The sequence below is a fragment of the Astatotilapia calliptera genome, chromosome 7, assembly GCF_900246225.1.
Source record: "Astatotilapia calliptera chromosome 7, fAstCal1.2, whole genome shotgun sequence".
Classification (NCBI taxonomy): Eukaryota; Metazoa; Chordata; class Actinopteri; order Cichliformes; family Cichlidae; genus Astatotilapia; species Astatotilapia calliptera.
Genome location: NC_039308.1, coordinates 14,789,123 through 14,861,211, shown reverse-complemented (window position 1 = coordinate 14,861,211; position 72,089 = coordinate 14,789,123). Strand labels below are relative to the sequence as shown.

The 72,089-nt window shown below is 40.2% G+C and overlaps 1 protein-coding gene across 17 annotated transcripts; it reads right to left on the bottom strand.

The window, feature by feature from the left end:
- Positions 1-17,890: 17,890 nt before the first annotated feature.
- fnbp1b (formin binding protein 1b) lies at positions 17,891-56,496 on the bottom strand. 17 transcript variants are annotated; one of them, XM_026173310.1, is made up of 22 exons: positions 55,835-56,496; positions 54,180-54,295; positions 50,394-50,450; positions 49,907-50,054; positions 43,875-43,937; positions 42,557-42,661; positions 40,440-40,454; positions 38,677-38,805; positions 37,961-38,107; positions 35,099-35,290; positions 33,338-33,526; positions 31,008-31,100; positions 28,572-28,586; positions 28,229-28,264; positions 26,929-26,955; positions 25,737-25,846; positions 25,518-25,650; positions 24,979-25,100; positions 24,696-24,865; positions 23,164-23,322; positions 22,208-22,261; positions 17,891-20,476 (listed from the first exon to the last, which is right to left on the bottom strand). In XM_026173310.1, the coding sequence occupies exons 1-21, from the start codon at positions 55,883-55,885 to the stop codon at positions 22,251-22,253; spliced, it is 2,088 nt and encodes a 695-aa protein (XP_026029095.1). In that variant the 5' UTR covers positions 55,886-56,496; the 3' UTR covers positions 17,891-20,476; positions 22,208-22,250. The 17 variants fall into 17 exon arrangements, with proteins under 17 accessions (XP_026029095.1, XP_026029096.1, XP_026029098.1 ...); XM_026173311.1 differs by lacking the exons at positions 17,891-20,476; positions 22,208-22,261; positions 26,929-26,955 and having other exon boundaries at positions 22,268-23,322; positions 55,835-56,495; XM_026173313.1 differs by lacking the exons at positions 17,891-20,476; positions 22,208-22,261; positions 31,008-31,100 and having other exon boundaries at positions 22,268-23,322; positions 55,835-56,494.
- Positions 56,497-72,089: the final 15,593 nt, after the last annotated feature.

Sequence of the window (72,089 nt, the reverse complement as noted above, 5' to 3'; positions counted from 1 at the left end):
GATGTTTTGAGCTATATTGAGTGATCTGGGGAGTATGAAAGCTGATTATAAAACACTAATTCAAGGGTTTTGTTTGCCAAGGCATGTTGCAGGATTGGAACAAACATCTGGCAGACAGCTTTGTGCCGATCCCTTCAACCACTGACTTGTCTCTCCTCTTTCTTGTATTCCCCACTCTCCGTGTGTGTGTGTGTGTGTGTGTGTGTGTGTGTGTGTGTGTGTGTGTGTGTGTGTATTTTATATGTTTACATCTTTGTATCAATCTGAAACTCTGTGTTGCCAACTGTATGTGCACTATTCTATGGGCTCCCCCCTTTGTGTTTGCCAATATAAGGGACAGAGATAAATCATGTGGATTTGAACAAGGTAACAAATGTTCTTTCATCAAACACAGCACAAGAACAGCAACAGATAACAAAACCGGATTAATATCGCCTCTCTCTCCTTCAGATGTTTTACAGCCGTCATAAAAAATTCTCATTATTTGACAGGCAGTCACTTACACGATTTCAAATTACTCAATGGAGCATGGGGTGGGAGAAGTGTGTCCCCCTCTGGTGGTGAGAATAAGAAATAAACCTCTAGAGCCTCTCCAGTTTTCTCACCTTATCGCACAACTTTTTAAACATCTCCGGACATTTAAACAAATTTTAAAAAAAGTTTGAAGTTTGACACATTAAAAAAAAAAGCAAAAAGATCTAAAACTGATCTTTCAGTATGTTGTTAGGTGGTACTCAACCTCTGGTTACATCATCCTTGAGGTTTGAAAATACTGCATCAGCTTGAAAGAAAAAAAATAGATTTTTATAAACCCTCAAAGCATTTCCTTCTTTTTTTCTCTCCAACAGAGGCATGGACCAGAGTTTGTGTAGGCCTTAGTTTGTGATTCATTAGAGCTGGGGGGTTGGGATGATGTGTTTACACTGGTTATACATCCCTTTCTTTTTGTCTGTGTGCATCAGATAAACAGTATTTTTTTCTCTCCTCTCTTCTTCTCTTTCTCTCCATACTGCTGATGTGTCACAACCCCCCCCCCCCCCATTCCTCTGCAGTTCCCCCTTCTCACACACACACACACACACACACACACACACACACACACACACACACACACACACACACACACACACACACACACTGGCTCTACCGTTTCCAGATGTGTGCAGAGATGATGTCATGGCAGACCGGAGGCATTGGCCTCTTATCCTTCTCTTTCTCTCCAGAAAACATTCATCACAGACGAAGGCACACGAGGCGGAAGAGCAAAGCGTTGATAAGTTCCCAGACAACAACGTGAGAGAACAGCTCTTAAAATAAGGCTATCTACCTCTGATTAGTTCACAGAGTAGGATTTTCTGACTCACGGGCTGTTTGTCATAAACTCCCACCGGGGCTGTCCACCACCAGATCTCAGAGCCTGAAAAAAATGTTCTTTCATTTTGACTTACATTACACCCCTGACTACCAGCGGTACCTGAACATCCTAAAACATGTGTAGGCTGCTGCAGCTGTTGCTTTGTACAAAAGTGGGTTAACTACCACTGACACATGGAGAACAAGAGGGGCAGGAGTTAGTGAGTGTTGTTTCAGTTGCTAGACAACTGCAGAGTAAATAAATTGCAGAGTAAAAAAACGGCACTGGTCCACAGCACAAGGCCTGTCTGAGATCTCTAGGGGATCACGAAAAAGGCGAATGACTAGCGAGGGATAACATGAGCTGTCCCTAGCCTTGTTACACACCACAGCTGGGCTGGAATTCAGGCCTCAGACACCAGCTGGAGAGAAACCCAACTAACACCCCCAGGGAAAAAAAACTCAAACCTTTTTGGGGTTAGCACAGCTTATACTATCCACTGTCCACTGCTAAAATAGATGCACCTTTTCTACTCAAAAGAGCAAGCAACTTATTCCCATGATTTAAATGCCATCTGAAAGTCACCACAGCACATTCATAACTTATAAAGAAAGACCCTACCCCTGTTAATTAACTCTAGATCAGTTTGTCCAGGCAGGCACAGCATTTCAGTCAGTTGTGGTCTAGACTTTGACTAGTACATTGCAACACCTTGATTCTTTTCCTTTCCAGCCGTTATGTTTTAGATTTGCTGCTGTGCTTGGCATCATTGTTTTGTTGCATGACCTAATTTGGACCATGCTTTAGCTGCTGGACATGTGGCCTCACATTTGACTTTAGAATACTTTGGTATTCAGTTCATGGTCAATTCAAAATGACTGCAAAGTCCTTTGACTACAAAACAAGCCCTCCGCCAGCATGCTTGAAGTTGGTATGAGGTGTTTGTGCTGATATGCTGTGTTTGGCTTTTGCCAAAGATGGCACTGTGCAATATGGCCAAGCATCTACACTTTGGTCTCATCAGTCCAAAAACTTGTTGCAGGAGTTTTGTGAGCTGTTCAGATGTAAATTTGCAAAGTTATTGCGCGCTGCCGTGTTCTATTCAGACAGACGAGGCTTTCGCCTGGCAACAACAAGCCATATTTGTTCAGTCTTCTTCTGATTGTACTGTCATGAACCCTAACATTTAGCATGCTAAATGAGATCTGTCTGAGATGTACCTCTCAGAGCATTGCATGATCTGACCCTGGGGTGATTTTGCTGAGATGTCCACTCCATGTAAGATTGTGGCACTGGTTTCACACATGCCTGAATGCTTCAGTAAACTGCCAACACTTCTGCAAGGTGCTCATTTTTGATGAAGATCAGGTAATCAAGTGCATTTGGTCCTGTGAAAACCTTTGTTTTCACATGACTGTATGCATAATCGCTAAGGAAGAGAAATTAAGGGGGTAATGTACAAATCAATCTTGGACTTAGCTCCACTTAAACACTGTATATAAAATATATACATAGTTTCTGATCTGAAAAGTTACACCTTTAAACCTGCATCCTTCCAGCTGTGGGGGACTACTTTGGTTACCAAATGAGAAAATGACCCTGCATCCCTATTTGATTTTATAGCTCAGTAAACTTTTTCATAACAAATGAATGGTCTCAACAGCTAGTTTAAAATATCCTTTTTCAAATCTCTTTCAATACAGCATGGGGTAATTTTGTAGATGGTCTCAAATGGTAACAAAAAGCCAATTAAAGGAGATTTAAGAGTGTCTCTGCTGATGCCATGCACAATGGAAGAGGAAGGACTGTGCACAGCTGAAAAACATTAAAAAATGATTGTGAATGTCGGCGACAAAGCACCAGAGACAGCTCAGAAAACAAAGCTTGTGAAAACACATTTTGTTTGCTCGATGGAAATTTAATGAGCAGTGTCTTTCGGAAGTCGCAGCTTAATTTACAATACAGTGAGCATTTAGTGTCCTCTGTTAGCACAAAGAGCAAAAACTGTGAGAATTACCACATAATTGAAACCATAAACAGTGAGCATGCTGTATGGAATTATGACCTTTCATGCTGGATATTCTGACTTTCCAGCCACAGGTGTAGCTAACACCATTAACAATGGCTATGGCCCATTTAGGTGCTCTAGTTCCAGGCGTCTGGCATTCTGGGTGATGACTCACTTGGTATGAATTACTGGGACACCTAATGGAACAGAGGGATCATTAAAGTCATTAGTTCCACCTGTGCTTCTCCCACATCCACTACAACTGTCTGGAAAAGTTCACAGTTCTCTCCAGAGCCTTGGATCTCTTAAGTTTTGATCATATCTTCTAATTTCTCAAGAAAAATAAATTCCGTATCACGTTCAGCTTACAATGTGAACAATTGAGTGTAGCACTGGCAGATAACTCTTCTCCATCAGCCCAATGTATTTAAACCTGTGTAGGAGATCAGTTTAGCAGTTGCAGACTTTAATGAGATTATATCACTTTGGTCGTGTAGTTTAAATCCCCAGCCCACCCACGTGCAAAGCTGTTGTGGTGCGTGCCTGTACGAAACGTCCCTCCTATTTGGACTGTAAAAAGATCTTTTGAGGACACGAAACTCAAAGCAAGTAATCCCACCAGCCTACAAATAATTGCTTTTGATTGTCTGTTGTGATTAAAAATAAGACTAAAACTTGCTTTTATCCTCTAACTCTAAATCCAAATCCCCTCTCAGTCTTTTTTAGCTGAGCGGTTTCACTACAAAGGCAGTGTGACGAATCTTCCAGCTGAGGCTAATCTGTCCCAATCTGTGTGGCACCTCCGGGCACTCTGTTACTCTCGGTTACACCTCCGAGCCAACTGATGCTTTGGTCGGGGGAGAATCAAATGTCTTGTTTTAGTTTGCCGAGATGGTGAATTGTGAATTCAAGCAATGGCCAAAAAAAAAAGTTTGACTCCGTTACGTCAGGCTGAGAAAATCATTACTAGCAGTTACAAGAATGAAACCGAGAACCACTGCGGTACTTTTACCATGGTTCCTTTAAAAACATACCATCACAAAAAGCATCAGTGAAGTGTCCAATTACTGAGAGACCATTTCAAATCTCTCCAAACCATCTCTATTTAATAACACTGCTCTTTAATTTTAGAGGGAAGAGAGGAAAAAATAACTGCACTGCTCAAAAAAGGAAACATTCAATCATCACAGTATTACAAAGTCAGTTAAACTTCAGAGATATCAGTCTGTCCAGTTAGGAATCATTCCCCATTTGAATCCACCTACTTCGGTGCAAATTAAAGTGACAATAGTTGTGCTGAAGGTATACAACAAGCCAACACCCCCAAAAATCTTTGTTGACCAAAGACCGTTGTTATCTCCTCATCCCTCCTGACTGATTTTTCTCTGGTTTCACATTTTCCTAGTGTCCTTGTCACTATTTCAACCCTGAGACAATATCTAGGGCATCAGCACAAAGTCTAACACTGAGTCTTCATCCTGGTACCTAACAGCACTTGGGATACCATAAGGCAGCACCTGTAGGTCTGACCGATGCTCCAGGGACATGTTTCCACAGTGATCACTAACACATTGCTAAAGTCGACCATCCGTGATGAATTTGCAGCGTAATGTTTGCCACAGTGTCTCCACACTCTTTCATGTGTGATCACTGAGAACCTACTCTCATGTGTGAAGAGAACAAGTGTTGGGCCTGCAATTCTGGTGTTCTCTGGCAAGTTATAATCAAGCTGCACACGAGTAGTCCGCTTGAGGACATTTTATCTACTCCCAACGCAGAAGATACTGCTCCTCTTGCTGGGCTGATGCCCTTCTCCAGCTCTCTTTGTGTAATGTCCCACCTTCTTGTATCTACTCCACATTGTCCACACCCTGCTGGGATATAGAGCAATCCTGCTCGTCTCCATTCTGGAGGTGCTGGACTATTATTTTGTATTTTAACTGACTTTTTCAAACACAGTTTTGCATTCAATATCGTGAGCAGTGTATTTACAACACTAAAGATATTAAAACAGTTTTAAAACATAGACCACCAGCAACAATTGAAATTACTTACATCAAACTCTATTCAGTTACAGTGTTTTTAAATTTCAAATTTAATCAAATTCACTATAAGTTCTAATAGTTTTACAATGACAGAACGATTAATGAAGGAACATTTTTTTAATTTGGTCAACCTTTCCAGCTCAGATGGAGCTCAAAAGCATAAAAATATATAGCTACTGTGAAAGCTTCTTCCACTGCTTTTATGCTTCACCTGGGACTGGCAGTTGTCAGTTTGAATATGCCAGCAATGGGCTAATTTTGGGTATAAACTATATTAGAATTAGAATAGGCACAGGATTAGCTTTGCTAATGTTTCATGTGGGAAAAATGTGTCATGTCTGTTATAGCACAAGCACGCCCACTATTTGTAATGGTGAGAAAATCTAAATAAAGCTTAATGTGTTCACCAAAAACATCTACAGGGTGTTTTTGAAAAAAGTGAGAGATTACTGAACATTAGTCTGTGTAGGCAGAGGTTGATTCCACTGCAACAGAGAAAAAGAATACAGGACTCAATACTTCTAAAAAGGATAGGTGCAGAAAAGCTTTTTGCTTCAATGAAATACTGTACTTCCTTGTCCTGAGACATAAAAGGAATAGATCCATGTTTCCTGCTCTTTTATTATTATGACACCAGTAAATATTGACTAGTTTGACATTTCTGACATTGAAGACAGCTTAGCCCGAGACAGTGCACCAGAAGATTCTGGGGAAACTAAAACATGACTCAGTTTTTCTTGGTCTTGGAAGAAAGTAAAGAAGGGGGAGCGTGTAATTGCAGAGATGCTTCCCAGATGGAAAAAATATGCTTGTTTTTGATTTTGCCTTTATGTGATTATCATTAAGGAAATGTGATTCAAGCTGCAAAAACTCACCTGCTTTAAGAATAAGAAGCATAATGTCTCCTGTTAGTTTTCCAAATCTGAGGAGTGGAGTGTTGAGCTGTCACTTTGTCTGATTGTAAACTCGTATATCATCTGCATACGAATGAAATAAACAAATCAGGAACCAACAAGAAGAAAAAAAAAGTATTATTCATTATTCATGAAAGCAATGCTTTAAACTGGAAATGGATGTGAAGCTTTTTCCCCCCCCTCATCTATCTGTGGAATGGCATTTGTGGCATGTCATACAAGAAAAAGCAAAGCTTCAAATAGTAATACTCATGAATGATCTGTTTCATGTACATCATCTGGAAACACTCTACCTCTACATCTGACATCAACAATGAATATATTTTAACAAATGTGTTTAATAATAATCCAAAGAAATAAAATGTTCAATTATCCTGTACTAATTGCAGGAATTTCATATGCTGCATACAATTGAGAAATCTGCAAGCATGGGGTGTTTTTTTATTCCCTGTCAGATGTTGCAAGTCAAGTGTAAGTCAGTTTTATTTATGTTCTAAGTAAACACCAGATCACACGCTAGAAACAAACTCATTGTTAAGTTTGCAGATGACACTACAGTGCTCGGACTTATATCCAACAATGATGAGACAAACTATAGGACAGAGGTGCAACAACTAGAGTCATGGTGCCACGACAATAACTTGGTCTTAAACACCAAAAAGACCAAGGAGATCATTGTAGATTTCCGGAAGAGGGGTCATAACAACCATCTGCCTCTCTTCATTGGCAGTGAGGCGGTGGAGAGGGTGAGCAGTTTTAAATTCTTGGGGGTAACTGTGACCGAGGACCTGTCCTGGGGCAACCATATCACCTCAGTTGTACGGAAGGCCCAACAGCGCCTCTACTACCTGAGGAGACTGCGGAGCGCACACATTCCCAGATCTCTGATGTTGAACTTCTACAACTGTGCCATCAGCAGCGTTCTGACGTATGGATTTCTAGTGTGGTTCCCCAGCTGCACCAAGGCCGATCAGCAAGCACTCCAGCGGGTGGTGAAAGAAGCTGGCAGAATTATTGGAACAAGTCTGCCAGAGATCAGTAATATCTTCCCCACTCGCTGTCTGAGGAGGGTGCACAGTATCCTGCGGGACCAACATCACCCTGCGCGCCACCTTTTCCATCTGCTGCCCTCAGGGAGAAGGTACAGGTCTATACAGGCCAGAACATCCAGACTGGCCAACAGCCTGTATCCACAGGCTGTGAGGCTCCTGAACTCTCTGCCCCCCTCTCACGGACAATAACCATATCCAACTTCTTAATAGCAATGAACTGGTCTGCATTGGTGCATCATATCTTTATTCTCTTCCCCCTCCTGCCCCCCCCCCTCTTTCTTAAATAGATAACTATCATATCTGATATCATATCTCACAGTACAATAATATTGAATGGGTTGCATTGTTGTATTTTGTCATGTTTCTCAGGTCTTTGTCTGAATTTCTACGAACATTATTGCTAAGGATTGTCTTATTGCATTGGAGTCACACTGGGTTAAATATGTACACTTGGGTTTTAAGGGGTATTTATTATTTTCTTCTTTTTTTTGGGTTGTATGGAAGCCCCAAACGCAATTTCATTGTTCTTGACAATGACAATAAATAAATAAATAAATAAATAAATAAATAAATAAATAAATAAATAAATAAAGATTGCTGATGATTCACTTTCAAGATTCAGCCAAAGGTCAAACGGCGGGGTGGTGATGAGGTGGCCATTAGCAGAAGAAAACTGAGCAAATAAACACAAAAACATACTAAAAGATGAGAAGGAGCTGGCATTAGACATATGAATATTGTTCAGACATATTTTAAATCCAAGGCTAATTAACCTTTTTTGCCTTTGACTGTCAAAAGACAGGGGATCGATCCAAACTTTGTATCTATACAATCAAGGATTTTGGTATTGGATCGATATTAGCGTGATAGGATACTTTGTTTCTATCCTCTAAGTTCTGTATGTAGTCACCTGAATTGTGTTAAATTCATTATTTTTTTGTAAATAAAAAAATGTACCTCAGATATATATCCCAAACTTTGATTTTTATCATGTTATTACTGCCTCAGGCACAAATTCTGTAATTGGTAATCAGTTCAGGCATGAGACAAGTAAGAGTCGCAGTCAGAGTCATCTCATGAATTAAATCCAGAAGAAATTTGATCTTCTGTCCTACAGGTAGCTTAGGATTTCACTGGAAACAAAGCTTAATAATTATTGCATATTTTGTGGGTCATTCCACCTCTGAGTATACTTATTCCCCCCAGAAGCTGGGGTTTGCTCCATCTATGATTCATAACAGCAGCCATGAGTCATCTCTAAACCCACTTACTTGGTCAACTTCTCTGGTATTTCATTTCACAAACACAGTTTTCTCAGAAGAGTCAAAATTAAAGACGATGTCCACCCAACAGCTTTTATTTATTATTTTGTAAAAGGAAACAGAATAAACTATAACTGAAACAAAACTATAAAGTCCTTTTATATTTGAATTTATAAGCGACAGATACATACAACCCCTCATCTCCAGTGAGCTCTGACTGCGTGTACCAGTGTGGGGAGTCAGCAGGGATCTGTTGGTTCACTGCTGGCTCCACATGAGTGCTTTTGCCATCTACTTTTGGGAGATGAGTTTTCTGTGGTACTGCTGCGTGGAGTCAGAGATAGCCAAATGGTCTGGATGGTTGCCACAGCTGCAGTCATGGCGGGGAGAAAAAGACCTTATGAAATTGTCCAAAGATTACAAAGAGTGGCTGGAGCAACAGACGTTCCTTTGTCCTGCGGTGAAGGCATTCCTTACACTCATGCACTGCGGTATTCATTGTGCATGCTCACTAAAGTTTGTTTCCAAATGTCATTTTCCATAGCGGTGTGTGTGCATGATTATGAGTGTGTGTATGTGTGTGATTTAATGTGGGATCTAAAAGAGGACGATGACACTGGGAGAAGCTCCACAGTAACATTCCCTACAGTAAAAATGTCACCCTGCAGTCCAGCCGTGAGTGGCTCCGAGCCACTGTTGAGACCAAATTACAAGTCAAGGTGAGGAGGTCAGCGGAGGAATTTTGTTGTTGACCAGTTTTTTTGTTTTGATGTTTCTCTTTTTTTTTCTTACAGGTGGAAGGGATGTCTTTAAAGGCTGCTGTTGTCTCCGAAGCAAATCCACACAAAAAAAAACACTTTTAGCAATGAGTGGAAATACTGAGCTCACAGGGAGAATAAGCTTTTCTACAGTCTACCAAAACCAGAAAAATCACAGCACATGAGCCTGTTTTTAATGCCTACATCAAAGTCTTGGTGTCTCTTTTAGTTTCCCTTCTGCTAGTATGATGCTTGCCATACCTTCCAAAGAACAAGCTTCTGTTAGCACAGTGCATTTCAGCAAAACACTTAAAATTTCAAGTCAAAGCAAATGCAGCAGTCCTGAGCTTGCTCATCTGGGCCGTTTTTGCTCAAGTTTTCCCACTTAGTGGCAGCATATTTTCCACCACTGCACCAAAGAATAAACGGGATCTGTTTTAATTTTGCCAGTGCCTGGAGCAAAAAGAAGAAGGAGGGGGAAAAAAGAAATGAAATGAGGAGAAGGCTTCCATAGCAAGAGATTTTCTGCTCGATTGCGAGGTGTTTTATAGCGTTTGACCCACGCTTGCACGTCTTCGTCTCTAATTAGCAGCAGGTAATTGAAGAGCAGAGATGAGTGGGTAGTAGCAGTCAGGCTCGTTGCAGAAAGTGAAAAGTATCTGCTGACAACCTCCAACCCCACCCGCACCCCTCCAGGCTCAATGTAAACATATAGCTCACATCTGCTTTTACAAGTCTGGGTGTGATTGGGGAAAGTAGTGCATGCTGTGAATCAGTTGAAGAGGACGTTCACACCCAGCCTGCAGCTCTGAATGCTCTCTCTGTAAGATGTGCTCGGTGATGTTTGTCTGTTTGTCCATTTGTCAGCAGGATTATACATAATCTACCAGTTTCATCAACATTCATGGAGAGCAGTATCAAGGCCTGTGTGTTGGCAGGGGATTCACTCTCCGAATGCCATTTAAGGTTTTATGCTTTTTAAGACAGACCAGTAGAGTGCCCGTGGCTTCCAGCACAAAGTTGAGCCACCTTGAGCCAAGATTCAGCTCCAGTGATTCAGCAACTTTGGTTTTGGACAATTGAGATCAATAATACCAATATGAACGTTATATAATATAGGCTAATATTTATTTTTTTTTTTTATTTTTAAATAGCTGATTTAAGAAATACACAGAAATACACTAACCAGCCACTTCATTATAAGTACCTGTTCAACCGATCGTTAATGCAAATATCTAATCAGCCAATCACATGGTGTCATGGTCGGACGGTCCTTCCCGGGGCGACCTGCCTGTGTGTGTATGTGTGTTTCTCTCTCTCTCCTCCTCCACCCAATGGCTGACACACGTGCACCTAATTTGCCACCCAGCACTGATCATCCTTCGTTGTGGGCTGAGGTATTTAACTGTGTGTCCAGATGGCAGTTGATGCTGGATTGTACTTGCAGCTTGGTAGTGAAGAGTGTTTTGTGACTTGCAGCTTAGCTTTAGTTGGCTAGCCTCCTCACCTGTTGTTTTTGCTTGTTTGTAGGAGGAAGAGATACAGAGCTGGAGGTTGGAGAGAAGGAGCCTGCGGGATTAAGCTATTGGAGGAGAACACACACTTGGATAATCACTTTGGAAACTCACCTGCGCACCACTGGGAGTTTGGAGAAGATCACTGTTGGACTTTGCACTTCACTTTGTGTTTTGAAACTGTTTTTGGGCACTGTAAATAAACGCACTGTGTACTTTGCATCCAGAGCTCCGCGACTGAGTCCGTATTTTCCCACTACCTGTGACACATGGTAGCAACTCATTGCATTTAAGCATGTAGACATAGTCAAGGTGGCCTGATGAAGTTTAACGTGAGTATCAGGATGATGGAGAAAAGTGATGAAACACTAAAGGACTGATTGCGGCGTGGTTGTTGGTGCCAGGCTGGTCTGAGTGTTACAGAAACTGATGATCTACTGGGATTTCCCCACAAAACCATCTCTAGGTTTTTAACAGAGAATGGTCAGAGAAAGGGAAATTATGACCATGACTCCTTCAAGATGATACAAAGGCAACGGTAATCCAGATAACTAATTATTAAAACCAAGGTATGCAGAAGAGCATCTCTGAGCTCTTGAAGCTGATGCACTACAGCAGCAGAAGACCACACCACCTGCCATTACTGTCAGATGAAACGGGAAAGGTGTGGCTAGTTTTAATTAACACAAGCTCACTAAAACAGAAAAACATTTCCTGGTCTGCTGTGAAATTTGGTGAGCAGGTTTAGGATTGAACATTTAAAAAAACAAAACATGGATCCATCCTACCTCGTATCAAAGGTTCAGGCTGATGGTGGCGGTGTAATGATGTGAGGATATTTAATTGGCACACATTGGGCATCTTAGTACCAACTGATCATTATTGAAATGCTACAGCCTACCTGAGTATTATTACTGTTTACGGCCGTCATTTTATCATCATCAGTTTACCAATTACATCCATTGCACAATGCTTAATCATCTCAAACTGGTTTCCTGAACCTGACAATGAGATCAGGAAGCTCAAATTGTCTCCAGTCACTTATGAGTTTAACATGCCAAACCGTTCCAGTCGTTGCCTTGCTGCCCCCGTTGACACCATTGTAAACCTGTGATCAAAACACAGGTTACACATTGTGAATGTGTAGTCATAGGTAGTTCAGTTGAACAAAAAAAGGTTCTGAGAGAGTTTGTCATGTTTTCATAAGAAACAGTAAGCATGGAAGCTAGTTGTACTGTTTAGCGATTTAAAAAAAAAAAACTTTTAGTGTGAAGCACTTTAGTTTAAATGTGCTATAGCAAAAAATGTACTTACTGATATGAAAGATTTTTTAAAGACTAACTTTCTTTTGCTGGAAAGTAAAAAAAGAAAGTCCAGGAGATTTCCACGGTGAAGTTGTGCCTCTACGTCGACACGACTTTGATTTTGAAACTATCTTTCAACCTTGACTAGATGTCCTGAAAAGACGGCCACCGACTATTCAACGCTGAAATACTTGCTGGGAAGCTGCTGATAAACAAAGGATGCTAACTGAGGCAGCCACTGCTAAACAGTCAAGCAGAAACATGACTTTTATTGGTTGCTTGCTTTGACATGGCCACTGCGGGGATGAAACAGAGTGCATCTAAAACATACAACTCAAGTTTCTGCATAGTTTGAGTTTAGAAGGAGCAGTCGGTAAATGTGCCTATTAGCGCGCGCACGCACACACACACACACACACACACACACACACACACACACACACACACACACACACACACATATAAACACACAACACAGCCCATTGCATTGCTCTGGGGAGTTTGTCACTCACAAACAAGCATGCCTTGGACTGTAGTTGGAATCATGAGCACCTGGAGATAACACCATGCAGGCACTGACGCTGGACCGCTCCATCAAACAGCAATACACCTGCCAGGTGGATAGGAGGAGGGCCCCTTCAGGGAGGTTTCCAACTGGAATGTCATTGCATTCATCCGCCGCGTGAATGTTGTAGCCACAGCAGCTCCCACACTCAGTCAGCTCCTTGAGTGCCCCCAGTTGCCTGTCTTACCTAACAGGAAACGGCTTCTGGCCAAAAGAGGACAGCTCAGCCAAATGACTGCACTTGAGTCCAAATGACAGACAAGCATAAATCAGAGATCTTTGCTCCGTAGTTAGATGTTTGTAAGCCATGTTGAGTGCTTATTGCCAAATGGCAGTGGCAAGAGGTTGTATTGTACAATGCTGACTTGACAGTCTTGGCTGTAATGTGCAAGATATTAAAAATACAGAAACCAAGCGCCACACTCCGAGTATTAGCTCAGCTCAGGACCCGGTCTGCTGACAGCATAGCTATTCCAGATGGAGGAACTAGCTTTCCTCTTTGTTACACTGGAGAAACATCTGCACTTTAATTTAGAGAAATGCCACTGCTGACGTCATTTTGTTTGTTTTTAAATTTTGAAGCACTGGCTATTAATGGCCTTTGTGTCTGCAAAGCTTGATATCCACCAAGTGGTCTGAGGTGGCCAAGCTTCTTTTGTTGACTGGTGGTTTGTGTCTTCCTTTCCCACATTTGTCATACCTTTGGGAAGGATTCAGCATATTTTGGCTTTGAGAAATTTGCCAAAGCTGAAGATGGTCCCAGTGAAAAAGACGGAGCAGCGGCAGGCCAGGAGCTGAGCGCTGTTCACAAATGAAAGCTGTTTACTCGTTTCAGGATTAATTTGACGTTGCTATTGCAAAACCTGTGAAAAGCCTTCCTCGTTGTGTGGACCTGCGCTGTATTAACGCTCAGCGTCATCAGAAGGACAGGAGAAAGAGGTCCACGAGGCCCGCAGGGCCTTTCGGCTGGCATCGCTTAAAGGACATGAAGAACATGTAGTAACATTAAATATTTTATTGATCATATGTAGCAATCATAATTGTTCAGGAAGTTGAAATAGGTTGTGGTGACTTAACACATGAAAAATGCTCAAACAGCACTAAAATGAAAGGACCTTTTGAACTACAATGCCAAATTCGAAGTAAAAAAATACATGAATAAATGAATGAAACAAGCTGCAAAGGTAGCTTATGAGGTGACAGCCTTGATTCATTTCACAGATGGATGCCAGCCCCCACTGGCTGTTAATGATGGGACAGACTGGGCTGATCTCCAGAGGTGTGTTTTCCCCATCAGGCGGCTTGCTCTCACTCCAGGCAAGACAGGAACATAGCAGTAATGGAACAGAGCGAAAGCAGCAGGTAAAGCAGACTGTGGTAAGTGGCAAAAAGTCTCTTACAAACCTCCAAACAAGCTGCTGAATTTATACACCAGGTTTATTGATTCGCTGGAAAAAGCCTGACAGTGCAACAGTAGCATAGAGTGTTCAAGTCGACACCCTTTTTAAATTTGTGACGTATGAAGAGTTGGCCAGTTTGGGATTTTCAAGGATTTTGAATCTTTGAAGTCATCATGCCAAAGTCCAAGTCATGAGACCATCTTTTTCTGGAGGGGTTTTGTGGAGATCACTCTAAAATCATCAAATATATGGTTTTACTTAAGTTCATACTTCTGGCTACATAAGTAAAATTACAGAGGAGGTCTGAGTAAAGAATAACAGGGTCATTTAGATGTAAGATTATACTAAATCTAAATCTACACCTTTCAGAAAATAAAAACCAGCTACTGTAAGCATGCTATGCTTTTTGCTAAATGTTAATGTCAGCATGCTAACAAGCCAACAAAGATAAAAGAAAGAGATAACATGCTGATGTTCAGCAGGCGTTATCTTTTGCAAACAAAATAGATCTGAAAGTTGACGGGAATACTCTTAGTTGATGCTCCAACTTGTCACAATGCGTATTAACTTGGATATGACCTCTAGCAGATTTCATGGCAATTACTAACTAAAGAAAGCAAATGCCAACTTCTTTGTGCCATTACAGTAAAAGTATTATTCCCAGCTTCTGTGCCCCATTTATATTTGTACAGTGTTGTAAAGCCTGGAACAAACTAGTGGTCTGACAGACCCTTGAGCCATAGCATCAGCATCCACATTCAGTCCAATTTTTAGGACTGAATAGTCAGTTGATTGTGCAGAACAGAATCTTCTCCTGCCTTACTTTCATCCTGCTGCACTGCTGTGTTTCTTATTAGAGGGTGTTGGAACACTGAAGCAACTAACAGTTGTACTGTATGAACAAAGCCATGGAGTATTATAGGAGAGCACTGCATAGACAGTATAAATCTCAAAATGCCACATGCTCATTATCTAACATCCTTGGTCAATCACAAGTGAGCATAGCCTGAATAATCCTTATTTTCGACACTGAAAATGGCCAAAATTCATAAAACTGACTTTATTCATTTTATTCAATAAAACTCACCAAGAAAGTGTTTACTGAGGTCAGAGCCAAGGGTTGTTTTCCCATTGACAATCTAAAGAATTCAAAGTATTTTTGTTACTATGGGTATCGCCCCCTAGTGGAAGCTAGAAATAATGTGTAACGTAAATAACAACAATAAAAATGCCTCTTTAGAACCAGCCTTATAGAGTAAACACATATGTTATAAATGGTAAATGGATACCCAGAGTCATCAAAGCAAAAGCAACATATCAGTTTGTGTGTAGCTAACAGCAAACCATTTTCACTTGTTGTTGGTTACAATAAAACGTACATGACTTCCTACAAAGGTGTGAGGATCCATCAGCGAGTGAGTGATACTAGCCCATAAATCTGTAAAGACTGTTCCCTGACTTATTTGGGCTCCAAGACAGATGGAAGATTAGTCTGAGGCAGCTTTAATCATCAATCCTTAAAGCTAGAAGCAGTGGCCCTATTTTAATGGTGTGATCATCTCCACAGAAAGCAAATGAAGTAAACCTGCCAACCAGGCGAATGAAAGAAATGAACATGTAACGCTTTGCTGCCATCTACTTATTTTCACCTTTAATGTAATAATTCAAAAGCTAGCTATTTTTGAATGACTTATGTGAGCTTAGCTGGTTACAGTTATGTCTTGTAATTCAATTTTCGTCTGTTCTCTTGTCATCTGTTTCACATGTACTGTGTGATGTTGCACTTTGAGGATGACACATGGCTGCAACATGCCTTCCTTCCTGCACTTGACTACAGATGAAAATGTTGCTATTGCAGGGCACCTCCTGCATGTGATATAAACTCGCTCCTGAATAAACCAATTTAAAAAAAAAAGCAAAGTGGAAGAAGCTCTGAATCGTGTTGACGACACAAACTTCCTTGCCTTGTAGGATCCACTGAAGCAATTAATTTTCTTTAGCCCTTTCAGGCTACTGGGGAGTTCTAGGGAGCAAAAGCCAATGAGGCTTTTTGAAAGTGTGGTGAAGTGTGGTGGAGGAAGTGAGTGCTGCATCTGCTACACAGCATGCACCTGCATACAGTGGGGCAGCTGGGATTTATCAGGCTGCAGCTTAGTGGTCCAGAATCAATATATGTGACTACTGCCAGTGTCTGACTGCCAGATGCAATCCAATAACAGTACAGTTAGTACGAACACCTTTTTAAAAAAGTACACTGGACATAAAATGCTACGAGACAGAGAGAGAGAGAGTTAAGTAAACACAACATGATCCAAACTGAGGTCTGTCCAGTGAGCACTAAACATAATTCAAGAACCATCTGCGTTTTATTTTTCAGCTCCATCCCTGAAAAATACTTCCTTTTTTTCCAGCACTGTTGCTGAAAAATAAGGCAATAAAAAGTGTAACACTCCCAACCATTCAAGTGACATTACCATAGCTGAGAATGGAGCACGACTACCCTCTGCTGGACGAGATGTGGGACTGCATCTGGAGCTAAAAAGGAAAGTTTTTGATATACAAAGCTTTGTGTAACCACAGTGCAGTGTGGCATGGGGGCGGGGGGCTTAGCAATGCAAGTGTGCTCAGGCTATGTTGCAGTTGTACATATTAGCACACAGATTCCAAACCGGGCTACACGTTGCCCAGTGGACCACTGCACAGTGGGGTCGGATATAGGGCCAAATGCTGAATGTTAAAGCCATGTATGAGTTGTAAAAACTGCTGTTACCACTACAGGTAAGCAAATCTGTGTTAGCATTAAAATTGCTTGCGAAGCTAAACAAATAAGCAGCAAATATTGTTGAAATTATGAATAGAAATATGGAATATTTTACCAAAGACGTGAATGACATGGCTATAGCCGTCTTGAAATATTAGCTTTATGTGAAGTGTGGATTACCATCAGTAATCACGGGTAAACAGCTGTCGTCAATAAACATAAAGAACTGTTTGAGCGCAACTAAAGTCACAAATTAATGGCAGCTTGCTAACCAGCAATGTCTGACTGTAGTAAATGGTAAACTGAAAGCAGTCCAGAGACCAGACTGAAAAATGAGTTCAGCGTTTGTTGAACACATGTGAACATGAGAGGAGGGGTGGATGAAAGGGTTTAAAGCTGACAGACCTCTGGGGGGCATGAGTAGCTTTGGGTACACCACTGCTGTAAAAGAGACTTGTAAAAGGTAGTGTTGCCTTTTCTGATAGTAGATGACTAAATCCAAATGTTGTGCCTTTAATCATAGGAATGGTTGATTTAATCATTAAAATGACTAATAATATAATAAATTATCCACATTTGTATGGTGAACAGCAGAGTAAGAAAAAAACTGGTTAACTGGTTTCACATTTGTTGTTCCAACAAAGAAGAAATATGAGCAAGTCATTCTTTGCCCTCACAACTTGTAATGCTTTTGTCATTTTTTATCCTTGCATCATTTTAATGGGCTAAATTATTAAAACACGAGTATAAAAATGACAAAAAGAATCTTTAGTTATAAAACAAAGTGTGTTACAAGTGGTCTGTGTTAAGAGTAATTAAATCATAAAGCCCTGCCATCACACTTTATCTGTCTCCATTCACATTGTGTTTTATGGTTCAAGTTGCTGATGCAGTTAATGGTGATTGATGTGACTTTTGTGGCTCATCGAGAGAAGAAAAACAAGCAGACAATACACCGTTTACTCTCCAGGCATATTTAATTGGCACAGTAAACACAATACAAAGTATTCAGTGCTCCAAAACACAAGCATGTGGCCTACCGAATGGAACACAAACGAAAAAGTGCAAAAACACACCATCTGGTAGACCTTACAAAGGAAAAGAAGTCTTACTTTGCAAAGCAGATAAAGTAATGGTAAGACTCTCCATAGTTAAAATAGATGTTTTCCTTTTTAAACTTTATTTATATACTCATATATATTTTCTCTAATTCCATCACGCCATTTCCACTGTACACGCGGGTTATTCTGGGGCATCGACAGAAAAGGTTTGTGGTGGTTTCGTGTCAGAGCAAAGCCTGCCCTAAAGCTACTGCTGCCTCATCGGATTTAATCATATCATTTGCCAGACATTGTTTGATCACCGTGATGTGTGAAGCGATGAGAGGGGCGAAAGCAAACGTGGTATTTGATTCAGCAGGGATTTGATCATTCCTTACATCGGCAGTCCAAATGATCAGTACGTCCATCATTCCTCCACACGGGGAGTGTTCATAAAATTCTGCATTAGACAAATATACGATGGCTTCATCCAAAACATAAAAACAATGTAACGGTTACTCATGTTTGCAGTTAAGGGATTTTAGTCCCATTCAGGTACAATAAGCAACAACATATCATTCCAGCTTTAAAAAAAGAAGAGAGGAAAAAAAAGGAAGAAAAAGAGAATCTTCACTCGTCATATATGAAACAAAAATGTTAAAAAATCACGTGCATTATGTGCCATTGAGCAGGGGGAATCAGTGGACATCATTTCTCTACCCTGACAGTTTCATGATTAGAAATTTGCCCCCTCGAGATAATCACATCTTCGTCTCCTCACCATACCACAGCGAACGTCAGCATCGTTCCTCCTCTCAGTGAAACCTGGTTAAGGCCCAAAACGGGTGATGATCGGCGTGTTGTCACATTTCAGTCAAAAACTCACAGGAAAACGATCACAGTATATTTTCATATACAGTAGACAGTAGGTGGAGCTTGTTACAAACATCGGGTGTAACTCATATCTTCATAGGTTTCATTTTTGGGTGCTGCTTGGACCAAGTGGAGCCACTTCCACAAGGTGATTAACTTTAAACTAACAACTTGCATTAGACGCTCTGATCAAAACATAGCAAACTAACACTTCTCATACGTACTGTACTTACAAAAAAACAAAACAACCTTGACCTATCTATGCATGAGATCATTCAGGAAAAAAGAAAAAAACAAAAAACATAATGACACTTTGGGTTCCTATCGTCCTTTTTTGTGATTAAACTACACAAATTTGAGATCACTTACTTTCTGTTAAAAACAGGGAAACATGCTTTCTGAACAGATGACTGAAAAAACATGTACGTAATTAAAAAAAAGAAGAAAAAAAAAGACCCACAGGCACCAAACCCAAACAATAGCATTCAGGTTAATTCAAACAGTATGACTAGGCAATGAGGGTTAACTGAACTTAAAGGCTGGAGGGAAGGGGCGTAAGCAGGCTTAACACCCCCACCGCCTCCTCCAACCCACCAGCACAGGGGCGAGGAGGAAGACAGGGCAAGCATGCAGCACACCACAATGCTGAGGGACCCCCGCCCTGTTGCAAAAGAAAAGAAAAAACAAAAAAAGGCTTAAAGCAGCCAAGGGAGCTAGCCTGAGCCGCCATAGCCTGAGGGAGGGAGGAAGGGCTGTGGAGGTGAGGAAGGGGGTGGGGTGTGGTCAGAGAGAGGAACAGGCACCAGTGACAGAACAAGAAATGGCTGGATGGTATGGATGGTGGATGACACCATCATCTAGAGTTCTGCCCCTTCAGCTGGTCCTGGATATGTGGAAGTGATCTTGGTGAGGAGGAAAGTGGAAACTGTGACACAAAAGACCAACGACCACTGAGATCAAACGAACGTACATGAGAAGCACAGGAGACAAAGACAGATGATTAGCACCTTCAGTTCTTCTGATTCCAGTTAAGTGAAACCTGCAAATACAGAGCTGATTTAAGTGGAAGGCGTGAGTATGAGCATCTTGTGGCGTCAGATGAAGCTGGGATGATTCTGTCTCGAGTCAGTGAGCGAGCGAGCGTTTCATCCACCTGCTTCTTCTGTCCGTCCGCTCCTGTCGGTCTCCGTCCTGTCTCTGACCACACCCTCCTTCATGTATGTGTGTGTGTTTGTGTGTCACAGGGCAAAGGGAAGGAAAAAAGAGAAGTGGCAGAGCCAGGGAAGCCAGCAGCCTCAGTCATGACCGCACATGGTGCGAGCAGTTAGTTTCATTAAAAAGCAAAGCGTTGCTGCAAACAACATAAAGCCGTTTGTGTACTGCGGCTGTGACTGCTGAATGGGGGTTAAAAATGGAGAAGTTATGAGCACTAAATTTTCGATGCGTTCTGTCTAAACTTTTTGTTTGTTTGTTTGGAAAATTCAGATGCGTTCTAATCGGCCGTCTCTCTTTCTTTTAGACTCAGGTCATCTTTCTCTCTGACTCTGTGAGCATGTGAGGAACGTGGTGGTTTCTCCGAGGCTGCTTGCCCTGCCATTCCTCAGCCAGCCTCACACTTTTAGGAATCTGTAATTCAAAAAGGAAAATACAAACAACAAAAAATAACAAAAAGAAGAGTTAGCTTTAAAAAGAAGTGAAGACCAACCCATATATTCAGATATGGAGAGGAGGTCATTGCATTAAATATGAGACTACATTAAACTGGTACTACTACTGTATCTCCAAGAAAGACGTGTGTTGTACGACCTGAATTAACACAAACATGCATCTGTTTAACTAAAACCACTGGGCTTGAATGCATGTTAGAATGAAATGGCTGTACTATCACAACACGCTGTAATCCTGTTACGATAAAACTCCCACAAACGCCACAGCACACACCAAATTTCACAATTTCTGTGTGTTAAACCTGATGTAGAGTTACACCTCGCACATACGGCCATGCTATGGCTGTAACAAATCTTCAAAACTGATACAAGGGACCCTCCAACTCCCAAAATCATACTATATCTGGCCTGTAGTACTATTTTTAGATCTGTGGTGTCAAACATAAGACCAAGGGTCCAGAATCGGCCTGGCAAAGACTCCTAACCAGGCCCACTGGACAGCTTTGGAAATTTCTTTATAAGTTTTCCAGCTTAATCTTTAATGATAAAAAACAGCCTATAACTATTCACACTACACTAAAGTAATTCGGTTATAGAAAAAAAAAATGAAATGACAGAAACGTTTTGTTTTGTTTTTTTTAAATGTGTATACAGTAAAAAAAAAAAAAAAAAAAAAAGGTATTTTCTGTGAATTAACAAAAGAAAAATGCTATTAATTACAGGGCAGCCAATGTGCTACACCTAAAACTTTTTCTGTAATTTGTTTCTTACCATTTAAGCCCAAAGAGTCATTCTAACAGATTTCTGTCATTTACTACAGCAGCTTTTCTTTATTATGTACAAAAAACTGAGATGTCCCGTTGAAATTGCACCTTATTTTAAAAAATTATATTAAGATATCTCAAAGTTTAAATGTTTAATTTGACTTTTTTTACACTTACAGAAAGAGGAGTAGAATGGGTATGCAGCTATATGTGGTCCACAGTGTGAAATGCTTTTGTCATCCCTGATCTAGACTGTTTTGGTGCGAGCAGATTTATGTAAAACCCGTTTACCTAAACTGTCTCACTGGGCATTCATAGCAGAGTGACAGCATGTACGATCGTGGCTCAGGAGTTAGTAGTTCGTCTTGGAATCGGAAGGTTGCCGGTTCGAGCTCGGACAGTCTCGGTCGTTGTGTTCTTAGGCAAGACACTTCACCCTACTGGTGGTGGTCAGAGGGCACGGTGGCGCCAGTGACTGGCAGCCTCGCCTCTGTCAGTGCAGCTGTGGCTGTAGCTACAATGTAGCTTGCCATCACCAGTGTGTGAATGGGTGGATGACTGAATGTGGGGTAAAGCGCTATACAAATACAGGCCATTTACCATTTACATCAATGGTGCCCCCCTCTGCTAATGTTAGCTAGCTGCATGGTTTTTACAGTTAGTGGATGTAGTTGCACAGTAAGAAAATAGCACTAGAGGCCAGAGGAAAAATGTGTAAATTCTATTTTGAGGTGAGTTGTGTCTTTAAAAGAGTGAGAGTGATTTTTGAGAGAGCCCTGATCTTGGAAAAGAGTAACAGAGCACTGAAACGACCTAGAGGCTACACACACACACCATGCTTTTAGTGTAAACACTTCAGAGACCGATGCAAACAAACCACAAAGCTTTAGAGTCATGACCAGCTCCATATCCCAGCTCAGCCTCACCATACATAGTTTACTTCAGCTAATACTTCAGTCCTTTATTCTTTTACCACTGGCCTGCAAAAAAGGACCAGAACAGCCCAACACTGTCATTATCAAAAGGTGAATTTAGAAAAAGGAAACATTATAAGGCGGCTATTAATGTTATTAAACTGGACAATATTTTAAAAAATGACCCCTTACAGGGGAAAATAACTTGTTCTTGTTGTAACAACACTGTAATTTATCTAGAGCATGCAACACTTGAGAGGCAGCAGCATGATTTTTAATCTAGTTTAACCTACAAAAATATCTCTTGATATGTCTTCATACTGTACAGCTGATTTAAATTACATTTGCTTGATTGCACATTGAGCATTCTTTCTTTTTAGGTACGTCAAGTGACCAAAACACAATAACGTCTAAAAATGTAACTTTGAGTTGATGGTCACTGCCTCTTCACATGGTGCTTACATTCACTCAGCTGATTTATCACCACACAGATTCAGCTTTGGCCACAGTTCTGGCTCAAAGTCTTAATTAACAGTGTTTTTATTTGAGTAGAATATTGTTATTCAACATTTTAAAACCTAAAAGAAAATCAAATACTGAATGTCTCAAATATACAGGTGATCACTGTTAGGTGCTGATTTGCGCCATCATGAGCTTTGAGTGTGCCATGTTTTATTTTCAATGACCACTAGGTGGCACTGCCGTGAATAAGAGAGGCTTCACCTCAAACACTTCTTAGACATGATATCTGATTGGCACAGCTCACGCTACGCTATGAGGCACAATGGACAAATCCGATTGCTCCTTCTTTGTGGAGCGGCGTGAAGTGTCTGTGTGTGTGTGTGTGTGTCTGAACTAGCATCTATAATCTCTGTAACTTGCCCCATTCGTTCAGCACGTGAATGGAATACAGAGTAACAAAAACTGTCATAGCAAGAACTTGCTGAGTTAAATGTATGTCATAGCACCTTTGGCATTCGTTTCCAAAAACACTTCAACGTAGGATGTGGGCACGTATCCTTCCTCATCCTCGTTCCTCCGCACGCGTGTCCAGCCATCTCCTTTGTCTTCTTCTATGACGTACAACAGCTCACCCTCAGCCACGGAGATGGTGCCCTCATTGTGACCTGCAGGAGAGAACAGCCGCAAACCAACAGAAGATAAGAACGCTGGCTTTGTATATTAATAGGAACCATGTTGATTAGTAGCGCACTTTGAAAATCAGAGATGCAAGAAAAGAGGAAGCAAAACCAGATGCTGTACAGCAGGGATATAGTCAGAGACTACTTGTAGAAACTCCACAGGCACTTTAACATGTCCTGAGTCAACATATATGAATAAGCACAGGTAGTTTTAACAATTAGTAGTGCTTCATGTGATCCACCCATTTTAACAGAAATTCTAAATTTAATCTATTTCTGAAAAGTAAACATTTATGGATACATTAGTTAGGAAAGTGTTACTCAGTGTAAGCCCCTCTTATTCAGTTTTGGAGCTGGGGGGCTGGGGAGCCAAGATGTTTGAGGCCCTACAAAAAACCATAACCAGATAATTAAGGGAATACAACTCCAAGATGAACGTTATTGTGTTACAGTTTATTTGTTTTTTGTGATGTCGTTATGTGGTTAAACTTTGCTGCTTTGTTAAAGGTTGTGCTTTGCTCAAGTAGATCTCAATAGACCAGATTCCAGTAAGTTTAATCTTTTACGCTGTACTTGCGTAACACAATTATGTGGAAACCTTATCTGTAATCAAATTGCTTTTTTGAGAGTACACTCCTTTTTTACTTTTGAACAAATGTTTGAGTATGAAGGTTTTATGCCAAAACACAAGGTATACAGGGCGGTGAGCTCTCTGGAAATATGTGTAACTGTAATTCATTTACGTGACTGTAATCTGCAACAGTAGGGACTGGGGTTATTCCTGGGACTTTTCTCTCATTTCTTGTTGCCAGTAGGGCGGGTAGCATTTGGTTATGTAGCCTTGCTGAAAGAAAAACCCTCCAGAATGACTGAATGACTGCAGTATTACAGAATTACTTTATTACTGCTATTCTAATATTCATGATTATGACTCATCAAAGGTCTGAAAAACTGAAAAACAACTGAAAAACTAGTTTAACCTATACAATGAACCACAATTTCACCGTTAACCCAGCAATCGCTACAGCTAAAGTAAGATAGATCTTTACCGCCTCTTTATATGCACCGAGCTTTATGTTTAGCAGCTTTGAATAATTTTCCAAATTTGATTTTGAAATAGTGCAACTGAGAAATGAGTGTATTTTTATTCATACTCCTCCACACATTTGAACACAAAGATCGCATCCCTACTCCTCCTCCTCATTCAGAGGAAACAAACTCCTCCACCCGTTTTCCATCAGACTCAGGTTCAGCTTATTTCCAGAAATAACGGGACCTCAGCAGCAGCCACCAGCCAACGAGCAGGCTTCATACTTACATTGACCGTTTTTATTTTAAACCAATGTGGCTGCAGTTACCTTCGAAGGGATACAAGGCTTTGCAGGTGCCGATGGTAGGCAGGACCTCCTCATCATCAAACTCGTCATCGAACTCCGTCGTGGTGGTTGGGGTGGGGATGGGTTGGGCTTTGACCTGAACCTCTGAATTCTGCTCCTCTGTGTAGCTGCCATCCGGGCTGCTCAGGGGCCAACACACACACAGTAAATATACTGTGAAAACACACATCGATTTCTTCCCAAAAAGTCATGTGTGTTACAAACTCTGGGTTCTGTGGCTGCTTTTTGCCAAAGTATACCATACCTCTCTCTGTCCTGTGCACAGTTGTTGCTCACTGTTGTGCTATTCTGGGTCTCATAGAGTCCGCTTTTCCGGTGTGAATCACTCTTAGACGGCATCCTCTCCTCCACCTCTGCTAACCAGCCCTGAAACACACGCAATCATTATTTGGCTCTAGCTTTTCATTTTTATTACATGACAACTTGGACGAATGACAACTTGAGGAATTCTTTTTATCTGTGATAACTTTACATTCGGCAAGGACCTAGCACAGAACGAACACCTCATCCTTGCATTCCCCCATTTATTTACACGGTTAAACCAGGCCATTGTTCTGGGACTTCTCTCTCTGCACAGAGAACATGGAACATGCAGCCAATCCCTGCAGCTGCCTTGCATCTTCTCCTAATATGGATAAGCGACAGTCTTCTTTGGAATTACCCCAGCTGGAGATGTGTGTCTGAGCTCCTCATTATTTACTGTTTCAGATAAACCAAACAACACAGCCTTGCCAACATTAACACTCAAAAAGGAATAGGGGCTCAGACAGACACTGAACTTACCTCAAATTTCTGTACTTCAGACTGGAGCTTCTCAATGTTTTGACCTATTTCTGTTAGCCGGGGGTCCACACTGGCCGGGTCTCCCATCTGAGGGTTCTTTATATACACGTCTTTCATCTTAGTCAAAGCATCTCTGGAAGAGCAAGTATTTGTAAGTCTTTGAGGCTTCAGAACAGAATGGAAAGATTTATAACGCTAGATTAAAACCCCTCTGAATACCTCTGGTCCATTTCTTTTTGTATGTCTTTACTCAGCTCATCGATCTTGCCCTGCAGCTTCTTCCTCCTCTGCTCTGGCGGCAGGTGACTGAAGTCCTCCGGTACAGAACCCTGAAAAAAAAAAATCACACCATGGAAACTTTTTTAAATACTCAAAGAAAATAACCAACTTCAGTAATCCTTTTTGTGCCTTAGCAGGAATCAGTTTTTGATAGGTGCAGTATCTCTCTCTGTTTTTGGGGTTTTTTCTATTTTTTTTTTTTAACCCTGTGAAACAAGACTCAGGGATAAATGGGTATCAGGGTAAATAAATGGAGCTCCTGTTAGGCTTTAACTGAATCACTGAAGGAGATACTGCAGCCGCTCTCTAACACACTCTGTGATATTTAGGATGTTTAGCTCTGTAGACTTGAGGCCTTTCACCTATTCAGTCGCCACACCTAATTTAGAGCTCTGTAAATGCAACGGAAATGTAATAAAGTTTTGGCCACATCCTTTCATTGCATATAGTGTTTCAGGGTCAGCTAGCTAATGGATCTGTTCTCTGACAGGAACGGCTCTTTCTTAAAATGAAGGTTATATGAGCTGCAAGAGGTTGGCTTGACAGGAGTCATGTTTCCTGCTGAGACTGTAATACTGAATAGAATGAGTCATGCTGCTCCGCTGCCTCTCAGTCTTTCTGTAAACATCTGTAAACAAAGCATCAAAACTAATAAATAAATTGATCAGTAAGGATAAGGTAATTAACTAGCTGCTTCTGTAAGTCTTGGAATAACTCAGAAATGTTGGTACTGCAGTACAGCTTACTTGATACATGGTTTAATTTTTTGGACCCTATATATATATATATACTGCGTTCAAGCTACTATTGTTGTTTAAAAACAATTGACTATCCATAGGTTTTAATGATAGGATTTCGCAATAAGATGCAATGAGGCCTTTGTTTTATATTGTTACTCCATTTGGGGCAGCATTGTGGTTCAGTGAGTTTATGATTAGCTGGAAAAAAAGAACGAAAATAGTGACATATCGGCAGAAAATCTTTGAACTGTGTGGACTGAAGAGGTCAAGGCCTGTGATTGGATCTCATTGAGATGGGTCACAGTGGCACCACAGGAAATAAATGCTGGATCTACAGCCTGGAGGTCAGGATTCACATCACATGAGCCAGATAGTTACCACGGCAACCTTACCCCTTCTCCCCGTATCAGCATGCAACACTTAAAGGCATGCAACACAACAAAGATCTGTCAGTCAGCATGCAGGCATGTCATGCTCTCGTATCAGTGAAACATCACAGTACAGAAATGACTCATTAGTGTTTACGTATCCACGTATCCTCAGACTAGTGAGGCACTACGATCTAAATGTAAATTTATTCTACGTGATTAAATTTAATCAATAAACAAACTAAAACTATATGCAGGCATTTAGTAACTTGATGTTGTAGTCAATAAAGTTGATGGACTGTTAGAAAAGGTTCAAACTGATCAGTCTTATTTGACTCAGGCACTGACGTACAAAAACAAACCAAGCATATGCTGTAAAATGTCAACATTTAAAAAAAAATTTTAAACTGTTTAAAATTTGCGAAAATGCACTTGTTGACTTTCTTTTCAGAAAAGAAACTCATGTCTGTACAAATGTGCTTAACATAAAGACTGGAAGGACAGGGAAACGGCTGTCCAGAGGGGAAGATCTCCTCCTTTCTGCCTTGCATGAAGGGCGATACTCTGATGTTATGTTACATCAACTACTTCTTCTTTGAAGCTATGCACCATCCCATCAACACTCCCCCTGTGCAAAGCAACTTACAAATCAACATGGAGAGACACGACTCGGACTCATGTGGATTTTTGAAAATGAATTTTGCTTAATTATCCACTTAAAGCTTTTTAGTTTTGTTTGCCGGAAACACAAAGAGATTCTCTCTGATCCGCTTTGATACTAAAGGCGAGTCACAGGCAAAGCAGGCAGGCCATTTCTCCAACTGGGATATACCAGTTAGCCCTAAAAACAGATATGAGTTTCTCGTCTTATTGCCAATACCTAATTAGTCCATTTTGGGGTTTTTTTTTTCACATATTTAAACAGGTAAAACAGATAAAGTACTGTTAGAGAACTTTTAGGTTTTTCTGCATAAAGCCAGGACAGCTGTTTCCCAGTACTTCCAGTGTGTATCACTATTATCCCTTAACACACCATAAAGTGAATGTTTCAAAATATGAAAAGGATTCCCAAAAGTATTAAACAATTTCACTAATCCTTATGTTTTGAGGAAATCCTCGCTAGTGTTAGATTTACAAACCACACACAAAAATATCAATAAATCAATAAATGGAACCGAAGTGGCATGCAGTGTAAGGACAGGAGCTCGCTTTCTACAGATCGGCAATTAGTATATGTTACAGGGACATACAATCAGCTGAGACAAGAAGGACTACGAGACAGACTAAAGGACAGACAAATAAAACACAGAGTAAATCTGATCACCTCAATGAGATTCCGGACGTGGGAATTGAGTGTGATCTGCATCACAGAGACCACAGACACATTTTGGGAGAGACAAAACGGGAACACAATCACAACATAAAAACAAACAAACAAACATAACACAAAAATGAGACAGCGACGTGAGTCTCAGGTCCATTGTTGTGTTACAGCAAAACTTAATTAATAATTAAATTAGATCCAAAACAAATAAAATGAGAAAAAAAAGAGCACACCAAAAACATATCAGCGTACAGAACGTTATTGAGACTGTGTTACTGGGACGACGTCACATGCGTGCTATGGTCATGCCGCTACGGTCGTGCAGTTATACGGTCATGCTTACCAGCTTGAGAGAAAGCTTCATGGGGGGAGAAGAGAGAAAAATGGCGAAGAGCAGGAGAGAGAAACAGACAACAGATAAAAGTCAACATGAGGAGAATATTACGGCCATTTGTTTTATTTTCCTTTCAACAAAAATAGTTTCCGTGATTTTTATAATAATGTTTTACTCTGCCAGACTTCACCATAAAAGGAAAAGAGGGTAAAGTAGTTAAAACTTCAAGAATCTGATTTATATACTAGCTGTGTAATTACAAAAAAAGCTCTATCAGAAACGATTTTAGCTACTAAGACCCCGCTCTTTTTTTTCATGTGGTGAAGTTTAACATTTCTAACATGATGAATTCATGAGAAATGGGAAGAAAAGTTGGCTAACAGGCCAACCTACTGCAAAAGCATGAAGTCACTGAGAAAAATTAAGGGAAGACAGATGCAAATTAAGAAGTAGAGGGAGAATGACAACGACGACAGAGGACAATGTACCCTTTACTTCTTGATCCCGCTCTGCTGCCTACACAATGACACACAGGGCACAGCAGAGGGCGCCAAAAGCATGTTACCACATTAGCAGGTCCATATGTTGACATGGAGGCAGATACTGTACACAGACAAACTGGAGAGATGCTTTCAGAAACCAAATATTCACACTCGTGAAGAACAGCTTAGAAATAGACGGGTCTCTAAATTTTGCAAACTCAAGTGGCTCAGTGAAAGCCAAAAATTAAAACAGCGATAGAATTTGGCGAGGGACTTTGGAGAGGATATGGTTCTGAATACAAAGAACAGAGCAGGTTAACAACAACAACTGGTTGGTAGAGCCAGAGCAGATGACTTGTAATCCTGTTAAAAGGTCACATGCTGGTGCACCGAGGAGCTCTACTCACTTAGATCCACTAATCAAGTCATCCACCTGTGAATGGCCTTTTATGGTCATTGCTATGTGATCCCCCCCCCACCCCACACACACACACACACACACACACACACACACACACACACACACACACACACACACCTTCACATGTATAAAAACTAGTTTGTAGAAGTGCAGGCAAAGACACAGGCCTTTGCTTCTGTCACCGGTGGGTCATATATGGACTTTGTATCCGGAAATGAAAAAGAGAAATTTTTGTCTGAAAGTTGATAAAAACTGAAGTGAAAGAATCAAGTAAAGCTGGTCCAAAAGATCCTTTCATATTCTTTCTCACAATTTAAATAAAAGTTATGTTTGATGTTTTTGTGAAATTAAAATGTTTATAGAATAATTAGCTAAAAAGTCTAAGCTGGTCTGCTTCTGTACGACACATTATACTCCAATTTTATGCTCCCTTTCTAACAACAGGCCAGAAAAAAATGTGAAAATTAGCCTTTTAAGCTAGCTTCGACTTTTGCATTCATCATTGCATTGAGGACTTGTTTTCCTTTGAACAAAACTGTTTGCACTCATCAGCCTGGCTTTCAGGATTTCTCAGCGCTACCTGACGAGCAGCATAACTTCTTTTCTGCTGTCGGTTGCTTTCGGTTTTGTTTACAGTGGGTTTCCTATAAATTAGCAGCTTGAGTCAATAACTGCTGTTCATTTTTACATTTATGTCTCTAGCTGTTTGTTTTATTACTAAGTTTATGTGTGATTTATCATGGGACCACTTAAAAGCTGCAGCTTTCCGTAAAGAGCGTTTTAGATTTGTTCTTGAGACAGACACAGATCAACAGTTATATTACAGACAGATAACACTGCTGCACTATGGCACACCAGCACAAAGAAAGCCCCAGAGGGGTAAATTCTGGGTACTGTAAGCTGGACCCAGACCCAAAGTGTAACCAGCACCTCGTGTCATACAGCCACATGAGGTTTAATAAGTAAAGAGCGGTAATTCCTCAGTATCATAAATAGCGTCCTTATAACTCTCACATCCTCAGGTGCTTGTGACACTTTGTGAATTGACCCCTTGTAGATGCTCAGTGGGGAAGCCCTGAAACAGCTGCGAGACACAGCAGACCCCAAGCTGGCACATGTGATGAGGGATGAAGTCATCATTTTCTAAAATCATTCTTCTGACTCTGCACATGTCACAACCATGTGATCAATACTGAGCCAAACACAGACACTAGCCTCCTTTGTGAGCATGTTTTGCTTCATTAATGGTGAAAATTTCCTCAGACAATTATTAATGAGGCTACTGCCTGTGTTATACATGGCTTTTACTAATCACACACATCCACAACTATTCAATGTTTATACACGCCAAATACACACCTGTTGTCTCTCTCTCACACACACACACACACACACACACACACACACACACACACACACACACACACACACATATCTGGTGTGGTGCTCACTGAAGCCGAACACACACACACACACACGCACGCACGCACGCACACACACACACACACACACGCACGCACGCACACACACACACACACTTACAACATATTGCCTTGCTTCAAAAGCATACGTGGGTCTGCCCAGAGTCCTCTTCATTAGCTCTTTGTGATAAATGAGAGAGCGCGGAGATTGTTGCTGTGTGGTCATCAGAGAGAATAAAGCTTTGTCAATAAGAACTTGGGAAACAACACTGATGTGCTTGAGCTCTTATACTGTATGCTGTCTTAATTTGACTCTCAAGACACAGACGCATTTTCTTTTTTCTCAGAAGCAACACACGTGCACGCACACATACAGTGACTGGGGATGAATTAGACATCTCATATGCAGTGCACACAAGCTCTCCTGCAGGTGTAGACATCCTGCCATTGCGCGGAGACACAACACCCCACCCCCACAGACACGACTACAGCAACACTTGTGTATTTTATTTGTTTTCCTACAGCTGTAATGACAGAATGTGACTGTAAGAGATTTTATTGGTGGATTTTCAAACAGGGATTATGCTGGAGTTACATTTGAGTCTTTTCAAGACAATAACCAAGGGAAAGTAATTATTTAGTATATTATATTACTTTTTAGGTTAAACATTTTCTGAATCAAATTAAATGCTGTGTACCCATATACGCAACACAAAAAGGATGGATGGATTAAGCAATGATAAATGGTTTTTATCATGTAGGGCTTTAGGCAAATTACCTTTTCCCATTATGACATGGTGAGCTCCCTACTCTAGCTCTCCAAAGCCTTCTGCACATGCACTGTCTTCTGTCACGATACCACTTTTTGATTCAGTGAGTAACATCGCTGAGAGGTCACAGGCACGTACAAAACCACATCTTAACATTACCACATACGTTAGTCCAATATATTTAGACTTCCTACAGACTTATGATGATGACCCTAGTTTGAAAAGACAGTAGAAGAAAAAGGAAGAGAAAATAAGCCTTTTACCTCCAAATGGTGATAAAGTGCTTGTTACCATGGTTACCTACATTTTTGATGTTTTATTAGATTTATTCCAAAAAGAAAGCAATATTTTAACACGGTAATCTACATCAACCAGCATCTAAACACAGAAAATAAACTTCCACTAGATGTAAAAACACCTACAGATCAATTCAATGCACCCTCGTTAGGAATGGAAAGCAGTACTGATGAATTTAAAGATCTCCACAAGGCTTTCCGGTCTGATAAAGCTTTTAACCTTTAAACCTTTATTCAGCCTTTCTTATACCATGAAATGTTAGAATAAGGTCAAACTTCAGTTTAATCTGTGCATAGTTGAAAACAATGCATCTGATTTAACTCTTTTTATCAGTCTTCTCATGAGCTGTTGCAACACATCCGCTTTTAGAAACATGCACTTCCTGATAGACCTGCTCGAAAGAAATACGCACTTCCCTCTGCACTGCCTCATTTGAATCATTTCCTCTTCGATACTCACACACTGCACTACTGCAACACATTGTTCTTTTGCCTTTTCAGACGTCATGTTAGCACCAATTCAAACCAATGTTTTTACTCTGAACTGCTCCCATTTCAAATTATGAGCATAAACAAAAAAACGATATTTGTGGAGTCCGGAAGGAACATTGGGAGTTACAGCCCATTCCTGAGGTCACGGACAACTGGAGAGTGAAGTAAGAAAGGACAGGAAAGCATGCTGTGACTTTCCCCAGCAACTGTCGCCTGTATCTCTACAAAACACGCACTGGACTTTAGAGCAGAAATTGTGATGACACACACAAGGGCACTGGAGAGGTGCTGATAAAACCATCCCTCAGGAAGTTGTCTAAACTTACTCTCCCACCATACCAATCGCTTGATTCATACTTGAAGGTTTAACCTTCTTCTTGGTTCCTAGCACGTGCAAAACCCAAAACAATCTGCCTCCAGCATAGACTGCAGAGAAGAGCACAGGGAGCAAGTGCAGTCTTCATGCTACTGCCAACACTGCTTAGGCTCCTTAGTTTCTGTCAGAAGGGGAAGGTGGTAGAGAGGGACTGTCATTGTGAGCACAGTTAATCTGAAGAATGAAGGGACAAGATGAAGAGGCTGTTGGTGAGTAGGACACATACCATGGAGTCAATAGGTAATGGTAATGCTCTACAGAAGCATGCTAGAGAAGCACAAAAGCTGAGCACTGTATGAGTGAAGGTGGGACACTTGTTGGAGGTCGCGTTGCTTACACTTGATTGGTTACTGGCAACAGAAGTAATAATGATGCTGTAGCCATCATGACCATCCAAGAAAGCTCAGCACGTCTTTGGATTATTCACTCATACAGTGTAGCAGCCACACAGCTCAGGTACAGGTGTACAGACACACAAACACAGGCACAAAGCTGGCTTGGACACACACACACTTACCCCTCGCCTCAGGCTCCGGAGGCAGTGCATTTTGGGTTTGGAGGCCATGAAGTCGTTGAGGCGGTGGGAGAGGGGCTCCTTGTGCTGCTTGGGAGACTGGGGGTCGTTGGGAACAGCAGAGGGTGAGGGTGGGGATGAGGCTGGGGGGGCAGGTGGGGGCTGGTGGGGGGACGTTAACAGGGACATAAGCTACCAATAAGAGAGGGAGCCGTGACGGAGAGGAAGAGGAAAAACGTGGAAGAAGAAGAAGAAGAAGAAGAAGAAGGGGTCGAGAATCCAACGAAAAAAGACAAAGGAGGAAAAGGAGGAGGGAACACAAAACAAAATAAATAAGCCTCCTACAAATATTAAAAAATAAACACACGCAACAGAAAACCCAAAGGAACATAAAAGACAACCAAAGGGATGTCAAACCCAGAGTAGCAGTTATGTTGTGGGAAAAAATAAACTGTTCAACACATAAAACATAAAAAAATTAAAGAATTAAAAAGAACAAAATGACCAGAGTGAGTAGAAAGCGCACAAACGTGTTAAAGCAAGCAGATGCACAAAGCAAACAGCGAAGAGTTTCAAAGCGCATGCCGGCTTCCATTTTAGAAACCTCCGTTTGAGTTTTGTTTTTTTACTTTCCCAACCTCGTCAACATGCCAGCTAAGACGAGTAATTCACCACATCCCCGAGGATAACAGCTGCTGAATTTGAGGCCATCATCAGCCTAATCTAATTGCTTATTGCGGCTCTAAAACATCTGACTGCATAATTCATCAACCAGCAGTTAAGGAGAGAGAGTGAAGCAGTGATGAGTTTTAGGATACCACATGATGCACATTGCACATGCACTGGTGCGCGATTAAGAAATCTTTTTTTTTATTCTGTAAACCAATATTGTTTTTGTGTTTCTGTTGGCATGCATGTGTCCTTGTGTGCATGTACAGTGTAAATACCTCTCTGTACACTATGCTCCCCAATTCTGCCTTTACAAGTTTGCCTTAATTTTGGGAGGTTGCACCATTTTCTGCACACCAGGGTTTCTCATGTAGCATTGCACAAACTCGCTTTCTCCCTCACCCACACAGACGTGCACACACACACACGCGCACACACTCACAAACGATTGCTCAATCACACTCTGTTCTAATTCAATACCAACAGTGCCACCAGCCCATAAGACAGCCAGAGATCAGTCTTGATGTTTAGACACAGGAAGCTAAAGGAAGCTACTCAAGGATGATCAGTCAGTGGAAAAGTACTGAGGGAAGACTGTTACATCAGATCCAAGAGGAAGTTAATATCTGCCACTTGAGTCCGTTCATAGAGTGAAAAGTAGAAATATATTAGTGTGTGTTATGAAAGGGAGGCTCCAAAATCGGTGAGGGTGATTGCCAGGGGAGGAAACGGGTGGCAAATAATAACAACAAAAATGGCAATAATAACAGAGAACTAGCAATAAATTTCTGAAGTTAACATAGTGAACAAAAGTCAAAAAAATCTATTAAAAATATATAAATTTAATACAGAATCAACACCAAGACTGTAACACACACTACAAACACTGAACACATATATTTCTACAGCCACTAAATAAAAAGTCATAAGAACAAACATAATGGGACCTGTAATATCCCTCCACCCCAGCCCATATAAATCTCCTGAAAGTGCAAAGTGAGCTCCAGGCGAGGAAACTGCACCACAACTAGTGATGTTTTGCAATACGTTCGGGTGTAGCAGTGATTTTTGAGTAAGGTGTTCATTCATTGTTACCTTGTTCTTGTTCTTAATGAAAGGCCACAGTTTGCTTTTGGCCTTGACACCAGGCTTCTCTTTGCTCTCTTTGGTGTTGGACAGGCTGGTTTCAGATACTGTCCTCTTCATGGCCTGGCCATAGTCCTCAAACTCTACATCTCCTGGGGGCTCGAAACCGGACTTGAAGGACTCCACCACCTGCTTAGAGTCCTAGTGAGAGACAACAGTTGCAGCAGTTAGCAGAACCCTTAATCCTGGAACCTCTTTAATTGCGTCGACTTTTTCAAAGTAGCTTTTCAGATACCAAACAATAACTAAAGGGAGGGTCTTTGTTGTTTGAGAATGTCTCGAGCATCATAGGTCTGGTGATTATACGCAACACAAATGTGGCCCGGTGACTCAGTTGTTTATATCACTTTCTCTCTGATAACAATTCAAGAGTGTGTCAAGAAAGAAGAGAAGCTGGAATTACTCAGTTTGTGGCCTACAGAAGAAAGAGGAAAAGGCCTAAATCTGTCAGGCAGGAGTTATGAGCAAACACTGAGGTCGGGAATACAGCCAGGCTTCTCAGACACAGGAAGACGCACATTCATCAGTTGCAGTGCACACCAGCCTTTCTGAACTGATAATAGCAAAGGGTCTGGTTGGAGTTAGGATCAGGGGGTCAGAGATCTGCTCTTGTGTCCTCCATATGTGAGAGAAGAAGAAAAGAGGAAGAGTATCTGCCAGAGGAAAAGTAGCATGTGATGTGTTATTCCCTGCCGTTGTTTACTCCAGCACAGAATCATCTTCCTGGAGCCTAGCCAAGGACACACACATACACAGCTACACATACACAAACTATGTGATCCCTGCGGATGGTTTCGGGTTTTTTTGTCATACAGCAGGCAGCCAACATGTGACAGCTCAATATATCACACTTTTAAACACAGGCAAATGCTGCTCTCCTTTTACCTATTTAAATAATAAATAACTATAAGCAATGAGACACAACCTTAATCCTTGGTTTACGTTTTCTTTAAGGAATTGTCTGACATATTAGAAACTGCCTTGTTCTCTTTCCAGGAGAGATAAATGACAAGACTGATAAACCTCTCACATCTGCCTATGAAATATGAAGCCGCAGCAGCTGGCCAGCTTTCTAAACTTAGCATAAAGACTAGAAACGGGGCAAGATTTAACACATTAATGTGTGCGCTTTACAGCTACTCATAGCTAGCCTTTGTTACCATTTACCAGAGTTAGGCTACCTAACTCTGTGTTACTCTGTTCAACTAAAAACCATGTCTGTTAACCGGCATTCATCATCTTTAAGGTAAAAAATAACGGTGTTGAAGTTTGAATTTTATTCAGATCCACTTTAAACATATTTGAATAAAAAAGAGTAGCCAAAAAGGAAGCACTAAATGCCTAATTCTCTGTGACTTTTCGTAATATATTCTCAAAAACGCCTTCACTTGATAAATGCTCCTAAATATACGTGTCTTTCAGATTTCACATCCCCAGTGTGCAGCTCTGTCAGAAATGGTAATCCTACAGCCAAAATGGATATAATCCTAATGACACAATCACTCTTACTATTTCAGTCTTTATAAGTTTCCTTCCAAAACCACACATATTACACAATTGCTTTCACCAGGTGTGAAGTACATCTGTTGAGGGATTAATGGAATTTTCTGTCTAATATCAGGGTAATACCCCTTTAAGGAGGAGTATTTTTAACACAGAAAGCTAAAGAATTAGTGACATACAAGCTAAAGAAATGTATGTCACTAATTTTCCTTACTGTAAGAGGGGACTATAGTAATTGAATAAGCTTGTACAGCTTTTCTATTTACGACAAGGTCCTCCCACTTTGTTTGGAGAGGCGAGGTGTTTTCACCTTTTAACAAGTCCCCCAAGACTTCAACTACTTGTTGTTTAAGTGAAAGCATAATTGGGATTGTGTGGGTTGTCAGTGATAGACTGGCTGATTGAGTAATAACCCCCATACAGTGATGGGTTAACCAAGACCTGGTTAAGAGGTACATGTATATAGTATACATATATAGCTGGCAAGACACTAGGTGCAGACTGTGCAGAGGTGCTCCTGAGACAATCCAACATATAATAGTAGGGGTTCAAGATGCTAACAGGCAGGGCGTATATGGAATGCCATAACCAATTTTCTGGCATAGTATACAGGAACATCTCTGCTGAGTATAGCCTGGAAGTCTCAAGATGAAAATGGGATAACCCCCCCCAGGCCCCCAGAGTACGCTAAAACTCTGTGGGACTTCCAGATACAGACAGACAAACTGGTGATGGCTAACCAACTGGACATAGCAGTGGTGGACAAGCAGAGAGGACGACTGTAGTGACAGATACAGCTATACCGAGTGATAGCAACATCTGGAAGAAGGAACACAGCAAGCTCAAGAAGTAACAAAGGCTGAGAGAGGAGCTAGAGAAGATGTGCAGGATGAAGGTAAGAGTGGTCTCCATGGTAATGGAGCAGTAACCCCCAAGCTGGACCCAAGTTTGAAGGATAAAGACCACCCAGATATTATAATATATACAGAGAGAGGCTGTAGAGCAGCTGTATATGCTGTATATGCTTCTTCCACATGCTACCGAGGCCCTGTTTGTTAAATGAAGAAATTGTTTAATTGCCAGTATGTTTTGTTTCTTTAGACTTCAGTCATCCAAAAGATCTTCCAAGTTTTTCATTAGCAAAACCCACATTCTCCGATACTCAACCCACAAATGCATTTTCCTTACTATTGTGGCACCATTTAAGGGGAAATACACAGGCTTTTCAAGGTTATAGGATTTATTGCCAATTAGTATTGTTACCACAAGGAAATAATTGACTAAATGGATAAATAGACAGATACTCACAGCCTTGGGCTCAATGGACTCGGCAGCATTTGTCATGCCATCTAAACATTTTCCCACAATGGGCAGCACCTGGCGATCCACGTCTGCAAATGTCTTCATGCACACTGATATCCTCTCAATTCTTTTCTCCTCCATGTCTTGAAGTTTCTACAGTTCAATACAAGCATATTTATACATAAACAAAAGTGTGGGTAGAGTTTGACTGGAAAAAATCAAAAACCCTTTAATCTATCTCAAAGTGCTGTCTTTTGATGCTGTCTTTGATGGTCAGACCAAACAACACTGGAAATGGGAGCGCTCAAAAATCATGAACTTTACAAAACAGTGAATTCAAAGTCACAAACTTTGTAACTGTAAGATGAAGATAAGACAAAAATAACTGCACTTAAAATAAGGACTGCTTGCTTCTGTCAGTGTTTCCTACATGACAAAAATGTAATTTTAGCAACAGACCTGCAGGGGGGGTTGAGTGTAGCGAGTTGCAAACAGCTTTGAATTCACAAGATAAAAGTGCATTACTGTGCAATCATTGGTTACGTGAGAAAAAACAGAAAAAACAGAAAAAACAGAAAAAAATGCAATAATTTTGGAGGTGTTAATATTCTCACGTGGGAAGAGTAAATAATTTCTATTTAATGGTGACACTGATGAACCAAAACCAGCTTTATGACAAATCGGCTGAGGTAAATCATACACTGCAGAGCTGTTGTATGTACCTGGAATATGTTGGGAATAATTGTATAGTAATGTTCATTCTGTTCCTTGTTGAACTTCTCCAGGTAGGCGGCGTATTCGCTCTTACTGTCACTAGCCATCTGGTGCCTCATCTGAGCTTGCTGTCGTGCCTGAAGAAAAAACACACACACAAGCACATATATCACAACCACATTCTCTTCACTAACCTCGTGTCCCCTGATGAAAACAGACCACAGACACAGCCAGAGCATAAAAACCTAAATGAGTCAACTATTTGTGTATATGAGCACTCATGCATATGTACACACATATTCACAGAGAGCTTGTGAATGCATATCTAAAGGTGCAATTCAGAGTTGTGAAGCAGCAACAGCCTTTGGCATTAGATTATATGTAGGGCAGAACAAACAAATAAAGAAGACGACAACAGCCTGCACAGGCTGCAGAATGGAGGGATTTGGATTTTCTCTGTCCGCCCCGTCTGGCCTGCCTCTGCTGTCGATAATGTTGATTATTTTAAGCTAGTCTAAGGGAAGGAAGGAAGGCAGTCAGAAATGCTGCAGGAGAGGCCTATTACGAATCTAAGCAGATGGAGATGAGATTATCTCAGCTAGACAGCCTGTGCGGGTTGTGTGTATGTGCGTTAGTGTTGCGTGCAGCTAAGTACTCCTATCTGTTTCCTCTTTCCATCAGACCTAAGGCCGTCCTCACATAAATACTGATTTCAATGGGTCATCTGTAACAAAGAGTTACCTCATGAACCTGTGATTGTGATCAGCATTTAATCTGCTGAAGGCTACACAGAAAAAAGAGCAGCTGTATAACTGTATGAGCCAGCCAAGGAAACATAACCCTGATCTCTCATAGTGAAGAGGAAACATTTAAAGGACCTCATCCAGTTTTCACCTACACACCGAACTAAGAGCAAGAGCAGAGTATCTCTAACTCACTGACTCATTTACTCACACACACACACACACACACACACACACACACACACACACACACACACACACACACACACACACACACACACACACAGTACATCGAGACACACGTCAGATACAAAGGTACATTATTTCCAGCACATGAGGGATGACAAATGATACCTCAGTGGAAAATGATTGGCTGTGAGTCACACAGCCTACGAAAGACAAGGAACGTGAAATCTAGAGAAAAGCTAAAAAGCACATGGAGAAGTCCAGCTGTTTAAATTCTAAACGCCAGCATGTGAGCATGCATTTAGCGTATGTGCTTTGCAAGTGTAGGTGCATGCAAAGTGTACTGAATGTGTTTAGAAATAATGAGGGTACGCGCTATCACCATGGTAACTTTGCCAGTGCTTCAAAACGAGTTGCTGTGCCTGCAGCCACATCACATCCTGTTGTCATTTTCTGGAAATTACCTGTTTTGCTAGCTGTCACTAATGGGTATAAATACATATTTACACATTTCAAGTTATTTATCTAGCTGTCAAATGTGGATTTTAAAGAAGAGTTTGATGAAATAATGAGGATGTGGAACACAAACTGCATGAATGTTTATAAAGGTTTGACTTAGCATAATCAGCCTTTCTCTCATATTTCTTACACATAAAAATCAAGAGTGGGAAAGTGTACAGCAGCAGACAGCGCGATAAGCCACAGTCAGACAGGACAGGGCGTGGTAACAGACCTGGTTGAGGCTATGTGTCAGACTCTACAGGAGACCGTGTGTATATCGAGACACAAGTCGAGACAGTGTGTGTTCCGACAGATACGGGTTCTCTGCTCGCTGGACCTACCTTATGGAAACTTCGCTTCAAGGCATGGCATAAAATAAATTTACAAACACACACATACACACAAAAGAATTATTAGCTGTTTCTAGCTAAACAAGAAGTTGCTATAGATGCACTTCCTGCACCACCTCGAGAATCATCACTAAAAAAGGAAGCTGGTATCAGAATAAACAAACACGATCACCACTAAAGTAGTGGGATTTTAAGCTGCTGTTCTCCGCTACTGGTAGAGGCTGAACAGTTGAGAGGAAGGCAATATGTTGTGTCCCTATACTTTATGACGGAGAATCCACAACAAGGAAGTCTGTCAGTGTGTGTGAGGGCCGGGGGTCCCTCAAAGAACTGTAACTGTGTTTGTGGATATCTGGGCTGCAAATCCAAACCCCTAATTAAGGGATTTGTTTGCCAGAGGTGGAGAGAGAACACTTAGAGGTTTGCTCCAGCTGTGCTTAAAACCACAAAACTCCAGCTCGACAAACAGCAGCTCTTTTGCATTAAGGGCACTGCATGACCGACAAAAGCATCTAGTTGAAGTGAACTTTCAAAATATATCTCTGTTAAATATTTAGCCAACTTAGCTGGAAAATACTGATTTGGACAGGTCAAAATATACATGACTCTTTCTCTGCTTTTCCTACCACCATGCCACCACCTATCTGTTCACCCCAAACCTCCTCATGGAGCAACATTTTTCACTATGACTAAAATGCAAACTTAGCTGTGGTTGTGACATTTCATCTGGGTACCTTTAAACTGTGCATGTATTTTGCAGCAAATGTAATAACGCAAGTGTCTAAGTGGCTATACTCTATATCTTAATAAGAACACTAAGCTCTGCTTTTTTGTACTTTTTGGAAGAAAAGTACCTGTTATAGAAAGACGCTGACAAGATCATCTTTCAGGTTTTCCTGAAAGATGAGTAAGTAAAAAAGCAAGCCAAGTTCACCCAAATGATCCAAAGGAGAAGGACTAGGAGAGGACTAAAGCACAATTAAATGATATGTAATGTGAGAGATGTATTTAAATAAAAGGGCAATATCAGTGGTTTTAATGGGCTTGTCAAGTTAACTACGGTTCATACACTGTTCATGAACATTGCTTGCATATGTACCTATAATGTAAGATTAAGACTATTTTGTGAAGAATCTGGCATACTATGACACAGTTTATGTCCCCACTTTACAAACAGGCTGAACTCAAATAAAGTGAAAATCAAATGAACGTTTCATTTGCTGATATCATGTGCAATTTATGAATGTTGTGTGATAATAAACATAACTCTGATATGAGTACAGCAACTCCTGCTTCAACAATAGATTCTTGAGCTGCTGTCTTTCCAGCTGAGTTCAGTGCTCTCTTAAGATGACTGTAGTTCTCTGGCTGCATGTCCAGAGTGTAGAAAGGCTCTTTATTCCAGCCTATATTTGCATAATAATCAGGTCTGAACTGTGTCAACTGTGAGCCTCAGCTCTGCTCCAACAGCTGATGAGCAGCAGGAACATGCGCTGCTGACCCATGATGCCTTGCGGGCGTGGGAGCTGTGTGGGTCTGAGATTTTGAGGGCTCTTTTAATTGGTCATGACAACAGGAAATGACATCAGCTACGGGCCCAGGAGACTGTGGGCTGCAAGTTCTGAGAATCGGATGATTGCTCCTTGTGATGATTTATTGAACAGGACATATAATCTCTAAAACAGCACACTACTTATTTAGTTTTTCACAGTCAAAAAGTAAAAACAAACCTACATGTATAAACCGAAAGACACATAAGAGAACCAAACCTTTTTATACTAAACAAAGATGTTTGGTGGCTGTTCTACATAGATAATCCAGACTTGTTGCTGCTATCAGCTTTGTTTAGCAGCAGATCACTGTGCTGCTGGGACAATGCCAGCTTCTTCGCACAGTTCCTGGCATCAAGAACGTCATCAGTCAGTCTTTGCTGTCTTTTAGGCTCATTGGAACGAGGACTCAGGATCGGGGCATAAAAGGGGGAATACGTGGAAAAGAAAATCGTGACAAAAAGGTTGCTAGGTGGGAGGGTGAGAAGCCCAGGCAGTCGTGTTAAGCATGAAGGGTACAGGGCAAGCTCATTGGATATGAGGTGACACAACACATACCTTTTCCACGTCAGCCTTAGTCACGTTAATGTCAGCATCCATCTTCTCAAAGTACTGCTGTGCTCTTTCTGCCTCTTTACACTCCCTCTCAAACCGTTTTTTACTCTGAAATAAGAGGGTTTAATGATTTAATGAGATCACACACATTACATCAGTCAATTCCTGCCACGAGCTATAGCAGAACGCTATATTACTTGACTTTTAAATAAGCACAGTAATGGACGTCATAATGTGTACGTGTACGTCAAATACATTTAAGGCCTGGCGTTGTGTGCAGCAGAGGTCAGTTTATGTCAACTGACACAGGAACAGGGTTTGTTAAAGTCTGCAGTCTGCAGATTAAACAAATGTTCATAGTGGTCATTTGTGTACAGAAAAACAAGCATTCATCCAACCCTCTTTCGACCCCTCTAACTGAACAATCAGTGTTTGTTGGGCTAGTGTGCACTCTGAACTATGCCTATCTGCCTCACATACAATGGTATCCATTGAGTGCACAGAGAAGTTTGAGAAGGACAAGGCATCTCTCTCACACGCTTTCTCTCCCCCGTCAAAGGGGCCAGCCAGAGATAAGAAGTAGTGTTCTGTGCAATTTCTCTTCGAGCTTCTTTACTACAAATACAAACAGAAATCCTGGACCTGCACTTTTTCAGCACGAGAAACAATGTACTTAAAATCTTGCCAGCAGCTGATATTTACATTATACTTCAGTGTTTCAGTCTTCAGTACTAGGTGCACCTCAGGCAGTGTGTGTATCAATCAATTCATCTGATGTCATTATTATTATTTACAGTGTGTGACTTCTGTCCCCCTCACTGCATGTAAAAGAAAATGTACACTGAGATTTTAGGACATAACAGGAGGTTTTTCTGTACAAGGACCTCTGCTGATTTACATTTTTCCCACTAACACCTCATGTCTGGCAGTTTTTGATAATGATGTGCTTTATATATTTTACTTTATTACTGCTGACTGGTAGCAACTCTTCACCTGGGAAATAACTCGAATGATCTAAAATGCCTGGAGCAAATCCTTCATAAAGAAACAGATATTTGTTTGTTCAAAGAAGTATTGCTTTTGTTTGTTTGTTTTTTTCACCTTGTATTACACTCATTTCTAGGTTGGGTTAGGCTGCCACGAAAATCTGAAGTGCCTCTGGCTCCCAAGCCAAGAGAAACTGACAAGCGATCCAGAAAAAATGGTTTATTTTAGTCATTTATAATTTCATAATGTTATAGTTGCAAATGATGCAAGCTCAGTATGTATTTGTTGCAACTAGTGCACAACTGTGGAACTGCACGTAAATAGGTTCACTTACCGCTTCCAGCTGTTTCCACGAGCTTTCAATGTGCTGCTGTGCCTTACGCCCATCATGGAAGTGCTGCAAGAGAAAACAGAAAAAGTACAGAATTGTTAATTTCTCTCATATTATTTATGAGCTCAAGGGATTTAAAATCAGATGAACATGTCTTTGATATAGTAGGGTTTACAAATTAGATGAGGTAATCATTAACCACTATGAATAGTTCCTACACTGTGACAGTGAAGTATTAGTGTCAACTGTGCAAATTCAAATAGACACTGTATTGTACATACTCTAAAAATTACGACCATAGAACCCACGAGCTTAGTGCTCAGAGATATATTCAAGCTTGAGCAGGAGGCTAAAAGTCTGTTTGATGAAAGATTAACCACAGGCTCACCACAGGGGTACCAACACAGCTCCAGAGAAAGTGTGTAACAGTGACAAAAACAGGTTAACAGTAAAATCATTAAAACCAGTCAAAGATACTGTACACAGAGTTGTCTTCACAAAGCACCATGCTCATAGCAGAGCTGTGCACCAAAGGTTTCTGTTTTTAAAAAGCAGTCCTCTCTGCTCTCTGTTGAGGGTCATGCAAATACAGAATGCATATTATTTGATAAAACTTACTAAATCCTACTTTTTTCTTACCAGAAATAGTTAAAAAAAATATATCCATAAGACCAAGAAGTTATAAACAGCTTATCAGAAAGCGTGTTGAAAGAAACTACTAAAAGCATGAATCTACTGTTGGATGAGGGAAATTCTGTTGGTCAAACACTGCAATACTGTGACCTACAAACAATATTAATGATTAGTCTGATGATCCCCCTTTTCTCTGTGTGACAGCTCTGATGTCTGACTAAGCAGTAATCATGTTGGTATTCCCCTAACTGTTTTAGAGCCATTAACAGGTAAAGTTTGTACTTTCCCAAAAAAAAACTGTATTAATAAACATGATAGTAACAGCCAGAGCAAAGTGGGCAGAATAAGAAACAGATAAAGGCTAACTGATGAAGTTCTATAATAGCAGCTGAAGCAACATAAAATAGAAATTTACAGAGAACAAGGCATGAATTAAATGATAGAAACTATTTAGAGGCAAACACACAATGAAGGATTTTGGCAATGTCAACTGTAGCATATTGGAGAGGACTAGGTGGCAGCTGCTAGTCTAAACTTGTACAGCAAATACGCTGTGCTTTTTGTACATGGCCTCGCTTAGCCTACTAACGTGCACTTGGCCCGACGACAGAGCACATCCCTCTACAGCTCTCTGTGTGGATCACAGCCAAATCCCCTGGAACTGCAAACACACGGGTACAATCTAAACTTTTTCTTTTTTAATAGATTGCGATTAGCTATAAAGCATGCAAATACTTCTTTAACTGCTGACAGAAAGATTAATCTGCACAGGACTTCAAAAAGAATCAAATGAAAATGAAAATGGCACAGGGACCTGACTATTAATGCGGTATCCCATAGTAACGCAGACTGCGGAAGCTGGGACCAGTAGCTGAGTTGAATATCGATGCTGCTATTCAATAACGGACCCAGGCTATTGTAAAGAACAGAAAGCTGCTGTTTGTACGCTGCTGGTATTTCAGTGCTTGGGAAGCACAAGGAAGTTGGTATTCTGATTAAATAAGCAAGAGATGTGAAATTACAAATGATGCAGGAGGCTTAAAAGTTCATCTTACTTGAATGACATGAGAGTAGTAAGTGAGAATGCAACCTGGTGTACCTCAGGCATTCACACTTCCCATTTCCCAAAGTTTCGAGGGAAGCTGAGTAAAATAAGGAAGTGTTCCAGTGTTTCAGAGGAAGTATTTGAGCGTTACAAAAAGAAAAAACAGGACACTGTGGAACTGCTAAAGTCAGCTCCCAACAATGCAACATTTAACTAGCCAAAAAAAAAAAAAAAAATCTGCTAACCAGGACCTGCAGGTGACTGTTTAATAACACCAACTTTTCAATGATGTACTCTGAAAGTAATTCTTGGTAATTGATAAGTGAATGTGAAGCTTCTCCACACAACACAAGCTCACAGACCGTATGACATCACTGTTACTATGGAGAATTCGTTCAACCAAATATTTACCTCTATAACCACATTTATAAAAAAGAAATCTGCACATCATCTAGTTTTAAAAAAAAACAAATATCTATGGAGATAAACAAACTGCGATAAACAGCTCCATCAGGTTTACAAGATCTGCTGGAGGATGAAGATTTACTGACTACAGGGACAAATGAGGCAGTTTTACTTTCAAACACAATAAAAAGAGCCATCAGCCACCTGGGACGGCACATATACAGCGATCAGAGCAGATGCTCTGCCGTACTGGTTTCTCAGTGTTTAAATTAACAGACCCTGGTGATACAAATATCCCTCGTAGCCCATTCAGAACTCAATGAGCATGTCATCTTTTTTCCATTCATGCTAATCAATAAGAGCATGTGACTGCAGTGACATTTGAGAGCAGTTCAGTGACCTCAAGCCATTTCCATTACCAGAACAAGTGAGAGAAAAAGGCCTAAAAAATTCTTGACCCAGAATTCATCCTTTTGCTGCATTCATATTTAACCTCCTAGGACCTGGAGTCCACATATGTGAACATCACATTTTTGGTTGTCTAGACCAAAATACTAAATTTTGCTCTACAAGGGCCTGATATTCACTTACGAGGACAGTATACTGCCACTGTTCTATAAAATTTTAAAATAAACGTCCTCATATGTGGATCTCATTTCTTTCAGTAACAAAAATCTGGTAAAAATTAAAATAAAATCTGGTAATTCTTGGTTTTTACATTCATCAGGTCCCAATCAGCCCAAATAGCAAAGAGAAATTAAAAATGCATGACATGAAAGAGTTCGGGTCTTAGGAGGTTAAAGTTTAATAAAAGTGGGATTAGATAATAATAATATGAAATCAAAGATCAAAGTTGAATATTCACTTAATAATGGAAAGTAGGCATGCTTTTTCATGACTGTGACACATCCTTCATAAATAAAGGAATTCCTCATGCTGCAACACAGACTCTCTAATACCATCCAGGTACCATAGCACATGACAAAGATACGAGGCATCTAAGGACAGAGATTTGGGTTTTCACAACCATGATCCTTACATGCCTCTTTTTACTGGCATCCTTTTCCAGGCTGAGCTGAGTGTGATGTGCACTCACAAGCTGCCTTATCCACTGTAAAAATCTGTATTCTCTGACACGTAAAAGAGAAAACCTCTTTACTGCTTAGCATGTGCATCTTTAAGCTCACTTGAGTCAAGATGTGCACGTGCACATCTGTGCATATGCAGCAGTTAACTGATATATTACTCATTCATTGACTTGACTTGGGTCATAGGAATGTGAACCTGCAGCCTCATACAGCTGTCAGCATGCATATAATCATTAGGTACTGGAAATAGCCACAGGTTGTGTGGACTTCTAGAGACGACAGAGATGATTAAACCCTATGAAAGCTCCACTGGGACGTTTCTCCTCATGTCGAATCCATTAGGCAACAGTTCAAACCTAGTGGTACTGCAGCGTTTGTTTATACTGAAGTCATTCTGGATTGATATATGCATGCAGAGACTACTGGAAGATCCAACGATCAATTCTCCCTCTCACCTTCCTATTTGCTTTTCCACTCAACACAAGAAGGCATTTGAGGACAGCCCAGAGTGATGCACTGTTTTTACCATGGTTTCTCTTTCTTGCCTGCCTCAACGAGAACAACAAGGATGATATTTTCTGGCACAAAAGCACCTAGTATCTATTGCTTTTCCACTAAATGCAATGCATTTTTTTCTGGTCTTTGCAGCTAAATGAGCTAGTGTCTTTCTTTTTTTAAATTTTCTACCTGGCTGAATATGTCACATACTTATATAAAAAAGGGAACCTATGATGAGTTATAGGAAGTCTTGCACAGTCTAAGGGTCTTCGGCAGTCTTCATTAGAGAGGCCAGTTAAGCCTTGTGGTCAGAGACCCAGTAAGGACAGCAGTATGCTGACTGAACACCTTATTATGATTCCTCAGCACAAACAGTCCAGTGAGACTTAAAGAGCCTTCATCCCATATTAACCCTGCCCCCTCTTCAACATTTCATATTACACTTTAAGACATTAAGCAATGCAAAAACAAGAAAGTATGTTGTCACAACTGTGAAATATTTAAAATATTTCTTACTGTGCTTACAACAGCTTTAGTCCAGCATATAAAATGTGATTCTACCTTTGTAAAAACACCTAGATTTGCTATGTTAAACCTTTTAGGAGAACACTGCTGGCCACCTCTTATGCCACCCCGAGCTGAGTTTAGCAAGCGATTCACTCAAGAAGACAGCAAAGGGGAAGTGTAGAAAGTTACAAAACAAGTCCATATGAGAACTTAATGAGGTTTTTTTTTTTCATTTCCGGGTTTGTAATGTGGCTTTTACCTGCGCAATAAGCTTCCTATAAACCCTGGAGGGGCCAGCTTCAGCCTCTAATCCCACTGTCTGGGTCTGCCTACACGGCTTTGTCTAACACAAACAAAATGCTGCAGAGGGGACACTGAGTAGTGCTTAGAAATAAGGGGGGAAAAGTGGATGATAGGAAGCTGGGGGCTTTACAAACAACACCCAATATATCACTTTCTCTGGTAGTGCTATGTTTTTCTATAGCAGGCTTTTCAACACTTAAAATAAGCCAAAGTCACACCCCAGTACTCAGGAGTTGTATGAATGTGCTTTTGAATCTCAATGCAAAATCATTTAAATGACTGAAAGCTTAACAGGTTAAATTTACTCCACAAGGACACTGTACAAAACATGAGAAACCCAATGAATTTAGATGAAATGATCCTCTGTACAGAACAAGCTATCTGATCTGGACAGGGGATATAGCATAGCCATAAAACAAGTTTTATGGCTATGCTATGAAGGGGAACCCCCAGTACTAGCTAACTGAAGATATACTGCTTTAGGCTTCTTTAGTCAAGACACATGACTAAAGAAAAGAATGGGTAAAAAGGATGAGAAAGGGTCAAAAAGGGACAAACAGATATATTTAAGAATTAAATAGAGTAGAAAAAGAGGAACTGTGCAGAGAAATGAGAAGGAACAGTGGGGTCAAAGTGACATTCTGCAGCCTGCGAGCAGCAGGAGTCTCTCTAATCAACCTTTACAACAAGAGACAAATCTGAAGTCTGTATGTGATCTTTGCTGTATGAAGCAGGCTAAACCAAAGTAAAAAATGAATTGGGGGTGTGTGATTTCTCTTTGCAAATATGGGAAATTCCCGTTTTTTTCTGTAGCATCTCCATCTAAAACTTAGCTTAAAATTCATTATGATCACTAATGATGTGGTCCATAGACTAAATGTAAATGGCCTGCATTAGACTAAATGTAGGAGCCTTGATGTCTGTGCCTGTGCGAATGAAAACGCAATCTAAAAAAAGGTCACTGAGCCTTTGAGCAGCACTCTGGTTTTGGGTTTCCACTCCAGTTCCCCCAGCAGGACTTCCAAGACAAAAGAGCTCATGAAAGATTTTCAGAACACTTTCCCAGGTGGCTAGGTCTCATCCTCTCTCTCGCTTTCTGCTCTTCCACCACTCTTTGATTTCTATGCATCACACAATGCAAGTGCACCACTCTTTCTAATCACTTTATAATGGTAATGATAAAAGTGATTTAAATGTTTAAGAATAGCATGTGGTGTACCGATATTTAGTTGGTTTAAAAGAAGGAATAAGTGTGTAATGACAGAGAGACGAAGACTGTGTTCCATAAAAAGGACTCACTCAGTCACGTTTTGCTCTTCTGGTGAGCCTTTGGGTGTATCTATATTTACTCTGGGATGACCTCGGTTCATGGAGAACAGAACATGCAAAGGGGAAGCACTGTTAAAAAGCCCATTGTGTCTGTTTTCCTTAAACATATCCTATTGTCTGAAGTCAAAGTTTGTTTTTTGTGGCATAGGAACAGAGGAATAGAAGAAACAGAAATCAAATACCGAGAAAAAGAAAATAACCAAAGATCTGATATCAAAAGCTCTCACCGATTTTCTCTCAGTCTTGAGTTCTTGTAGGTAGCGCGCAAGTTCGGTGATGATAAGAGATGTCAGGTTCTCAGAAATAACTTCGTGTTGACCTGCGTAATCATTTAACTCGTTCAGTGTTGTTAGGAAGGCTCGACAGAAGGTGTACCTAGTGGGCCACAGGAAATGAAGTCAGAGGAAAGACATGGCTACCAAAAACATGGCTCATTTTTGAAAGAAAACGACCTCTGTGAGAACAAGTAAAGGAATAGTTAAATGTTTTTAAATACAGAGATAATGAGAGGATACCACTCTCATATCTGCCAATTATATACAAGACTACAGCAAAAACATAACAAATCCCCATTTAAATGATGCTTTATGACTTTATATATTTCTATTAAATGTTTCCAGTGATTTCTACTCATTAAAAAATTGCTGGCTCTTCTCTCCACCTCAAAATTTCACAGCATTCCTTTTACCTCGTATGCAGCATCATTTAACTTACTTGCTCTCTTCTTCTTCTTTGGAGTTCTTCTTGGGCTGATATTTCTTTGATAGATTCCTGTAAAGAAAAAGATTCCAGTCAGATATTCCTTACTGGAACTCTTACAAAGAGCCCTATCTTCAGACCAGTAGTGCACCCCTGCCATTATATTTCCCTGACACTGCCCTTATGGACCTGCCAAAGGATCATTCAAGTACACCATTCAATCCAGCAGAGTGCTTTCTGCTCCTGCTGCTATGGTCTCTCTCTTCATGTCATAAATCATTGCCCTTAAGGAGCATGCATGCAGAGCCAGTCACCAGAATAAAGCTGTTCTAAAGCAGCCATTACCCTTGTTTTGACTCTGGCTGTATGTTAGCAGTACGTGACTAGAGCAGGGCCGAGAGGGGGAGGGAAAATGAGACATATAGTGAACAGGGATGTGTAAAGATGAAATAAAACATGGTTGTAACTATAGATGCATGGTTGTGTTTGTGTGTGGAACACAAATAACAACCTTTAATGTCATTACAGCAGCATTTATCACTGTCTTTCATGCAGCCCATCAACGTGATGCATTGCAGGCTACAGTACATCATGTCACTCGTTTCATAAAGACACTGTGCCAGACTCATTATCAGCCAACTGGGACTCTGTCACCAAATCATAATAACATACTCAATGTTCTGAAAGATTTGAGCACACTGTGTGCTTGCACTTTAGGATCCTTTGTCTAATTTAGAGGAACTGTTGTCAAATTAAAAATGCATATCCATGCTGTGGACTAACAAAAAAAAGACATACCAAAATGAAAAAGCCACAAATTTGTTAACTCATACAGAGAAAAGACATGAAAAGGAGAAAGTGAAATTTTCCAGTCTAATGTCATGAACCTTTGGTGGCATTATTGTCCAAATTATTACACCATGTCAATGTAAACTGATGCAAAGAGCTGATTACAGTCATTGGTGACTGTGTTTGATCTGGGATTCCAGCAGTTTGTTCAGTGATGGGACCTAAATGCCTCAGCTTGCACAAGAGCTTGCTTAATTCATGCCGAAATAAATAATAAATGTATTAAGAAAGATATAATGTGGGTCTGCATGAACTCCATCCAGCTCCCTCATACCCACATCCCCCACACGACTTTCCAGTGGTGTTTGCACTGTTGCTAGGCAGATCTATGTGCCTATCTCTCTCTCCTTTTCACCCAACCTCTAATTATAGCCCTAGCTCCCACTCACTCATTCATTCACTCACAGCCAGAAGCCACGTGTCAGACTGTATGTGTCCCACTCAACTCAGCAACATATTTAGCAAATGTGTTGAAACTAGGGTAACAACTAGCTTTAAATGAGGATGGTTAAATGGGGTTTGGGGCAACTTAAGAGGATATGTCTCCATATTTTTCTGTACCGTTACTGAGGCAAAATCTCTGAAGCAGTTGATAACATTTTCTCCCTCTACCAGTGTGTTTTCAGCAAGATTTTATTCCCACTTTGATTTGGATTACTCAAGACTGGACTCTAGGGGAGAGGAGGGTGGGGCATTAATGCACTGCCCCTGCAATGACTACACTGAAGCATTGTGCATGTTTACACCAATTCAGGGAAAGAGGATTATTCATGGATTGGTGCAGTGTGGTTGGTATGGTGATGAAATGGTGTAAAGTAGATTTATAGTCATACATGGCATTCAGTTCTTTAGAAAAGCAAAGTGTTTCATATGTTTCACGAAGCATTTGTTGCAACTGTGTTAAAACTGTGGCCTCACTTATTGATGATTCCTCCCCCATAATTGGCCCATTTCTGCAGGCTTATTGATCTGACAAACATTTTCTCTCTTAATCCTTTGGCCTAGAGGAATATAAAATGTGAGTCTTTGTTCACCCAGATATAACATCTGGGTGAACAAAGAATTATTTGAATTTTTTTTTTTTAAATTAAAAAACTGATTCATATGCAACCCAGCAAGTTAAACCATAACTATAAACTTGCACAAGGTTAAGCAATGTCTTTAAATACACCTGTGCATTTCCTGTTGTGACTTATCAAGTTGTCTACTGTGATGAAAGACGTTACCTCTGAGCCTGAAAAATCTGCCCAGCAACACAGCTGAGAGAAAGGAGGACTAGATCAAAGGATTAGTTCCATTAGTTTATTAGATTTAAGAGCTCTGCATTTTTTTTAGCATGAGTGTGCCCAATAGATTATACCTGATGTCACAAATCAAGTTGATTACAGAGGGTAATTAGTCCTGAGGTATGGCCAAGTAGCACCACAACAAAGAACCAGTGTGTTGAAAACAATAGAAAACTCAATGAGTCGCAAAACCTCTGTCTTAATGTCCTAACTATCTCATTTTAGCTTTTCTGTCAAGCATGTCGATATGCACATATATCTGTGTGTATATGTGTATGCTAGATAACAGTAAGCCCTGAAAACATTCGGACCATCTGGAGAGCCTCCAGGTCAATAAACCTACTATAGCTAGATGAGCGGAACACACAGTGACAGATGCTAGTAACTAACAGAATTATTGGATATCTATATTTGTTTACATACAAGCCCACCTTAGGTCCACCTTATTTTACTAATGCGGTGCTTTAATTTAACTAATTTTATTTAACTGAGGCAATGTATTTTACATGCCATTAAAATGATCCAGACAATAAAAGAGGACCTTAAATACTTAAAGTTCAACATTATTACTTAGCAGATTTGCAGAAAGAAAAGAACAGAACAAAATTAATAGTTAGGAAAACTATATGCACCAATTAAAGAAACACCTCTGTTTGCATGTGTCCGTATTTAGGTCTGAAAAGTTAGTGAATACAGAGATATGTAGGTAATGCATGCATATAAACACAGACAGATAGTCCTATTATCTCAAGCTGACTTAATTATCAAGAAACAGGCATGGCAAGGTCTGCATACAGGATCACAGGGCGTGTTACAGAGGCCTTCATTGTGAATACTGGAATGGTAGTGGCTAGATTCTGTGAAACTGGGGGTTGGGGGTCAATACTTAAAGCATTAGCCATATTGCCTGGCCTCTTTAAATAGGAGGATTGTGGATTTGGGGGGTATCTCCCACTGTGCATGGATGCAAGAGGTCTTGTGAAGCGCATCCTGTCAATGCAGGACCGAATACACTCCCACTACTTCCCCTGAAAAAAATAAGTGACTGCAGCAAAACACAGTGGAGGGGGCGGGACCAACACTTGTGATTGGAGGGGGGAAAAAATCTGGGTCAGACCTGGGGTTGATAATGCTGATACCTAGTAATCTCTATGGAAACACAAGCTTCACCCCCTTCCCCCACAACCTGACTTCCTCTTGCCTGAAACTGAAGCTAGCAACACAATCAGACAGCACGCAGGAGAGAGTGCAAAGCAGCAGACAGACTCTTCACAGACAAAAAGGATGGAGGGGAATAGACAACCTCTTCCGCTTGCATGTTTGGTTCTGCAGTTACATAAGGTAATTCTGCTTCCTTGCAGGCAAACAACAACACTGCTGTGAAAATAAGAGAATTTCTTGATAACTTGTATTCCAATGCACGGTTTCCCACATGGGGATTGTTCATTTAGTCTCCTCTTCCTATGGGAAGCCAGAGGTCAAGGTCAGCTTCAAAATGTGGTGTTTAAGATTCAGTCTCAAGGGCACTTCGGTAGGTCAAATCCTGCTGTAGTGTCTGTTTCTGTGTGTGTCTTTTTTATCTATGTCATCAAGAGGAAAACATTCACCATTATTACAACTGCTTCTGCAACCCACAATGTGATTCTGAGTAAACTTAAATACTCACCTAATCTGTTTTGCATAGTTGGTTTCAATTTCTGATCTCTCCTTGACAAATTTGGTGTACTTTTCCACAAACTCGATCCCCCACTGTGTATGCTTTTCCAAGTTGTCAAACTGATCCTGCAGAAAAGAAGAAGATGGTGATTACATCATTCAAGAAGGAAAATAAAGCACTCTGTAATGCCATTTACATTGTAATAAGAAAGTTAAGCATTACAAACGATTCAATCAGTTCAATGACGGCACTGCAAGGGACCTACTGTCGATCTTTTGCTCACTTACTCTGGCCCACTTGCATTTTTACCTTTGCAGTTGAGCACTGCTCATACTAATCATTAAGTTTATTAAAATTTAACTTCTGTTTGTAGACTACTGCTCATCTGGCTTCCCACAGGCCACGCATTGGTTTGTTCTCAGTAATTGATCTCAAACAACCTAAATTGTGATTTAAACTCTTCAAAGGACGTGTTTCCTGGAATAAGCCTGCAACTTTCCTCCTGACACCGAGTCATTTTCCAGCAAGTTTCCCCTTGCTACTCTTAATTTAATTTCAAATTGTGGTCTGTCACAGAGAAAAAGTAGAGCTCATAGTAAAAACAAGCAGCAGCAGCAGCAATCCTCACTACTGATAACCAAACACAGCTGTTCAGACTGAACTCATTCTTCATGATTCGTTCATGACTTGTGAGGAAAAAATGAGCCTTTAGTTGGCTGAGGTCACGTCTTGAAATTCATCACTTCAAAAAAGAAAAGCCTTCATCTGGAATATCGATTTACATACGTGCAAAGTTTCACTAACAATCGTATGCTTAATTCCAAGAGAATTACAAAATAATTCCAAAGGTGAACAACAAAGAAGACACGGACAACCTTAGTGCGGCTCCAACAATCTCCCATCCTCTCTTCTAACATGTCGGTAGTCTTCCTGAGTGCAGATAATTGCTCTTAAGCACAGTGCAAAAAGTTCTTTCTAATTCTCAACGCAAACCATGCAGGGCACTTTAGAACATCCTCCACAAAGTGCGCTTTCTTACCCTAGACACAGGAAGTGGTTGTGGTGATGAAAAGTTTAAGAGGCTTAGTGTAGCCTATGAGAAGGTGTGTTAAACTGGCTTATTTGTTAGAAGTGCAAAATATTCAAACACTTCAGGAAAATATATTTCTAGCTTTACTGAAGCCACAAAATGTTGTCTAGAGGGTGATCAAAATTTCTTGCACACCTTTGAACAAGCCTTCACACAATTAACTGCTACTCAAGCAAAAACAATGGAGTGAGAAGGATGAGGGTGAGGGGTAGCGGTGCACTCTGCATTGTTAGTCAGTTTCAATGAGCAATCACTCCTCATCAACGAGCCACTCAGCAGAAGATGAAATCAACAGATTTACACATTTTTACTGAAATTAAACTCTGCCTCATCAATCCTAAAGTCTAAACTTTCAGACACCCATCCACTGCTTGTTGTTATCACCCAAGCACATGCTCACTCTGAGACGCCATGTTCCAATTAAAGCAATTAACAATATTTACTTCATGATGAAAATTATTACAGACATCCAGCATTCAGGGCACAAAACAGAAAACAATAAGCACGCATAGCTGCACCCACATCATGCACACAAAACCCTCCTCTCCTCCTCTGCACACATAACTCAGATTACCCTTTTTTGTAGGGGCACCATCTTATCCACTGTGTCTCGTCGTGGAATCATTCAAAAATATCCAAATCCAGAAAATGTCCATCCGATGTCCTCCAAATTAGAGCACCAAAAAGCTGTGGTTAATTTGGAGAGGGCATCCACAAGACCATGCTCTAGATATCCACAGTTAAAGGGGTAACGTTATGGGGAACAATGAACCCCCACTTCTACACAATAACAACAGAAACTGGCCAGTTCTGATTATCCAGAAACAGCAAGAATGTGAAAGACCAGGGGAGGAACTCGCGCAGCAGTGGCTCACTCAAGTGCACGCTCTGAATCTGAAGCTATGGCTGCCCACAGCATTCAGGCTTAATGCTCCATCAGCCGTAAGGTGGAATAAGTGGGATGAGAGAGGACAGTGAGAGAGAGCGGAAAAAAAGAGGGAGGGGTCATGAAAAGAATGGAAATGGCAGAAGAGGCGGGATTATATGCGAGGGGATTAAAATTACAAGAGGGACTAGCCCACATTGCTGGGGTCTTGTAAACATTGTCACCTTGTTCACTTTACCATTTATCTAATTTAAAAAAATAAAAAAATAAATAAAAAAATGGATCCATGATAATGATGAGTCATTCTGAGATCACGAATCAAGAGACACTTCCTGAAGTAAAATGGAAAAGCCATCAACCAAGCAATTTGCAGGCTACAAGAGAAAAAGTGTATTAATAAATTATGAATTAGAAGAGAGTGCGATCAAAGAAAGAAATGCATTATGTGAAAGTAAGACACAAGCATATACTCATACTTTATCATTAGGTCACACCACATTTTCAATCCTGTATTGTAATGCCATGATCTCAACAACAGGAGCATCTCAAGCTGGTTTTATTGATAAACTGGAGTTACTGACTTCCCAAACGTTTCAGGTGGGGCAGACTTAAACCTTTCTGCTGGGAGGTTTTGACCCCACATATTTCAAAGTAAGTACCTCTACTTGACAGGCATCAAATAAAAAGTTCAGGTATTTTGAAGGCTCTATTTATATGAATGTAGACTCAGGCATAACTTTCATTTCAATGGATAGAGGAACATAAAACATGCATATATAGAACTGCTCAATTAAAAACTTTAAAACTTCCACTATGCATGTGCATTCACAAGATGATGGCTCAAACCACAATGTCAACGTGATGAGCAGAGATGCTAATCCCATGAGACCATTGAAGACGCTGATTCAATTTAAAGAACTAGTAAGCCACAAAAAAGTTTTTAAAGCATACACTTATGCTACATTATGAATGTGTTTATTATTAAGGGAGAGAAACATCCAAACCTATATAGCCCTGTGTGAAAAAGTGTGACATTAGACCTTTTGTTTACATTTGTGTTATCTTATTTAATTTGTTTGATGATCTAAAACATTTAATTGTGACAAACATAATATATACAAAAATAATAGTAAACCAGTATGGAGCAAAGACTTTTTCACAACACTGTTTATTACAATAACAAGAAACAGGCCTGTCACTGCACAGCTGAAGCTGAACCTCCACATGACTGACTTATGTATCTTGGTGCTGGCTCTTTTTGGGCAAGGTCTCCACATGTCTGATTTAGGAATCACAAAATAGATGTGACCCAACAGATTCAAATTGCTCACCATCTCTGATTAAATGTCATGCTACTTGCCAAAAGACCGACACCAGTCAACTAAGCCAATATTAGCCAATATAATACATACATTTGCTCTGCAGAATTGTGAAAACGTAACTAGTTTTTGACACGGAACACACTAAATGAATGACTGCCAAAATTCAATCAAGTGTAATTAGTCGTAGCCCTAAAAAACACGAGAAAAATTCAAGTAGAAATACGGAATATGATAACAAAAGTGGTTTGAATACAAACAAAACCTCTAACAGACATTAAATTTGAAACAATCCATTCCATTAATCCTCCTACTGCCCCTTGTACTAATACCTTATGACAACCATCCTTTCATCTGCTGCCTCGGACACCTGACTTTATTGCTATCAAAGCCAATATGCTGGAATCCCTTCAGGAGATGACCCAGGTCCACTGCACTTATTTTTTCAGGATACCGTCCCAGTCAGTGAGCCACATGTACTAGTGTGGTCGTATGTAAAAGAAAATAAATATAACTGTGTGACTAAATGTTTTTTATTATTCAGGAAATGGAAAACAGATTCAAACTGAGAACAAAGGGAACATTAGCAGTTACTAAATTTACGTAGGTGGTCCATGGGCTGTAAGAAAACTAATGCATATCTGTATAAGGGTCAGCCTCATAAACTCTAGTTATTCTTGAGCGTTTTAGGAAGATTGCAGTGCAGGTATCAGACTGCCACTTAATCTGAACTAATACATACTATTGAACAACAACTTTTGCAATCCCACAAATAATAAAGGCCCAGGCCATTGCCTTGCTCCCCATTTAAAGACAGGCTTTCTCAACACATCAACTCATCTGAGGCAAAGATGAGCCAGTTTCACTGGAATGGTTACAAATTCCTGTTGGATTAAATTCACAGAAATATTTCACTTTGTAAACAATATATGATATTATGTGGTTGGAACTTCTCCCTCTATGCAAAATCTAATGAAAAAAAGGGCACAAGTTATATATGAACAGTGACTAGTATTAAAAAAAAAAAAATTCAAACACCAACATTCAGGCCCTTAAAATATCACTCCAACCTCTCTGATAATAGCAGAGCTTTTGAAAACCAGTGTAATTAAATCAAACCTCACGAAGACCTCAGGCTAAATTTCACAATTGCTATGAATTTAGTGGTATTTAAAGTCAAAACTAATCTTTTGACCCAATCTGGGTCTCAGTAGCTTTAAAATAAAAATTTCCAGGTCATTTCATTGCTTCCATGATGTATACCTTACACTTCTTCCTTCAACTGAAAGAAGGGGCTTCTTTTCTTATCGTAACAACATTAGCAATAAGAGCTATTTGAAGGGATTTGGAGTAATCCATTCAGGGTTTTTTGTTATCTTTGATGTTACGCGTTTTTGGATGTAACAGTGGCCTAATCTATGAAGATTTTATTATCTATCCTATGGGAAACAATAAAATAGTCTTATCCTAATAATCAGTTCCTAACCACTGAATGATTTTGAATAACAAATGCACCTTTTAAGCAGTATATATTTCTTTAACTGTCAAAAGAAATGCAGTAAAGTCATATACAAATAGTATTGAAGCAGAAAAATTATTTTCTGGCCTACTGTCTGTTCTCCTTTCTTCAGCAGCAGACAGTAGAGAGTATCAGCACGCTTACATTCAGATATTTAGTAAGCTTAGAATCAACAATTAAAATAATTAGCCTAAAATAAAAATTATGTTTAAAGAACAAGGCATCAGATCAATCATCTTTAGCACCCTGCTCCCCAGGTTTTGTTAAAGATTGAGATATTTGCTTTTGATTTCTACCAAAGCTGCTAAGCGAAATGTGAGTATTTAGGACAGCCCTAGACTTTTCACTTCATGAAGGAATGCAGGGAGCACCAAAAGGAAACCGTTTAGCATAGTTATCTCTCCTTTTGTACAGCCAGGATAATGAGATCATGGAAAAAGCACCTGAAACAGGCCCTGTGTTACATCAGCAAACTTCTGGGCACACTTCTTATATTACTGGACTCATACCAACCCTGAAGAGGTCAGTTTGCTGCTCTGCTGATCACAGTAAAAATCAATATGCCATTAAAGCACAAGAATAAAGAAAAAGGGGCGAGGGGGGGCTATTTCACTTGTCAACTCAGAGGAAAGAACATGAAAAGGAATTACAGACTAATAACTTTAAAAAATGAAAGTATGAATTATGTTTGGCTTTGTTTTGTTAGTAAAGAGTTTGTATAATGTGCTTCATTTATTTCTCTCTGCAACGTAATCAATTCTACAGTAAATGAAAAATAAATTAAAAATAACAATAAGTCCCCACTGGGAAATGTTTTACTGAAATTATTTTGATGCATCGCTTTTTATTTTTTTTATTTATGCAATTGCAAAATTCCAATTAAGCCTTTAATCGGATTTCAACTTTAAACATAAGGAGTCTAACCACCCACTGAAAGGCTTTGAATGAAAAGAAAGAACAGAAAGTGATGAGGTCACACGAGCACAGAGGGTAACCCGGAGAGGTTGAGGAGACAGATGCTCACCTAGAGAGGGAGCAGTGCAAAAGTCCATGGATGCTTTTGCCTTTATTTTGAAGCGTCAATGCGTTGACTGAAGAGCAAAAACAGCAGGCCTGTGCTGTCAAAGGAGGAGCTCTTTCTTTTCTACTTGTCTAGACTTTTGCTGGTGGAAGTGAATCATGCAAGGTATATAATGACGGGGATTCCTACACAGACCACTGACTGACTGAGTTGCAGAGGTTTTTGTTTTGTTTCACACCAAACTAGTGTTATGGGTATCAGAACAGCTTTAAACTCTAATCACGGGAAATATGAGCAAACTATTTTGAGTCTCATTAGCTGACAAACCCCGTCCCGAATGAGAAGAATCTGCTTTCACTGAGAACTGGTCATTAAATTGTGAGGGTCACACCAAAGAAAGAAAGAAAAAAAACAAATAGCCCAATTGTTCTACCAAATGTAGCCTCAACTTTAAAAAAAACAAAGTTGCACAAAATGTCCTGGTCTGGTTTATTAAGTGATTATTCAGAACGTTACATACAGCTTTTTACTGACCAGACAAAAGCACCACCCTCAGAGATGGAGTGAAAACTGATGTCCCCCTGAGTGGGTCAATGCAGCGTTTTCTTGTGCCTCCTCACGACAGTGGGCGTTCAGCTGCAAGAACAAATATTTGGTGGAGATGCCAAACCCTCTCTCTGACACACATCAGGCTTTGTCCAATAAAGTGGGGTGGAACAATGCCTCCATAGCTCGGTATGACCCCCTAGTCCAGGAGGAGAAATTGGTCACGATTGATTTAAACTAAAGAGCTACATCTTTAAATCCAAGGTGTTTTCACAACTGTGGTAAACAAATCCCCCCAAACCAAATGGCTTAATTAGTAAAATTACTGAAAGTTTACTTTTAGTCAGCTGAAAACTACCTGACACCAGGTCACAGATGTGTTGCTTCATTTTGTTAAAATAAGCAGTCGAGTGTAAATTTTGCATTTGTTTGCATACTACAGCTCAAAACAAAATTATTTTCATCTGCAGCACGAGCTGTAGGTACTCGTCACTCGTCTCCAACTAGGGCTGCCACAAACAATTATTTTGATAGTCGACTAGTCACAGATTATTTTTGCGATTAGTCGACTAATCAGATCATCATCCATTGGACGTACAGCGTACAGCTTATTGCACCAGCAGCATCTGGTCTTATATAACTATCATTAGCTTACAGCTTGAAGTGTTTGTGCTAACTAAAAATAAAGACAATATGGTAGTTTATTAATTTTTAATGAAATTTGCAGATTGTTTCGGTAAAGTTTAATAAACTCCTTGCTTTCTAAAATATAACAGGACACCGGAGTATATTCTCCAGCGTCTCACACTTCTGATAATCAGCTGTCTGCTTGACAGTTTTAGCTGTGCAAAAACTATAACTTTAGTCTCAGCCAAACCGATTTACTCAGGAACAAATAAAATACTAAAGAAAGCCAAACAATAACATTTTTAAGTTATCTAAGTGACTTATATATATGTTTAACCTGACTAGCGAAAGACGGCGGTGGGTTTGAAAACGATTTGCCGGGAGTCCGGTGTTCTCACGGCTCTAGTTAGCCTTGCCCCCGCCTAGCTAACGAGCTAGTGGGTAACAGACGTCTCCGAAAACGTCGGAGCGCTTTTGAAAATATGTGGTGTCTTGATAAACTGAGCAGATATTTGAGGTTTACACAGCTACATTCTCGCCTGAAAATATGTTAAACGTTTATTTTGTGACCAAGAAAGAATAATAAGAGTAAAGTTAAAACTAATTAGCTGCCGCCATTGTTGACAACTGCGCTGGGCTGCGCTATGAATTCTGGGACACAGCTTCTTCTTCTTCGGGGTTTAACGGCAGCTGGCATCCTTGTACATGCAGTGCTGCCATCTTCTGTTTCAGTCCGTTATTACACTCTTAAATCCTACTACTCATTCCTGCGTCCTTTGTGATCTTACAAAGCTTCAAACGATGCGTCGACTATTAAATTAGTCGTCGACGATTTTAATAGTCGACATAATCGTGACTAGTCGACTAATCGTGGCAGCCCTATCTCCAACTATGAACAAAATCATTATCAAACACCATCTAAAAGCCGGTCTGTGTTAGGATGTTACACTAACTTTAATGTTAAATGTTTAAGGCTTTGAGTGTGAAATTATGATGATTACTTCAAAGTAGGTTTGGTCTAATAATAGTTTTGTAAATGGTACACGTATTCAATCACAGCTCCACCAGCTGCAGCGTGGAGTATTTAAATAGCACAAATAAATAGCACAAAATTCAGTGAGTTATAAAAGTCAATAAGTAGCCTACCTGCAAACTTACGGGCAATGGCAACTTTAAAGAAAGAAAGTACACTCAGAGGCATCATAACTTGGGTTAAAAGGACTTATTATGGTGTAAGCACTAAATTTACCTATGTCCTCATAATGAATTAAAGCAAAAAAAGACTAGCAGGTAGAACACTCTTCAAATACAGTGCCCCCCTGCCTCAGCCTTACCAACAACAGCAAAACTGATGATGATATGAAAACAATTTTTATTATCACTTTTTAGGATCAGCTATCAACTGTCTCATGTTAGGTAATATGAAAATAACTGTGAAAGTACAAGGCACACGTGTCCAGGGCAAATGCACATGTGCAGCAACCATACATGCAAAACTTCCTGTAAAATATGAACAGCTGTTTGAGGCGGTGGATGACCTTACGTAAAACAACTCTTGTTTGCATGCACTGCAGGTATTTATAGAAATAACTCCTCTGATGGTCTGAAAATTTAAGGATGGAAGTTGATTCATGCACATGTGCATAATGCACTCTTGCTTTAAGCTATAGTTTTTTTTTTTACTGTGCTATCTTGTTATTCACTTCTGTCTTGTAACACTGGTAAGAAGTATGAGCTCTCATAGGTTTGCTCCTTTAATAAGAAGAGCTTCGTGTGGCATTTATGTAACAGGACATTTCTGCATGTCAGTTGTTAGTCATAGCCAACTCAAGAAGGAAAGTTTGGACATCAAATGGAAAGTTCTGCTGCAGCTCGGCGTCTCTTCTTTCACTCAGACAGTATATCAGAACCCTTTATGACTGTTACCCATACCTTTGACTAATCCTGCTGTTTGTCTGAACTAAACGAATCACTGTGCAAATATGACTGAAGTCAGAAATACTTGACTTACAGCACTGGTCGTTTTCATCTGCAGTAGCACCTGTAGATACTCGTCACTAGGGCTCAGCGGTGGCTCTTCTTTCTGTTCCTCTTTTTGTGTAATCACAGAAAGAGCACTGTCCAGAAAAACAAAAAACTCACTTCTTCTCCGCAACATGGTCACTGTTTTCATGAAGCAACAGGATAGGAAAATAAGTCGCAAATTAATCCGTCTCACTGGGATAAAAGAGAAAAGAAAAACCTGTCCTGGAATAATAATTGAGTGCTGATAGTTTGAAGATCCAGAATACAGTGGTGCAAAGACTCCTGATAATACCTAATACGCAAACATTTTCATTTCACAGGGGCCAGTGTAAACTCCGAGAATGCACCAAGAATAAGAAGCATAATGAGAAGGAACTAGCACAGAACTTGATTAAACCATGAAGTCATTAATCTGATTACTACACCCCCTTCTACCTTTACTACCCAATAGGCTGCTTTGTGGCTAATCCTGCAAACACACATTAGCCATTGTTCCTGCTGAGCTGTTTTTCTTCTTTTTGGAGGATAAAGCTCTTTAATTCTTTATATAACACGGTCTGTGGAATGAAGGAAACTTTGAACTTTGGAAAATGCCCAATTTGAATGAACTGTAATGAATTTATATTTTAGTCTGTCAGTTGATAATCATCTCTCATTTCTTCAAGCTGAATGTTATCTACATTTAACTGTGATAGATTCCCTGTCCATAAGCTTCATAAGATTATATAAATGGATCACTAAAGCAAGAGGTGTACTGACTGTCCATTACATATAGGCTGATCTATACTTTACCTAAATCTGGCACTCTAATTTGCAAACAACTTGCAATTGAATCAACCTGTAACAGCATTTTCTGATATTAGCTTATTGCAGATATATGCTATTATAGCACATAGGAAAGATCCTCTGTGAACTTACCTGAACTACTGTTTTAAAGATTTCAGCCATAATTACTATTGCTACTTTTTGTTTTGTTTTATTTTTTAACAGCTAAATTATGAGAGGATTGCTAAGTGCTAATGGCAGTGCTAAGTTATCACCAGTTTGACCAGCTCAAGGCATCCATAGCTAAGGGTGTATTACACAAACACAATCCCTCTCGTCATTGCTAAAATTCATCCCCTATAAATAAATAAGCTATGAAAAGACTTCTTGCAGTGTCTGTCAGTCTAGTGTCAGATAATGTAAAATAATGAGCTTAAAAAAGCTCCAACATGCACCAAAACAGTCTCAGCACCCACCTTGCATTAAAAGCAACCATGTCTCAAACATCAATAACTTTTAAGTGTGAAGACACTTTAAGTGAGAGTGGTAACTGCACAGCTGCAGATTGCTCATCTTTGGAACCAGCCTCACTAGGCCATTTAAGGAAATGCACCTTTGGCACTTGGACATGGGCTTCATTTTTACAAGCCCAGAGGTTGCTGCTTGGTAAATAAATACAGACACATGCCAAAGCAGTGAGTTAATAGTGACTTCAGGTTCTAAATGACACCCCTGCTCAGCTGTCCCTAATAGTATAGATGCCGGGTTTCAAGGCAGTCATGCTACATGTTGCCATGACATGCCCGATTTAAATACTTTCCACTGAATAACATACTAACAACATGTTCCTTTGCAGTGGCTCAAACTATACTGTCTGAGATTACTGCACATCTTTGTCAACAAGTCTTAAAATCAAATTATGGCTGCCATGGGACTTATGTAATTTAAAGAAAAATAACACAAACAAACTGCACTACCTTATAATTAAGTCTGCTGGCAAACATTGTGGTTGTAAATGAGAGACTAGATTAAGCATGTTTGCATCTTATGTATTTTACACTTTGACCCAACTGTCTTGCTAGAGACTTTCTTCAGAAGTGACACGGAACATTTATTGCAAATACTTCCAACTCACTCCAGCTTAGCTTCAGATAACAAGGGTCAAACCACTTTCTTTAAGGTGAAGGCGCACATCAGCAAGAAGTCATTTATACTTGAGTGGCATAACACAATTTAAAAGTGAAGTCATACAACTACTGCTAGCGCAGTCAGGGAGCAGTGTTGCTAATACAACAGAGAGCGCTGTTTTTCACTAGTGTACTTGTTGTTTTTTTTGTTTTTCACTAGTGTACTTGTTGTTTTTTTTGTTTTTCACTAGTGTACTTGTTTTTTTTGTTTTTTTTTCACTAGTGTACTTGTTAAACCAACACAGCTGAACAAAAGCCAGTAATCTGCTAACAGGCCACACAAACTGTGGGACCATAACTGGATTTTATAAATCCATTCATTTCTCTCTCTTTTACGCTCATGTTAATATGTGTACTACTTCTCCACAAGGTAAAGGCCTTAGGGAACATGGAGTACTTTCACTTATCTAAATGAGCTGAGATATGTGCTACAGTTTCCCAGGCAATCTCTAAATTATGTGGCAGTCGTTTCGCTCCACCCTAACATGCCTCATCTCAGGATATGAGTAAAGATGCCTCTTTTTAGGGGCTGCCTGACAAGACAGGCAGATTACTCATCATGGAGGCACTTACACAAAAAAAAATGTTGACAAAGTTCTATGCAGTGTTTTCTATTTTAATGTACAGTATATGGAGGGCAACACCTATTCAGGGAGAAATGTGAGGGACATAGCTGTTACTGAATGGGAATCAGGGTTAAAGATTTAAATGGCATTTACTGTTAAAGCTATTTTACACTACAATCAGTGCTCTCTGTCCTCTCTGCCTGGCATCATTAACTATTAATTATTAATGTAAGTGCACACAATTTACCTTCTACCTTATTCAAAATACCAGTCTAGCTGAGACAAAATAGGTTTAATGCAGAATCCTGCAAAAGCAGAATCCATTACAACACTGTAGTTTTCCAAGGAAGCCTCAAAAAAGCTCACACAGTCACTTATTAACCATAAAATATGAAGTCAGTTCTTATTCTTATTCTAACTGTAAAGGAAGGAATATCACAGATATAATCAAAACTGAAGGGACTGAGGCTGAAGAACCAATGCCTGTTTAAGAAGTTGGTGCATCCCCCCCAAAAAACTACAACGCATAAATGCTGTATTGACATGGTCAAAGCAAACAAACAGTATTTTAAAGCTGTTTCCAAACGAGTGAACATGAAAAGAGTGTAAGAGACTAGAGCTACTGAGCAATATTAAAGAAAGGTATGAGTGGGCTAGAGTAATTGGTAGAAATGGAGTCCCGCAGTTAAAAAAGTGGGAGACAAACATGTAGTAACTGGATGTCTGCATGGTCCAGTTTTTATTACCACTAAATAACTAAATTTGACATGAATCAAGTCCTGAAGTAACTGATAATATGGTCTGACCACATCTTGAATAAAAATGAACAGATTTCCAGAAGGCAAAGTATCAGGAAGTGCATTCACAACAACCACTAAACCCATGTTTTCAGCACGTTCTCACACACGCACACACACACACACACACACACACACACACACACACACACACACACACACACACACACACACACACACACACACACACACACACACTCTGATGCTTCCTAGATGGTTATATGTAACATCTGTGCTATCACATACAATTTGTCTTTGGGGATAACCAAAATGTAAAAGCTGCAAAAATAACAGACAATAAATACACTACCATCACTACAAGTCACACTTACAGTATGCAGTACAATATAACAGCAATTAGGATAATACAGACAGCTACAAGGTTCAGGTGACAACATGTCAACTTGGAGTGACTGCAGTTCAACAGCTGTATATTTGCCACTGTCACAGCAATGATTAGAGTCTGGCTTTACAAATAACAAAAGAGGTGGTGACTAAAGATTAGAGGTTACAGTTACACTCTGTGGTGGGAGGAAATGAGTCACATTTCCATGGACAACATGACAGCCTAAACCGCTCCCATTGTGGAGGAAGTCACGTGTCATCTGAAAAGCACCAAATTTTCACATTTAAGAAACCAGCAAACGAGAATCAAATCAAATTCTACTCTAAATGGTCTAGCTAATTTTAAAAAAAATGCTGTGAGCCAATTCTGTATGAATACCACTTTCTTCTGCTCTTCACTCCTTAAGAGCCTTTAGAACAAATCCAGATTCATTCATCTTTGTTTTAGCATCACAAGAGCTTAAAGGAGGAGGAGAAGAGAAAATGGACTGGAAGTGGTATCACTGAGTCAGCAGGTGGGTGGTGACGGGTACAAGATTTAATGGTGAGAGCAATGGTGGTTGTAGTCTGCCAAGGGTTTCAGGCTCTGACCCCCACTGACTCCAACACACTGATAGAAAGAAACAAGCTAGCTCAGGTTTCAGTCCTGGAAGTGCCCTGAATATCAAGAGAACACCAGGAGGGATGAGGCTAGACCCCAGGGGAGCTTGAATCAAGATGAAATGGAACAGCAGAAAACACTGGGGAAATATCTGCCTAACACTAGACTCCAAAAACACCACCAGGAAAAGAGCCCTGAATACTTCACTGCTGCAAATGCAAGACTAAAACCATCAGGTGTTGACTTAAAATTTCCAATTAAAAATATAAGAGAAAGCAAGCAAGTTTACAAATCCTCTCCAAACCGTACAACTTTCCCTTTTGATGGCCAATACACAGATCCATGTCTTGGGTGAAACTGTCAATACAATACAATGCACAATCAAAGAAACTGGGAAAGTTCACTTCACTTCTGTGGGATATTGTGTCCTCATTCATAAATCCAGAGATGCTTCTGTAAAGCTCAACTCACCTTAAGCTGCTGCTCTCTGAGTAGAGTTTCAGCCTTGTCCATGTTGCCTCATCAATTAGTTATGTCACAGGAAAAGACACTTTTACATCCTACAGGCAGTGCAGACTTAGTGGACTCCAACATAACTGTGAGAAAAGCAGCTTCTGTTCAGTTCCCAAATTATCCACACGAGAGAAGTGAAACATTCAAGGTGTGTCATAATGGAAAGCTCTATAGTCACATTGTAAAGCCAGAAGGTGAGGTTAACTTCTTTTTTCAGTTTTCACAGCTATGCAACTTTGGTTTTTGAGAATATTATGTGCATCTTCTTCTTTCATTGATCTTCATATAGTAGCACCTCTGCAGCTTAAAGCACCAGCTCTACACTGTGCATCTGAGCAACATCTCAGAGGAAATGCTGCGGTCTTGCTTTCTTCAATACTTCAATCTGACTTGATTTAGATTTTTTTTTTTAATTAAAGGTGACAAGACCTCTATAGTTAGGAACAAAATTGTAATTTTTTTCTGACACCAGGTCCACATTGAAACAGTCACAAGTTAGACCACATTTGACTTCCTTCTTGTTTCGTTCCATTCGGTCACATTTGTACATAATGCTTATTCCCTTTTGTGCATGCATGTGATTCTAATTGTTTTACTCAATTCTCTGCTTTCACAAAAAGAAAGCCAGTTATTTCCTTACAATCTTGCAAAGACTTTGATGCCAACTTACTTTTTATAGCATTTTGTCAGAATGTAATGATGTTTAATATCCTGGTTAGGTTGTATTGTCAGTGGCAAATGCTGTTTAGAAATAATGTTGCAAACCATAGCTAGGCTCTTCTGACACACTGTTTCTGTAACACTGATCTAACTGGTACTGTGACAAGGACATGAGTGTGATGGCATGCCAGTAAACATTCTCAAAACCTTTCTTTAAGAACACAGTGAATGCTATTATTGGTGCTGTGATGTTGCACCAAAGGTATTCAACATTTTGGAGTTGACTGGTTGGTGCTTTACTCATTGTGAGTAATGCAGTTCAAACAATAAAGACCCACCACAAGTCAAGTTCATTTATTTACCCTGTTAGTCTGTCTAACGCTCACATTTGCAAGCCACAAAAGTAATTTGATACAGTTCTGCTAACACTTTATTCTCTATTGTGATAAAGTTTCAGTTATACTCTACTGTCTCCACAAAGCAGCAAAGGGAGAAATATCGCCATAAGATCTGTTTGCACTACCTCACCATGTGGCTAAGAGTTTAGAAACTGTGCTCTACTTTTACTTCACTTCCTGAAATATCATACACTTTCCTGTGCAAAGCGAGAAACAACAGGATGAGCTTGTTGAAAAAGTCCAGTGCATGTCGTGACTCAACCTTCATCTGTCACTCTGCATGCTCCTTTTAAGGCTAATGTCCAGTAATTTGTGTTGTGCCAGGATAATAACTACAGCTGCAATGATTAAGCAATGGATGGTTTACGCAAGCAGAATTTTTGATATTTCATCCATTCATGTTCAGCTATGCTGTTCTCTCTAGATTTATAGCAAATGGATAGCGTTGCATTAAGTGAGTGCAACATTACACTCGAGCCTTGTGACAGCTAATGCTGAAACCGTGCACTCATCTTAAAACAGTTATTATGATAACAATTTTATTGTGAAAACTTTTCTGCCTATAGCTCTTCAAATGTGAGGGATGTCTACTTATATTTGTTTAATAAACATAAAAGTAACTGGATTGTACATAATAAAGATCGTGCATAGATGCAGGGCACAACTATGCAATCTAACCAACAACATACTGGTTAGTTACATCCTTGTTCTACTTAAAAGTGTGGGTGCTGCCACAATAGCATAGCTGAGGTTGCTGTGTTGGGACGACAGCCCAATTAGCTGTGTGCATTGTCCACCTGCAGAGCACTGCTCAAATCAACCTGCATGTTGAAGAATCAAGTGTCTGGACTCTATTCAGCCTGCTAAGAAAAAAAAGCAAGCATCTGGTTGTAATACATTATTCTCTGCAAAAAAAACTTGTAAATGCTTTCCAGACCAAAAGGTACACATGAAAGTCTGTAAAGTACCTCAAGGGTATTTTGGCTATGCATGACTACCTAGGCAATAGCATTTGTCAGCCAAGCATTGTGGTACAAAATTGAAAATACACAGAGAGCACAGAAAAACTGCAACAAAATGTGGAGTGCCATTGGTTTTCTTTGTGAACTTTGGACCAGGTAAATTACTGGAGAATTCAGTGAGTGGCTCCCCCTCCATTTTTTTTAAAATGAAAAAACATCCCTACGTTAACTATCTCCAGACCACTTGATGTCTACTAGAAGAAAAAAAATCAAACTTATAACATTGACTTTAGACTGCTGTTTGTGTCAGGGCAAAAAGGGCTCCAAGCTGCAATCCTAAAGAGACTGTAATGTGATATATTGCACACAGGTAAAAACCAAGCAAATACATTTCTCAAGCTGAACACCTCATATTAAAAGAAGCTGTGTTTGCTATAAATATTTGCATGAAAAACGGTGCAACGTGAGTTTATGTAAATACACTCTGACCCTCCTGACGGGTTCAAATCTATACTCCGTGCTTGGCTTCATGCATGTCTGTGCCAAAGCACAAACTAGCACATGTGCTATATTTAAAACGTGCAATTAATTGTGAAACAGCCAACAAGCAAGCACCTCTGGGGGGGAGAAGAATCACTCTTTCACACTTGCAGCAACTACCTATTATCGAGTCATAAAAAAAGAGTGCTGTAATGTTCATTACTGCTTTGCTTTTTCCTTTTTCTTTACATGGTTGCCTTACAAGTGTGAGCATGTGTCTGAATACAAATTAGGAAATGCCAGCTAGCTTGATGAGGGCTACTTCCAGGTTGTAAGAAGTTCAACACTGCCTGAAAGTCAATTTCAAAGAGGAATAGGCTTAAAAGTGACATCATGGTAGAGGAATTTATTGTAGTCGGGTCACCGGGCTTCTACTTTGTCTTCTGCTGCTGCTCATAAAGGTCTTGGTGACTCCAGGAACCATATTATTGTCTTTTCAGACAGGCCTATGTAGTATGCGGTTTCTTTTTTTTTCACAGCAACTATCTTGACATGAAATAAGAGGTGTTACTAATCACATTAATTACACCTCTGATCCTTCGCTAATGTGATTAGCAACACCTGCGTTAACCTACTATTTCGAAACAGCTACTATGGCAAAACTTTTTATTTCAAAATCTATCTGAAATCTCTCTGTAGATGCAAATACTTTTTAGAGAATGCAAACAACTACACAGCTGGGGGGCTTAAAAGTAGCGACTGTAATAAATCCATAAGTAGTGAAATGAGTGTAACCTGCTACTTAGTGGAAGAACGAGTTCAACATTTGCCTCTGGTTTTAGTAACCTCAGGATCAGAGATGCACAACTAGGGGAACTTAACCTTATCTACTTCCTCTGCTTGCTTTGATAATGCAGCCTGTGAGATGTGCGCATTTATCTGCGGGTTAGCCATGCATTCATTACACGGTAACAAGCAAAGAGAAAAAAAGGCAACCGTCGCCGCAAAGAGAACAAACAGCCACAACGATTTGTCTGCGCTGGGAAACGGGAATTGCCGTGTTATATTGCGAGGGGGTGTGTGCAAAAGCGTGGTTTGAAAGGCTCAAATGTAAACTAAAATGGATGGCGAGCTAACGCTAGCTGCCCATATTTATGCACCATTCCCTTCTTGCTAACAACACCATGCCACCTCGTAGTAATAAAACACACAATCTCACGCAATAACTGCTACAAATTAGCCCCCCTTTAGCTTGTGTCATCGAACACTAACACGCATAAAGACGTGCTCACTAGACATCGTTTTTAGCGGAAAAAAGCGGGGTACTGCGCATTGTCACACGCGTGTTTATTCTGAGAACCGTTATACGCACGCACGCACTCAATGATAAAGCGAGAGCAAACGTTACAAGTGCACCAGGACTCACCCATAGCTCTGTCCCCCAGCTCATGGTTTCAGTGTGATGTCCTAGGAATAATCCACAGCTCGTACGAGGTCTTTCCAACACACACAGCGCCGATAGCAGACGTGATTTTTGCCTCTGTGGTATTCGCCTGTCAACGTTGAGAAGAAAAAAAACGCTCCTCTCCTTGTAGGTGTTTTTTTCACACTC

Bases quoted from the DNA above. Each gene is read 5' to 3' on its own strand.
- fnbp1b (XM_026173310.1), bottom strand. From the start codon at position 55,885: ATGATTCCACGACGAGACACAGTGGATAAGATGGTGCCCCTACAAAAA. The intron at 38,108-38,676 runs GTACATACAACA...ATTGAACTGTAG, and splicing joins TTATTCCCAACATATTCCAG to AAACTTCAAGACATGGAGGA. The intron at 24,866-24,978 runs GTATGGTATACT...GTGTGTGTGTTG, and splicing joins TGTGCACAGGACAGAGAGAG to GCCCCTGAGCAGCCCGGATG.